Source organism: Syngnathoides biaculeatus, chromosome 19 (genome assembly GCF_019802595.1).
Source record: "Syngnathoides biaculeatus isolate LvHL_M chromosome 19, ASM1980259v1, whole genome shotgun sequence".
Classification (NCBI taxonomy): domain Eukaryota; kingdom Metazoa; phylum Chordata; class Actinopteri; order Syngnathiformes; family Syngnathidae; genus Syngnathoides; species Syngnathoides biaculeatus.
The window spans coordinates 2,510,705-2,582,793 of record NC_084658.1 but is presented as its reverse complement, the minus strand read 5'-3'; the positions used below and the strand labels follow the sequence as shown (position 1 = coordinate 2,582,793).

General features: G+C 40.5%; 1 protein-coding gene and 1 long non-coding RNA gene across 16 annotated transcripts; one reads left to right on the top strand and one right to left on the bottom strand.

Annotated features, from left to right (window-relative positions):
* Positions 1–24,501: 24,501 nt before the first annotated feature.
* On the bottom strand, positions 24,502–57,650 carry LOC133492851 (uncharacterized). The gene is made up of 4 exons (XR_009792777.1): positions 57,561–57,650; positions 56,403–56,861; positions 26,993–27,225; positions 24,502–26,889 (listed from the first exon to the last, which is right to left on the bottom strand). It is a non-coding gene; the product is annotated as an uncharacterized LOC133492851 (long non-coding RNA).
* LOC133492850 (general transcription factor II-I repeat domain-containing protein 2A-like) lies at positions 29,799–66,071 on the top strand. 15 transcript variants are annotated; one of them, XR_009792774.1, is made up of 4 exons: positions 29,799–29,876; positions 39,556–39,718; positions 64,668–64,787; positions 65,695–66,071. XR_009792774.1 is itself a non-coding variant. In XM_061805622.1 (3 exons), the coding sequence occupies exon 3, from the start codon at positions 60,885–60,887 to the stop codon at positions 61,950–61,952; it is 1,068 nt and encodes a 355-aa protein (XP_061661606.1). In that variant the 5' UTR covers positions 29,799–29,876; positions 39,572–39,718; positions 59,664–60,884; the 3' UTR covers positions 61,953–62,363. The 15 variants fall into 15 exon arrangements, 5 of the variants coding, with proteins under 5 accessions (XP_061661606.1, XP_061661604.1, XP_061661607.1 ...); XR_009792770.1 differs by adding an exon at positions 62,370–62,467 and having other exon boundaries at positions 64,668–66,071; XR_009792773.1 differs by having other exon boundaries at positions 62,370–64,787.
* The last annotated feature ends 6,018 nt before the right edge of the window (positions 66,072–72,089 follow it).

Genomic DNA, 72,089 nt, shown 5'->3' with positions numbered 1-72,089 from the left:
TTTTCTTTGCTGTATTTTTAATCCCTATTCTACAATTCCCCCATTTTGGCTACAGGGCATGTAGGATGGCATCAACACTATCATTTGGTAACATGAAATCTTCTATTTAATCTATTGGTCCACGCGTGATGGATGTCATTGCAAAGTCGAGAGAGGGAACAAAGTGGCATCCACATGCCAAACCTCTGCATATTACCTCTGACATACTAGATTAGGCCTATTACACACTATGGTGGCAAATAAACAGCAAATTAAGCATTGGGGAATTATTGTTGCAATCCACCGGGAAGAGGATAGAGAGGCAGGGGTTGTCGGGGGTGGGGGCGGGGGTGGGGGGGTCAGCAGAATTTCTTATCTCACAACATCTGAAGGAAGAACCACACACTCAGTCCAAGTTGCAGTTATCGGTCATTAGACATTTAAATGTTTGCCCAGAGAGAAATTAGATTTTGGGAGCACTTAAGAAAATAAACCATGGACACTCCCTTCAAAAGGGACTGCACATGAATGCATTCAAGTGGATTTTAAGACCCACAGTGCTAATATAGGCTGGTATTGATAAATAATGGAGTACATAATGCACTGGTAAAAATGCTATTTCCAGAGATAACCAAATTGAGATGTCTTTAAACTGGAAAGGAAAAAGCAGAAATTATTCTTGCTTATTTGTGCTTGTGTGAACACATACATTATTGTACTTCAATGACACTAATAAATCTATTTTCCTTTTTATTAAATCTGACTAGAGTCAAACTTGAGCTTTGTGTCATAATCCTGCCGCTCCAGCCCGGGCTGTGCGGGTGCCCGTGCAGTCACGCTAATTGGGAGGCACACACATGCACCTCATGCGGGCTGATTGGCCCCGGTGTCTATAGGGCCATGGGGACGACAGGTCCGGCGTCAGATCGTTGAGGTTCATGCCCCGTTCCAGCACTCCCGTATCTCTGATCGTATTCCTGTGAGTACCGACCTCCGCCTGTTCTCCGACCGACCCCGTAAGCCTGACTCCTTTGACACTTCTGCCTTCCTTGATCGATCTCACGTGTACCGACTCCTGCCTGCCCGCTCATCTGCTCCCTACGCCCGATGTCCTGATTACCGCTGCTATACCTGACTGCCTGCCCGATCCCCGACCTTGGATTAATAAACGTTTTTCCCGAATTACCTCTGCGTCTCCCGTGTCCTCCTGTATTTGGGTCCTTCCTTCGTTCCGATGGGTCGTGACACTTTGAACTATTTACCGCACAAAGAATGGGCACGTCTGCCTCACAGTTCTGAGGTTGAGGGTTTAAATCCGGGCTCCACCCTTCCTGTGTGGAAGACTCTAAGTTATCCATAGTCGTGAGTTGTTGTTTTTTGTTAGTGCCCTTTTACAAGTCAGAGACTGGGGTTCTGAAACATTGCCCACAGCCTGAAAGAATTATCCACTCCGTCGTCATTCACTTATTCCTTCATAATCATACCGTGGTTTTGCAGCTCTTTAAAAATAAATACATAAATAAAAAATATATATTTTAAAAAATAAATAAAGCACAGTATATTCTACATGGATCTTCAAAATCTGATACAAGGTTACAGTTTTCCCATCACATCGCATCAGTCAATGTGGTGTTAGGGTTGGGGATTTGTGGCAAAACATGGAGGTACCGAGCGCAGGGATGCAGGAAGTTAAGGCAAAGTGCAGGAGTCTAAAAATGTAATACATTTTTACGCCCCTTCCCCAGAAAAAATACAAACAACCGTTAAATAGACAATGTCCCAAAAAAATCAAATACTAAAATCAAATACTAATCTAATAGAAATGCAAATTACAAAGACACGCGTGAAAGCAAAACACTGACCAATAAGAAACAAAGAGATGTGGAAAATGTTCTATGAAAACAGACGACAATGCAGCAACAAGGACTGAAAGATAGCAGGGACCGAAACACAAACTAATTCATGAGACAATGAGGAATACCTGTACAAGAGAAGGCTGAATGGAAGGAGCTGAATGGTTGTGACATCATCGAGGCCGGATAAGAACACGTAGAAAGGAAAGCTAAATTAAATATAATTAACAACAAAGATCATGATATGCGTCACTTAGTCGCTTCATGTGGAGCCAAGAGTGTCCGACTGATTTTTTTTTTTGCAATGCTATGATTATATTCGTCTCATACCTCAACTTCATTTTGTGAATATTCCAACTTTAGTCTTGCAACACATTAAATTTATTATTTTAAATTTGCAATCATCATACTTGGTCTCGTATCATTTCAATTTTGGTATCGTGAATTGTCTGAGTCACTGTGCAATTGCAATTTAATATTCATTTATTTTAAAAACATTTTTGCTTTACTCTTGTATAATACTGACTTTATTCTCATACCATTTCAATGTTATTTTGGAAAAAAAATGTGATATGATAGATCATAATATACTGCTGAACATGTTGGAAACATGGGTAGGGTAATATTTCAACATTATTCTCATAATATTATTGGTTCATTGTCATTATATTTAAATAATTTCATTTTTAAAAAAATCAATTTGTATTTTTTATAACATTTAAATGTAATTCTTCTAAAATTACAACTCTGGTAACATTTCAACTTCATACTCAAGGTTACATCTATGCTTGCTTTGCGCATACAATTTCAACTTCAAGCTCTCAAAATTCAAACTTCATTCTAGTAGTATAGTATTACAGCTTTGATGTCATTAATTACTTTTTTTCAACAGTGCAGTCCAAATAAGACATTTAATGATTTCCGGAAGCATTTTAGAACAACACTCAGGGCTTCGTCGCCCAGAGTGGAACAAATTGTGCTGCACTGAAAAAACTTTTATGAGGTTCACAAAACAGCATACCACACTATAGAAGTGGGCAAAGGGCATGGAGGTATTCATTTAGGGAAATGAACACAGGGTAAATTAGGGGTGTCTACTTGCAGTCCGAACAGGAAATACTATGCAGGGGACCACTAAAGAAGTAAGAGGATTGGGAGGGTGTCTTGAGGAGGGTTAGGGTTTGGTAAGAGGGAGGAAATAACGATTATGAGTCATTTAATAGTCTGTTCTCTCGCACTCCTCTCAGGCTGTGATCACAAAGGAATGTCCAGTTTGGAAACTGCTAGTCACCTCAGAACATGGGCTCATTTGCCCTAAGTGTTTCCTTTTACAATAAAAATGTATGTCAAGTATGTGAACCGAGGTTCCTGTGTGTTTTAGCATAACCACTGCAACACACATCAACCACAGTATTCTGGTTTGGGAGCTGTTGCGGCAAAATTCAGTGCAATAAGAACCATATTGCCTGAGCCTAAACAAGACAGCATTATTAAATCAGACGTGGTTAAAAACACTTTTCTGGCGCCAGGCCGATGACAGGAGTTTGGGAAGTGGTTGCATGGTGACAGCTACAAGCACAAATGTGGTAATTTTATTCATTTGCTTCCCTCTCTGGATAATTGTTTGTGTCAAGCAGCAATGGCTTGATAAAGCATTTCACGCTTCTGAAAACAGTTACACGGCTACTTTGGAAAGTGATCGTCAGAGATGATTATATTTATCACCTGCTTTTATAGCCGCCGTGTGTTGTAAATTGATTTCTTTGCTGAGGATCACTGTCAGCATCAGTAAGGTGAGAGGAGTTCTATACACAAATGAGACTTTTTTTTTTTTTCAAATTCTACAACTGCTGACTGTTGATGATGATGCTGAAATATTATTTTTGATGGCATTTTTTTTTCCTGCTGTCCTTAATTTCTTCAAAACACCGCTCGCAATGTTTTAAATTCCTCAGCACATCTTGACCTCAATAACGCACACCTCCACTCACTCAAAAGGAGCCTGGAAAGCATCTTCAGGAGCTCCTCTCTGGGAAGTAGGCTTTCATTATACTCTTTGTGTTACATCCGTCCCCCATTCTTTAGGAGTCTTTCTGCCTCCCTTTTATCACTATTCGAACATGACTCCATATTTGAAGTTGCTTTCCAGCACTCTTTTTGTGTGTGCGTGTGTGTGCGTGTGTGTTCTAAGCTAGACTGGGCAAATGCATTGGATGGACACTCATTCATTTCCATAACACGCCTACGTCAGGACTGACTGACACAAAAGGTTGTGTTCATTTAAGGATCTGTCTACACATGCCACCATTTTTTTCCCCCCACTCACTGCCCACCCAAAAATATATCTTTTCACGTCAATGGCTTTTAACAGAATCACTCAACTATAAAGACCAGAAGTTAAGGCTATGAAGCACATGCAGTAAGTGTAATGCTGTTTGAGACAATCATGTGCTTGAAGAAAGTCGCTTCTGGAAAAGACATGTTAGCATTCATAATGAAGTGACTATTCACAGCAAAGTGGAGTTCCATGTAAATAATATATTATTATAATGAAATATTAACAGAGCAAGATGGAATTTCACTCCATTTGACAGATAAATGATTTTATTCTGCAGTATAACTGAATATGTAAGAATTTGTGAAAGTGTCACTATTGCATCATCATTTTTATGAATGTATAAAGACAAGAGTGTAATTGGGTTTATGACTTGTTAAGATCATTTATCCACTTGTATCAGAACAGTTTGAAGACCAACACATGTAAGTTGTGGTACTTGTGGTTTTTACTAATCTTCTTGTCTTCACTGTGATGCACTTCTGTTTTTATAATCATGCAAGAAGTGAACTTCAGCGGGGCACCACCATTTGCCCTGTCAATCTATAAATGCCCCCAAAAAATGTAATCACTGTTTAAAAATGGGACTTTACGTGTGGCTGTTTACGCATGGGAGAAATATACACATATAAAACAAAGGATGAATCAAAGAAATTTCTAAAATACTTTACAGATATATTTTTTAAGAAGTGTCTTTAGCAATATTGATTAAATTATATAAAAACAGCCCAAAAAGTGTTATTTAGTCATGCGCACACTGAGAAAAAACAACTCAGACCTTTTTGGTCTAGAGGCTTTCAGAAGAGGAAGTAACATTGAAAGGCAGTTGCCTTGCTTGAATGTAATGAATGGTATGGAAGTGTAGTGACCGTTCATGCATTCCCCGCCACCAACCCCTAACTCACTAATTTCTTCAATTTAAGGCTGCAGCAGCACAGATGGGTAAATAAGAGCTACAGAGTAACTTCAGATCGGGGATATAAAACAGGAGAAATGAAGTGTGGTGAGTAAAGGAGATGGAAGCGAAAGAAAGATGGGATAAACTAGAGAGCGAGAGGGGGACTCTTGTTACTGGGCCACTGGAGTTGGAGGGCACAGCAGCGTGAAATAAGGAAGAGCAGCAGCTGAACCAGAAACAACCCAGGCTGCTCATTACAAGAGGCCCGGGCCTGACTTGTAGTCTTCGTGCACGGAAACATACTTGCAGACAAACACATATGAACATACACACACACGGGTCTCAATGAAACCAAAATAAGGATATGTGCCGTTCGGTGGATGCTTTGTCATGCAATCTCATGTCAGGTGACTCATTATACAGCATTATGTGCAGAAATTCAGAATTGTGTAGATTGCAAAGGTATTCTTTCCATCCATCCGTTTTCTGAGCTGCTTATTCTTATAAGGGATCCATCCATCCATCCATTTTCTTTACCCGCTTATCCTCACGAGGGTCACGGGGAGTGCTGGAGCTAATCCCAGCTATTATCGGGCAGGAGGTAAGGAACACCCTGGACTGGTTGCCAGCCAATAACAGGGCATGTCTTGATGTGCAACAACAGTCCCACTCACAATCCCACCAAGGTGCATTTTAGAGTCTCCAATTAACCCAAGTTTTTGGATGTGGGAGGAAACCGGAGAGGCCTGAGAAAACACACAGAGGCACAGAGAGACCATGGAAACTCCATACAGGTGGGCCAGGGATTTCAACCATGGTCCTCAGAACTGTGAGGCTAATGCCCTAACAGGTTGTTACACCATGCTACTGTATTCTATACAATGACTGTTTTTTTTTTTTTTTTCAATGAAAGCAAAATAAAGTGTACATCGTGTAACTTGGATGGTACCCGCTGGTACTGCTCTTGTACCCTTGACAAGAGATTCAAAAGAAAAAGTGCTAAATAGTTCCTTTGAAGTCCGATATTTAACGTAATGCACTTGAATAAAGTGCTTATTTTTTCCCTTCTCCATGAAAATAATGTAATAAATTTTACATTACATTTAGATCCATTTTGCTTTAACATAAATCATGTGCAACCAATACACATGGTTAAATATTTATTTTCATTGTGAGCATTTTCACTAAATTTGTAATTTTTTTCTTTAAAACACAGTGTTCTGATACAACATAAATCTGCAAAGGAATACCCAACTCAACTTTTTACAGATCCTTCACATTAGTCAATTAATTACAAAAGTTTTCTTGTTCATTTAAGGCTCTGTACTACACATCAAACCATATTTTTTTCAACCTCGACTAAATCCTACCCCCAAAATCAATCTATCTATCTATCTATCTATCTATCTATCTATCTATCTATCTATCTATCTATCTACTATCTATCTATCTATCTATCTATCTATGCCCTGACCCTTGAGGGACCCATAGGTCATTGCCATTTGTTGAGATTGAGCACTTCCAATGGGTACAAAGTAAGTCCTTTCCTCCAGGTAGGACCTGAACCATTTAAGGACTGTCCATTTAGCCCTACCCACGTTTCCAACCTGCTCAGCTGTATATTATGATCTACCGTATCAAAGTTGCACTGAGAGCCAACAAGACCAAAATTGTCAGCTTTCCTGTGTCAGTATTCGATAGCAATGATTGGGGGCTGCACAGTGGCGCAGTTGTAGAGCCTTGCATTCACAGTTCTGAGGACCAGGGTACAAATCTCGGCCACACCTCTGTGGACTTTGTTTGTTCTCCCCATACCTGCCTGTTTTTTTTCCAGGCACTCCGGTTTCCTCTCACATCCCAAAAAGATTCAACATTAATTGGACACTCTAGATTGGTGCGATTGTGAGTGCGACTGTTGTCCATCGCTATGTGGCCTGCGATTGGCCGGCAACCAGTTCAGGGTGTACCCCGCCTCCTGCCCATTGACAGCTGGGATAGGCTCCACCCTCGACCCTTGTGAGATTAAGCGGCTAAGAAAATGGATGGATGATAATAATAATAATAATAATGTGCCTTATATGCATCTTCACAATTTCATTCATCCAGCAAATTTCTGTCAATTTCAACCTAAAAATGCTTTACAGTTTGGTTTTGAAATTTTAGTTCAAACAAATGCAAACATTATACCAGTTATATAGAAAAGATCATTTAAGAAACATTGATAAAAAATAAATTAAAAAATAGTGATGATATTTTAATGATATATATTTATACTTATATTTATTTATATTTAATGACTTCTCCAAATACCCCAACCCCTCTTCCCCCGTCCCCAATTTAAAACTGCTCCAGTGTCTCCTGCTCATCTCGCCACTCAGCGCCACATTTTCTGTGAAATACTGCCATCTCTTGGCGCTCCAAATAAGGACTTTTACAAATCGTGTTACTCGGGCACACACAAGAAAGGCATGCACTCCACACAGACACGCACGCACTCAACCAACCAACCAACACACACACGCATGCACACGTGATGGCCTCTGAGGGCATGGGGATGAAAGTTTTGATGCCAAGTGTAGTTACTAATCGTAAGTACAAGAAAAACCTTCAGAAAAAAAGAGAACACGTGATTCACTTTTATTTCTTTTCTAAGTCCTTCAGATCTTGTGTTTCTAGTTTTTCTCTTGAGCACTTCACTACTTTTTTTCTTCCTTTACTGTGTGTAAGTGTGTGTGTGTAGGTTAGGGTTAGGTTGCTGCACAAAAAAGATGAAATAGTTTCCAAACTATCTCAAATTTGCATGTGCAAATTTTGAGGATTGGTATCTTAAAAGAATAAATCAATTAAGAAAAATGAAGACTGTCTTTAATTAAATAAAAAAAATGAAGAAAGCCAAAGCCATCTGTTTTTAGGTTTTCAGGGTAGGGTTGATTATTTTTTTTTTTAATTCATTATACTCATTGGTGTCAATAACAGGGAAACGCCAACATGAATAATTGTGTTGCACACCACACAAACAACCAGGTCACACACATCATGCAGGCATGCAACAAGAAACTCAAAAGAGTAATGCACCACTTAATATGGGGACAATGCTTTGCTGAAGAGCACTTTGACAGTAACCATGATGCAAACTTGCATCGAACAGCAAGTTTATTTATTTATTTTTTGTTAATATTTGGGACTCAAACCCCTGTTATCTGATTGCAAAGTCAAGTCCTTTGAGACTGAGCTATTGCTACCTCAAATGTCAAATTAAAATGTTTAGATGTGACTTTATTAAAATCGGCTTTTCAAAATTGAATTTTGCTCATACTTTAACGCATAAATTGCGCTACAAATTAAATTAACCCCACACAACTGAGCTGACTTTCACGATTTATGAGAGAAAGAAGGGTAATTCTGTGTGTCTGTGTGTTTGTAAGGCAGTAATGACCAGATAAAATTGTTATTTTTTAAAGTTGTGTGTGTGTGTGTGTGTGTGTGCGTGCTTGCCTGCGTGTGCGTGTGTGTTTGTATGTGCGTGTGACTTCTCGGTATAGTAAAGTTGCAATTTTATACTCCCCAGTTGGTGCTTTGCATGCTTTCTACAAAGCAATGTTGTGTTTCAAACAATGTATCTGCAGCATGGAACAGGTTCTACATCAAAAAATCTTGAACACACATGCATGCACGCACACACATACGCATGCACACACACACACACACACACACACACAAACATAGGGCTAAGAAGGCTAAAGTGTGAAAATGAATATTTTCGCCATACCTAATCGCCTCCATCCTTTTCTTCTAAAGCAGTGAGCTTCATTTACAGCTTTCATTTGAATTTGTCTTCTTAGTCCATATGTTATTATTTGGAGAACAAGTTCCAGCAGAGCAGCTGGTTGGTGAAAATGTCAGATTCTCTGATTCACTTTTGTAGGATTTCAGCACGAACCGCAAGGATTCTACAGTTATGGGTCTCTCCAACGAGCTGGCCCCAACTACTGTTTGTGTTTAAACATGCACTTGAGTCTGATTCCCCTGAGGATTTTTGTCACAGAGGGTCAATTGCCTCTCACCACATCACCCTCTCCAATGCAGAAATTTGCTCATGTAGGGAGAGTTGCAATTAGACAAATTTTTCCTGTTTGGGTTAAGGTGCCTCAATGGGGTCAAAGTTTTAATTAGGCAGTATTAAGGACCAATAACAAAGAGATGTTTTGGTGTACAACTCACGGACACAGAGAGGTTTGTTGCCCCCTTTACTGTATGTAAGAAAGTGAGGCGACCACTTTGGTTGCTATGGATACCGTACCTGTACATTGGCTGTTTCATATTAGTCAAACTGTGTCTCTTCTCCATATTCGGGCGCTGAGCAAATAGTTGCTCTTTAGCTTCCTTGTTGCCTTTCAAAATTTGGCAGCACGGCAGCAGGGGATCAAAATGTGTATGTCTGCTAAATGTCAGGGGGTAATAAGAGGTTGCATTTTAGAACGCCGCACACCATGGAGTACCTGCTGCTGAGCCAAGCAGCGGGGAGAAAGTTTCATCTCGTTTTGATCTGAAGTGGGAAAGGCTATGAGCGCAGCAGCAATCATTAACATTGTGTCTGACTTCAGAAACATACATTACATCCCCACTCAAATTCAGAAGAATGGTGAAACTATTGTAGTGGAGAAGCGATTCTGTACTAATAATTAGGAGGCTAATTATTTAATATTTAAAGCATTGAATACGGTTGGTTTTTACTTAATTAAATGGGTTTTACAACAATGCTAAATATAGAGTGAGAGTACAGTACAGGTGGGATGCAGCCTGCCAGCAAATCATAGAGAATTTAAAACATTTTATAACCTGAACACATCAGAAATGAAACGAGTGTAACATTAAACCACCATCAAAAATCTGTTAAGTGAATAGTGGATAGTACATAGTTAATTTTGACATCATTTTGACATCTGAAAAGCTGCCCTTCACTATTTTTCGGTGTAAAACAGCTAGCCCAAGGACAGCAAGAATGTATGTTTTAGCATTTAAACTAATATTTTGGTAAAAGAGCTTCCATGTATGCGTGTATTATCCATTACAGAAAAAAAAGAATATTTTGGTAACTACCAAGGCTGTTAAATTAGGGCAGCTTTGCTATAAAACTTATATTGCATGGTGGACTTATTTGTTAAGATTTGCATTGTGATTAATGTATTTTTAACATCAACATTGCATGAATGCAAAGTAAAACTTGCCTGGACACAATTCATTTGCATTTGTCACCCACAGAAAAAAAAAAAAAAAAAAAAACAATGGTCAAAATCAGACCTCACGAATGTTCTTCCTGCTACCTGCAAGTCGACATCAGATCTTCTGTATTTTTTCAATAATTCCATGTCAATGTTAAAATGTGACGAGCTTTTTACTCCAGAATGTTTGGTGTTGCACATAGTGGCACTTTCTCAGAAATCTTTCATGAAAATCTTTGCTTTACAAATGTCTTTTCTGCGGTGTTTCTTGTGGTTATGACATCTAGCGCAACACAGGGAGGTGTCAATCATTATAAAAGAAAATTATTGCCGTTTAGTGCCATCACTACTTGTTTTCCTGAGGGGGTAAAGGCGAGTGTCTATTTAGGCCATAATGTATATTTAATATGATCAAGACTATGACGTTGAGATAGATCTATGCTAGCATATTATGAGGGATGTTGCAGTGAATGAGAATCATTTTACAAGATTCATGTTGTATTACAAAAAAGTCTTTCATGGCAGAACAACAATCTGCACAAATCAGACCATTTCTAATGCTACCATCCGGTTTGTGGATAGGAACAGCACAGACAGAGTGACTCTTGCCGCTTTAGGGTTATGGATGACATCAAATAAGGTTGGGGTTCTATGTGAAATGCTCCCAATGAGCGTGACCAGTCATGGGAAGTATCTTTTGCCTCGAGGGAATGAAAAAAAGAAGAAGAAGAAGAAGACAGGAAGCCCCCACGAACCACTGCAGGCCTTCTGCTCCTCCTCCATGCCACTTGGCCTTTGTCTTGACTGGGTATGTGTACGTCTGCGTGCTGCACCCATTAGACTGCATGTGCATCTTGTCCTTTGACGTTTATGTCTATGTGGACCATTGGAGGCAGCTGATGCTATCTCATGGCAGTATTGTGGCAGCCCCTGCTGTGAATAATCAAAGGCAGCTGTTTGGAAAATACCAGAGAAGCCTAATAGGAAGCACTGATGGCAAGGATTTACTCTTTACCCCAAAAGCCCCCACATAGTGTCGGAAATCCACAGGATCAATTACAGTACTGTATATTCGCAGTATGGAGACTAAATGCCAATTTCTTCCCATGTGTTCTATACAGTAGTGGATGTCAAATTTCTTTTTATCTAATCTGTTCATTTCTCTGGATTGTGGAATTTTCTCGCAGCTATTTTTCAGGTTTAGACAGGTTCTATTTAAGTGATTTCTTGATTGAACAAGGCTGGAGGTAATCAGGTGTGGTTGTGGTCAGTGAAAACAAAACCCAGCTTTCCCAAAAATGTGATTAGCCACAGTGAAGTCATCACACTCACACACACACACACACACAACACACACACACACACACACACACACCACACACACACACACACACACAGCTATATACTCACACACTACAAGACCAGGCATCCTTATTTTGTTTGCTTGAATAAAATCACCACTTAAAAGCATTTTATGTTTACTTGGGGTATATTTGTCTGATAGTTACATCTGGTTAATGGTCTTAAACATTTAATTGGGGAAACTTCAAAAAAAGGAATAATGTGAGAAGAGGTCAAATACTTCTCCATAGCACTGTAGATTATCGTTACATGCATTGTAATGTTAATGAAGCAAGTCCTTTTCCAACAAGCCATGGAGTAGTACTTTTTATGAATTTTTATGTACTGTATTTTTAAGTTATCATTACGGAATCTGACAAGGTCCATTCCACAACTGTGGTTTTTTTTGCTGGACATTTTTTTGCATAAGCAAAGTGAATAATTCCAATTACATGAGTTACATTTTGAGGGCTTTGGGGGGGAAATAAAGTGAGGAGGGAAAAGGGCTTCTATTTCTTTTATTTGGATTACACTCCAAGTTCACATTCAAGGGTTTGATTATGTTTTGTTTTGTTAACGAACACCAATCGTGGGATGCTGGTAAGTTTTTCTTAATAGGTATCTGCTGATCGGAGGGTCCCAGCAGATCTTGGCCAAACACTTGCTAAAACAAAAACAAATCTGTCTGTCAGTATGGGGTTAGAACTCTTAATTAGGGGTCCTGACTCTCCATTCACGGCTTAGAGTTAAGCGTCTGCCTCGGCTGATTGGTACAAATCTAGTTTTTCCAAGGCTCAAAGGTTTGTGGATAGGGTCAGATGCTTACTCTGATGTTGAATTGTGCATATCTTTAAAGTCCATAGATGATGTTATTAGAAAGGAAAATTGATGGAAATCCTGAGGAAAAAGCTTGGGAAATCTTGTGATTTGGATCTGAAAGCACATTTACAAGGATATTTTACGAGTAAAAATCAAGGTTTTACACAAGGATTTGTTGCCACTGCTGCTGAGGTTTATTACAAGAGCACACCGAGTGTGCAGACATCCGCCAAGGCTTTGTCTCCCGCAAAATTAATCCCAATAGTGGGGATCTTAATTGCTAAAATTAAGGAATGATTTGTACAAGCACACTATACTTCATAATTATTTATTAATCATAGAAAACAAAATGTAACAGGATTCTAGATCAGCACAGAAAATTCTAACTGATGTAATTTGAAGCATACAAACGTCACAACAACCATCGCTCCCAAATGCATTTTCTGCATGCAGTTAGCACAGTATCTTAAAAAACATGTTTGCACATGTTTTTAATGTCTTTGGATAAATATGAACATGTTATTTTTGTGAATTATCATTATTTAATGAAGTTTCATGCCAATGTGTTATTCTATTCCTTCACAGACTTGAATACTTCATTCAAATACATTTAGTCTAACAGAAAAAAAAATAGGTAAGCTTATTAGTCCGTGTTTGTCCCACATTTTGTATTGATGAGGTTTTATGGTAAGTTGCTGATGGTGTAGTGGTCTGTTCACCAAGTCTTCTCAATGACAATGTGATCAGATACAGCTCTTTTAAAAAAAATCCAATGATGACTTTATGTGCGGTACCACGTAGAAAAGTGGGCATGGTTAACATTACCAAGTATACAATGAAAAGATTAGATGCAAAACTGGTGATTAATGCATGTGCACAGTTATGTGTGTATATGTTCACTATGGGTGTGTATAGTAAGTATGTGTTGCAAATATGCGCCCTGAGTGGAACATAATTGATCCCGGATCGCCAGTCTAACTAAATGGGTTGTTTATTAGCTGGCTGTAAATAGTTGCTACTAATCATGCAACATTGTCCCAATTAGCAGAAACAGGAAAAGCAGAAACAAGCACAGGACCGAAATAGTTTGTCACTACACTCTGAAAGTGTTTTACTTGTTTAACATAACAGCTTTGGTTTATGTCATGATATAACGATTTTGGTTGAAGAAGACAAATGTCATAAGACTGAGTTATTCCAAAATGCTAAAGATTATTTCTCTGGTTAGTAATGTTTCATTAAATATCAATGAAATAACTTATTTGCAGTATTGTAGTTTTCCTTAAGTTATGAAACTCTCATGTGAATGCTGTACCAGTCAATACTGAACCCTGCACACATTTTCACAAATAATCATTTTTACAATTGATATAAATGCTTTTTAGTCATACTCTCGCTTTTAAGAAGAAGAGAGATTAATTTTAAGAAGATCTTAATTTGTATTACTTTTGATGACCTTAACTTTATTATGAGCTCCTCTGTGATCTGTATAAATGCTCTGAATGCTACGATCACCAAGGTTATACAATTATCTGTATACTGAGAGTTGTTATGGTGAAGAGAACTCTTATAAGCACTCTATGTAAGTATAGACATATTGTACAGCATTTGCACACTTCATTACATGCACACAAAACCCATTTTTCGATTTTTGTACGCCAGTCCAACGGGATTTTAGCTGTAACCAAGATGGATGACGAAAGCATTGAGTTTTTTTTTTTCAATTTGTTTGGTTTGATTCTTTGGAGATTATTTTTAATGATTATGAATCAAATCTAATCTGACATACATCTCTGCTGAAATAGGCTAGTGCAGCACATCAAAATGGGATTCCTTCCAATCCTACAACATGAAACATAAATAACATAAATAAAACATATTTAAATTCATTACAGGATTAAAATGGAATGTCATCACAGTACAGTCTGCTTTCTTTGTTATTACTAGCATTCGGCTTCAGAACAAGAACTATTTTCATGCTGATTAAATTCAGTTTTATTAATTGAAAAAGTGTGACCTGTATTTACAATGAGGTCTTCGCTGGGTGATTTATATAAATACTCAATTTAACAATGCGTTAATATGTTTATTATATTTCAGTTTGGTATGACAGCTGAATCTTAGTGGACAGTCAGGTTTGAGCATGAACAGGGGTATAATAAGGTTAATTTCTTATTGGTGAAGTCAGAAATGTATTAATTGAGAGTTTGACACCATTGCATGTCAAAATAATAAAAATGTTCAGTGAATATCTATCTGTACCTTACTTAAGGCAAAGTATTTGATATACAGTAACTATTGCACTTGGCAACATTGGTGGCTGGCGATATTGTTGGGGCTGGTTATTGTATCTTATTTCATATACAATACATATACATATACAAATCAATACAACTAATGCACAGAACATTATGAGTCATTTTGTCCTTCATGGATAACTGAAACAACTACTTATATCTGTTAATGACTGTCACCTGAGGCAATTATTGAACCGCATTATGAGACTTTAATTTTGACATTTTTAATGCAGTCCTTTCTTAGGAGCTTTATGAACACATTTAAACATATGCAGTAATCATATCACATTTTTTCCATTTTCATTGAACATTATTGTTTTATAATGGTCTATTGCTTCATTGTGGAAACACTGGTGGTTCTTTGTCCCATAAAGGGTTGATCTCATTGCCTGTATACTTTGCAACTTTCACTGAGTCATACACTAAGTACAAAATGTAAAAAGACAATTTATTGGAATGAACCTGGTGCATGTAAAAATCTGAAATGAGGATTGTGGTACCTTTAGTATCTATGAAGTTGTTTTTTTCCAAATTAAACAAATGGAAATTCTGGCTTGGAAAAAGGATGTATGTATTTCCATCCACCATTTTTTAAAATGTTTTTAACAAAATCAAGTTTCAAGTGTATCTACTGTTTAAGCAAGGAAAGCTGTTGAGAAGGTGTGTGTGTTTGAGTTTTGTGGTTTAGACAGCATCACGTGGGTAGTACCTCTCAACTTTACTGCTGAAAGTATTTAAAATCCTAGAGCGCTGGATGAACCATACACAAATCTCATCTGAATTTGTTATTATTCATTGCCAAAAACACAACAGTGACTCACATTCAAACATCACTTCTACTACTTTCAATTGAAGGATGCTTACATTCACAAGGCTGTATGCTTTAATGCTTCTATTTCTGCAGAGTACAAAATAAAACCTCTTTCCAATGCAAACAGAATGCTTTTCAGCCCTTGCAAAAAAAAAAAAAAAAAAAGTGCAGTATTCCATTGCTTTTACATGCTGGCACTTCCAGTGCTGTTTTCGGGTGACAGAAGCCCAAGGCAAAGTTAGAAACCACTAAATATACGCCATTATAGTTAATAGATTGAACAAAATCCAAGACACTGGGAGATTAGCTATTGAGACACTGTCAAACAGGAACAATACATCCCATCTCCTTTCCCATACACTCTACATTACAGTAAACCCATACACCTTAGTGTAGGGAGAAAAGAGTCACGAGGAATTCATGGATAAAAATAAATATGGGATAAAGACAACCTAAGGGCAAAACGAGATTTAGTCGAGTATTTATTCCGCTCAGCCGAGGTTCCCGGTATGCTAAATATACTAAATCCCACATCCAAAGTATGTTAACAGATTGTGTAAGGGTATGGATAGTGCCGGAATGCTAATGATTTTCAGATAATTACTGCTGTCTGTGTTCTGCAATCCATCATCCACAGCAGTTATAAACACATAATGTACATCTGTTTATTTTACAGTGGACAGGGGGAGCAAGCTGTGTGAGAGAAAAAAAATGGACAGCATCTTTTGAAAGCAGTTCTAGGTACGTAATCTCTGCTTTGAACCGAACTGGCGTCGCCACAATACCACATGTATGGGTGGACTGGGTAGGGACACAGGAACTGGAAGACGTCTGAAGAAATGTTGGAAATAGTCGTAACATTGCGGGGAAAAGGATCACAGCCCATTCAACCCACACCCAACATTTTTGTATGACAACGCTTTCGGAAGACAGTGATCTGTTTAAATATCCAATTCAACTGAAAATATGGAAGATGGAAACAATGTGGTTCATCAATGTTACAATTAACCACAAAAATGAAGTTAGTAGCTTTTCATTATTTGCAGTAATTTAATCAAAACAAACCAACGTGTAATATCAAATATTAGTTCTATTAGTTGTACCTTGAACTTTCACAGACTTTGTTTTTCAAGCTCTCCTGCTCATGTTGTTCATAACATTCGTCCGTAGATGCTTTACCATTATATTGTTCTACTGGCTCCATGTGTATAAAACTTGATACAGCTGGACATAGATAATTGTTTTATTCTAACTTAAATATAACAAAGGACTTTTAGTTCGGATTTCTGTGAGAGGTCACAACTCTCTTAGTAAAGACTTTTCTTTCTTTTTGTCATAAAAACCCACAGATAAGATTGCTTCCTTATTTATGCTGTCAGAAAGATTTTCCCAAACAGATATTCCGCTATGCTTTGTAGATACAAAAATCTGAATATTTCTGCAACTCCAGTCAAGTAGCCATTGTATTTATTAGTTTACGATGACATTCAGTTGCTTGCACTGATAAAATAGAGACAAATTTATTCATAGCAGAGCCCTAAATAGCAGCATGGGGTGTGGGTCGCTAAACATAACATGTTTAACCTTTGGCAAAAGATTTGAGATCTTTTGGCCAATGTCACTCTTTACGTAATGTAAACGAGGAACTCAATCGATTGATGAATGAAAGATTAGTATACAGACAGAAAGCTAATTAGAGTCAGAATGAAGAGTGAGCCCAGATGGATGGATCATGGCTCTGTAATCAGGATATATATCATTTGCCACCACAGGGAAGATATTTGTAATCATGATTTTAGTGATGGTGTGGACCTCTTTATTTGATGCAGCCATGGGAGACTATGCGTGTGTGTGGGGGGATTTTTGTGTATGCAAAAGCATTTTTTTTTGTATTTTTTTTATTAATGTTACTTTTCAAAGTGTTTGGATTACATACATCATCATAACTGTCCTTTGAGGTGCAATTGCACATGCCAGAAGAGACATTTAAATTCAAAGTCTCTTATGCATACAGGAAAAATTGTGGGAGGTAGGAGGGGGGCTTTGCACTGTAAACGGCGGGTGTTGGGGGGGATACTGTATTTTCTTTCATTGTGTCATTTCCAAGAAAAGCAACATGTAATTTTCATAATGCAATTACATGCACAAATTTAACAAAAAGTATGTATGTTGTGCAAAACGCATTTGTGTGTAATCATTACACCGTGTAGATTAACTCCTCCCTGCACTTGCACACGCAGTAAACACTAAATACATTAGTGTTGATTATCACGCCCACACACTCAATGACTGATTCCATGCATCCCACAAAAAGTGTATGATTAGCTACATTGTGGCAGATATGTAAAACGGGCCTCCTCACCATGAGTAATTGATTTTTGAGCATTACTGCTATACACTAGTCTTTTGCCTCTTCATTAATCACATTGTTTAAATCAAACAATGTGGTGAGTAATGATATTGATTATCTGTGCACAGTTGTCTGGGGAACGGCACAGATGAGGCTAAACAGAGCAGATGTCTTCTAATAGCGGAATTACATGATTATAATAATCTCCTTTGTGCAAATAATCACAAATGCCGACGACATTCACTCCGCCACAGCTGATTGTTTGCTCCTGTGATGCTACGAAAAGCCAGGATCATGGTGGTTTAGTCGCTGCTTTGGCTAATTGTCCGTAATCTACTCTGATAAAGCCCCATGGTCGTCGTCTTCCTATGTTGCACAGTAATGTGACGCACATTAGTCAATTAATTGTGTGTTAAATGACCAAGGTTCCAGTCAATTGAGTAGCTCTTGGGAACAACATCTCCATTGTGCTACAAAATCAAACAGGAAGATGATGACACTACAGCATCAACTATTATAAAATAAACATCATCATGAATAAATACTACCATGGTGCAAATAATTTATTGTTGTTTTAAAATTGATGCTTTACCATCACCAAGGAAAGTAACACTACTTTAATAAAACCAGTTTTTACGGTAATGAATAATTAACTATTTCTAGACAAAAAAAAAATTACCTATTCAAGACAATGTGGATTACAATTGGAACAATGATGGGCTGCACAAAGATACCAAAGACTGAGTTTGCATTATAAGCATTCCTAGACAATAGTAAGGTACACAGTAGGGAAATAACCAGTGAACATGACAGAGAGGCTATTGTTTATCAAACAAACCACAGTCAGGGTTTTATGAAATCAAAACTGCTGAAAAGTACCCTGTTTCATCATTCCCACTCTGTTTTGGACATTTTCCTTAGTAAAAAGGGTATCAAAAGGTTCTAATATTCAAGTTTATGATTGTTGTTTATTTCCTTTTACGCTATAATATTTATCAGTCACTAACCAATAATAACCATTTTTAACTGTGCGGTACATTGTGGGTTGAATATTCTGTTGTGTCGTGAAGCTGAGGGCATCCCACAATGCCTCACGGCTCAGGTTATATATTAAATAGTTCCCCTTTAATACGTGTTCTATAACGTGTGCTTGTTTGTTGTGTGCCTTTGGATAAGAATAGTGTTTCATCCACGCCTTTTATTTTATAATTACTCATTAACGATTAGTGTTGTTGCATTCAACATGAGTGAATACGGGATTTAGTACAACCTTCGGGGTCTAATGCTCACTTCTGTGAGTTAATGGCAATTCTCTTTCATTTCCTTTTCTAGAGTACAGTTCTTCAGTGAAGGGGTCAGTATTAAGAAGCTCAATTAATGCGTCTTCACACTACATCTTTATACGTGACTGTTTTAAAACATTTCTGATACCTCACTCAGGAGTTCGGTATCAAATTTTAATAGGTTCGTCGGAGATAGGCACTCAGAAATGAAGACAAGACACACTTCTGGCTACCAACAATTGGCACTTTATTGGTCCCACACAGAAATGGTAACACAAGCACAAGTACAAATCACATGGTATGAAGCTAAGTAATATCCAACCAGCTCTTAGAAGAATATCCAGCTCTTACCGTGCGCCAATAGGAGGGAGAGCCAACACTCCAGGTAGAGCAGCTTCAATACCGGCTGGGCATCCGTACGCAACCCGCAGCAGACTCTACCGAGAGTATCCAAAGTTCTCCTTTTATACTCTAAGCGTGTGCGGAAGGAGGGGTGAGTGGCCAATTCATCCCGCCTGACGCCACACTATTCTTTGTTACCAACAGATGGCGTGGCTCAACATCATACATAACAAAGACATCTTTTATGACATTGCTGGTTATCCAAACATTCTTTTATGACATTGCTGGTTATACAAAGCTATGGCGATGATCTTTTAGGTTATACAACACGAAGCTATTGCGAAACATCTTTTAATTATGGAAAAACAACACAATAAAATTATTCTTACTTCAGTGACCATCGAGCCAAGAAACCAGTCGGAAGGCTATGTTTTGAGTTAGTGCCCATAAAGCATTTACTATGTCAGAAAGATCAATTTCAGGATGTGATTCAAACACAAGAAAAATAAGTAAAGATCACTTCCCAGTTGGAATTAATCTCAATTTCTAACCTTATTGCCTGGGAGTAAAAATGCTTTTATTGAGAGTGTACCGCTAACTCTCCATGAGAAAACTGGGATGATGAGAAATCAACTACATCAGTTGGCTTAATTAAATCGCTCAATTGCAAAAAAGGAAAACAAAATCATGTCTGGTATCAACGGAACCCTTGTGGTTCTCTGCAGCTGCTTATTTGATTCAAATATATGTCACTCCGTGTAGGGAGCAACAACATTCTTTAATACATTTCCCTGTGATGTCAATAAAACATCGTTGTTGCTCAGCTAACATTTAAATGCCACTTCCGCTTTCCAAACAGACATACTGTATCCTCACCTGATTACCATAATCTATATATCAGTAGTAAGCAATTTCAATGCCTTATCAGAATATATATATATATATATATATATATATGTCAATACATGACAGTGCAACCTGCGAACGGTTTCGTGCATGTTTAGTTTATTGGGTCTTTTTTATGTCATTCTGTAACATGTACTTTGTATTGTCGACTATATCTACAGTTAACACACTTTAGTTCTGTGGATATGCAACATTACTGCCACTTGGCAGTTGGTGAATGTAATTTATAAGGTTGCTTAAATGAAAACTACTTTAAAAATCCACTTTCTGTATCGCTATCTTCACCTCGGTCAACGGCATGCTGGAGCCTATCCCAGCTATCTTTGGGCGAGAGGCAGGGTACACCCTGAACTGATCGCCAGGCAATCGCAGGGCACATAAAAACAAATAACATTCACAGAGACAATCACACGTGAATTTAGAGTCTTCCCTCAATGAACCACGCATGTGTATGGAATGTGGTAGGAAGCCGGGTACCCAGAGTAACTCCACGCAGAGGACAGGGGCCTCAGACAGGGATGGAATTTGAACCCCAGTCCTCAAAACGTTGAGACAGATGTGTTAACCAGTCGGTCACTGTGCCACCACTTTAAAAATAAAGTAATCATTAAAGTAACTAAGTTACTTTTCTTGGTAAGTGTGGCAAAACTTTATCGCGATACAAACTTCAGTCATACTAATCACCCATCTGAAGAACATCGCGAGAGTAAAGGCTTGGATGTACCAAGCAGACCAAGAAAAGATCATTAATCCTTTTATCAAAAGTAGAGTTGACTTTTGGAATGGTCTTCTGACTGGACTCCCCAGAAGAGAACTAAACAGCTGCAGCTCATTGAGGATGCTAAATAGTTTCCGTCCTGAATACATGAAAGAAATGATAATGGAATGTCGATCTCTAAGATCTCGAGATCAGATAGACAAATAGTGGAGCACAGAGGTACACAAATAGAATAAATTGGCAACAGAGGTGACATCAGCCACAAGTGTGTATGTTTTTAAGGCCTGCTTAAAAATTTTTTCATGCTTTTTAGAGCATTTCCACTTTTAAATGATATTTCTTGCACTGCACGCTGTTTTCATTGTATTTTTATTTTTCTCTTTGTTTTAAATGTTTGGAAGCTGTTTTTTTTATATTTTTTTATGCAAAGCATATTGAGTTACCTTGTATGAAATGTGCTCTATAAAAACTGTATATTTGTTTTGCTTTGCTGATCAATTCCATGTAAGCGCTAATTATGTGCTGACAACTACTATTTAGAGTACCATGTTTACTACTATATTCCACCACTGACTTTATGCACAAATAGCAAAAGGAGATTTTTGGCACCAAACATTTCCGCTGGAGACAGAGGGGGAGATGAACCACTTCCCCACCCCCATTATGAGACCCTCAGTTCAGGCCGTACCTCCTTGACAAGCATATTAAAATAAAATAAATCAGCCATTCAGAACCCGGCACTGGCAATTGAGATGTTATTTATGTGGCAGGCACAGACAGGTAGCCCTGGCGTGATGTAGCAATGAAGCACCCCAGTGCCCTTTAATTGTGTTTCGGGAACATTTTTATCTGCCACACCGGCTGCAGGATGGTAGGTGTACACAGCAGGTGAGTAACCCCACCATCATGTAGGAGACCGATAACATGGACATTCAGACACCAGTAATAATCAAAAAAGGATTCATGAATGATGCCAAAGAGCAATCAATGTTCATTCCTTCATTCAGTTATCAAAACCATTGTGGACAATGTGACAAAAGCCCCAACTAAACAAAACCATTTCTCATTACCTAGGCTATTAGACTAGACACCATGTGATGAATCATGGCTAAGACTAGACGTTATTTGGGTGAAGTATCGCTAATGTTTCCCCGTGAAGTGTGCAGATGATTATACACAGACAAACTCTCACAATAGGGAGAAAAATGAGAAATTAGAATTGTTGTTTACATCTTGGTTGTCAAAGCAATGTAACTGATATTAGACACATTGCTTGGTTGAGATTACACAGTACTTGTACATGGTTCAGGTACAATTCTGATTTTTTTTATGGCAGAAAATGTAATTCATGTAATGCGAGCTTGAACTTAAAAAAACTAAGCTTGGAACATGAAGTCTTTGTATCCTACCCAGGCTTCTTCTATGCATGATTAGACATATTTTACAGGCCAGGGTAGGGTATATGGACAAATCGGATTTTCATCCATCCATACATTTTCTTTGCCGCTTATGCTCACAAGGGTTGCGGGGAGAGCTGGAGCCTATCCCGGCTGTCAACAGGCAGGAGGCGGGGGTACACCCTGAACTGGTTGTCAGCCAATTGCAGGGCACATGGAGACAAACAACCGCACTAATAGTCACACCTAGGGGCAATTTAGAGTGTCCGATTAATGTTGCATGTTTTGGGATGTGGGAAGAAAACGGAGTACCTACCCGGGCACTGGGAGAACATGCAAACTCCACCCAGGCGGGTCTGGGATTGAACCCGGGCCACCATGCCGCCAAATCGTATTTTGTCAATGTATAATAACTTTGAGGCTCTCGTCATCAAAATACATGAATCGGCAACATATGTTGTATCTCCATCTGCTTCAAATATCTACAATAATAATTTTAAGAAATAAAGTATATTCACTGCAAATGAAAACTGCCTATACAATCAAGGTTTGTTTCATTTGGGGTGTCATTAGAGGAGAATAATCGAATACAATAATTTGTCGCTCGTTCTACAACTACAACTTATACAAAAATACAAATCAAAGTATACAATATAATATATATATACAATATATATATTATATTATATATATATATATATATAATTTTATATTATATATATATATATATATAATATAATATATATAATATATATATTATATAATATATCTCTATATACATATATATATACATTATACAAAGTACAAATCTGACCGTTACAGCTACTCAGCCAGATTTGGGTTCTGAGACTGAAACTCTCAAATGCAACTTTAATCCAGTCAAATGTGATGCAGCCTTTCATAAATAAAACCATTATCTTTGTACTGTTCTAGATAATGTATGTTTAGAAGCAAACACTAGAACAGACACAAATCTGCAAGCAAAAAGAACATAGAACATTATTATCAGCCTAGATTCATTAAAAAAATGGGCTGGAGCCATTTATAAGCATATTTCCTCTACTATACCTGATCAGTTTTAAGCGTTAATAGCATTATTCACCACCGGATGGCGGACATTGCTTATTAGTACTTCCACTGGGACTTCTCAATCAAGAATATCTTCAAGAAATTGAAGCAATTTCAGAGTTCAACAAATTTAAAGGCAACCTGAGATACCTTGCTTTCTGAGACATGTTTTCAGCCAGGATACCTTTTGCTGCGGTGATGAGTTATACAAAACATATGGATGCTGTTTTAGCTCAGGTAAGGAGCCTTTCTCACTTAATTACAAGGAAGAGCAAAGGCATATAGTATCCACTCGGTAAGACAGAAGGTCATGCTAAATTTACCCTATCTTACCATACAACAGCACCGACCAGGAGGTCACGATATTGCACACAGCTCATAAATAGGGTTTCATGCACACAAATTCCAGCATACCTAAATGTAACCAAACAGTTAAAACACACATTAAACAAACCTCGGGTAACAAAACAAAACAAAACAAACAAGCACATATTGTCCCCATATTAAAAATTGCATTTTTGTCATACATGTCTGAGGAACCGGGTTCAATCTCGCCTCCACCTGTGTGGAGATTGCATGTTCTCCCCATGCCTGTGTGGGTTTTCTCCGGGCACTCCAGTTTCCTCCCACATCCCAAAAAAATGCAACATTAATTGGACACTCTAAATTGCCCCTAGGTGTGATTGTGAGTGAGGCTGTTTGTCTCCATGTGCCCTGCGATTGGCTGGCAACCAGTTCAGGGTGTCCCCCGCCTCTGTTGACAGCTGGGATAGGCTCCAGCACTCCCCGCAACCCTAGTGAGGACACTCGGCAAAGAAAATGGATGGATGAATATTAGTATGCATAAAAAGGTGAGTAAACCTCAAAATTACTCAAATAAATTGTATGTAATGAACAGAAATGCATTGAGGACACTGCAGTTTCTATTTCAAAGTAAGAAAGTTGGAAATAGTTTATCTGTCTTCACTGTGTACTGTGGCTTGAATTCAGTGTCTGTGGCCCTTGGATCCAAAAGAACAATCTTCCTCTCATCAGTCCATAAAATATTACACCATTTCTTTTTGGACCAGTCATTGTGTTCTTTGGCGAATTGCAACCACTTCAGCATGTCTTTTTTTAAACAATGGGACTTGTCGGGGTCTTCTCGGTGGTAGTTAGGCTTCACATAAACGTCGTCTGAGACAATCAGTACTCACAGGCAATCTTAGAGCTTGTTTGATCCTCCTGGTGCTGATAATTTTCCGAGTCTCTGCCATTTTGGTTATTCTACGTTCGAACAGTAGGTTTACTTTTTCTTCCTCGTCTTTCTTATGTGGCTCCCATTTTAAAGTGTTTGATATATGTTTTCTCACTTTTATTATTTTCTTAATCAAATAACGCTCACTTTTATTAATTTCTCAATCAAATAACGCTCTACTTCAGAACAGTGTCTTGAAGGACCCATTTTCTCTTTTTTCAAGGACAAATGCACAGTCATCATATGCAAAGTCCTTGATTCTTAAATAAAGGCCACATTTTTAACAACACACACACACAATCAATGACCTCACTAATTGAACTCGGCACTGCTATTATTTTGAAGATGCCCCTGTCAGTCAATGATTCAGTTTCACAGAATCAGAAGTATAATCCTCATGCCTGTTGGGTCTGTTAGTTTAGTTCGTTAGTAGGTACACCTTTTACAAAATTTTCTAAAAATTTACTTGGATTGTAGAAGTTGAAAATTGAACAAAAACAGTAATTTATCTTGCTACTAATATGGGAATGCTATTATTCTGAACACAACTGTGTGTGTGTGTTTTAAACTATGTTTGGTATTCTTTGTCTTTATTTATTAAAATGCTTTAATCATGTAAAGCACATTGTGCTCCCGTGTGTAGGAAATGTGCTATATTGTACCAAATAAATTTGCTTTGTTTTTACTGTAATTGTGTTATTACCACACAAGCTGTGCCTCAGTGTGGTGCACCAAAACAAATGAAGCCTTCCACTATTGGGGTGTTAGTGCTTATTTGAAATGTCGTCAGGGGCACTCCTTCACCTGTCACTGGTTATTGATATATTCATTAGAGAGTCATATTCTTTTTATGGCGGATCGGTTTCTCTTGACAGTAGCCATGTTGACAACATCAGTCAATGAATCACTTTACAATTATGATTCTTGATGGACCATGACACAAACTTGGAGGGGATGTCATTATATGAACATTAAAGTGATACAAAGGAATATTAGAATGGAAGACCAGAAGTCAGAGTCCCACCCCCACAACCAGAACATCCCTGCCGACTTCATTGAAAACAGCCTTTCATATGGCTTTATCGCTCCAATGATGCATATTTACAGTACATTGGACACTGACAAACATGTCGTATGGATTTACATAATACTGACATTTACTGGGGTGATAAAATCTCTGTTTCAAAACAGTACCGATCATTGGCTGACCATACAAAGGTCTTTATTTTTTACACAGATTCTTCATCGATAAATTCAAGACTGGAGTCAAATGTAAATTAGTGCACCACCATCAGTAAAAATGAAAAGCCATCATCAACAATTCCTATGGCCCCCAGCACAGACTAGTCATACTTCTTACCTGAGGCCAGACATAAAATTTAAATGCATGACTTTCAGACTGAAGAACTTTCTTTCTTACTGCCATATGACTCCTAAAAAGCTAAAACCAGTGAGAGTTCGTACAAAAACAGCTTTTCATCCATCCATCCATTCAATTTCTGAGCCACTTATCCTCACTCCTTGCGGGAGTTCTGGAACCTATCGCAGCTGTCATCGGGCATGAGGCGGGGTTCACCTTGAACTGGTTGCCAGCCAATCACAGGGCACACAGAGGCAGACAACATTCACACTCGGAATCAGACCTAGGGGCATTTTAGAGTCTCCATTTAATGCATGTTTTTGGGATGTGAGAGGAAACCCAAGTTCCCAGAGAAAACGCATTCAAGCAAAGGGATTACAGCTTTTCCTAGCGTTTTAAAACTATCTCTTATCATGAACCTCTGGTGTGGGGGAGACTCAAATGCAGGACTCCGGGTCCATGGCATTATGACCAGTAGGTTTTATTGCAGGAGTTTCTGCACACAGCAACACAGTGCAACTCACTAAAAAACACAACGAACTGGAAAATGCCAGTGACAAAACTCAAACTTAAATACATTATCTAATTACAGCCCCAATGTTAAACAGCCGAGAGCGGTGACAGGTGTCTCCGGCCAGGGCAGTAGCCACACCCCTCTTGGCCATGGTCCAGCCTGGATCATGACAGAAAGACCCCATCTTTTAGGTGCAGATCCCAGCCAAAACAAAAGAATCACACACACAAAAATGAAACATGTCCGTGAGGCGGCCGAATACCTGTCGCTGTCGAGACAGGAACGGGAGACGGAAGAATACCTGTCGCCGTCAAAAAAGGGAGGTGAGACGACTGCCTGGACAGGAACATGAGGTGGCCGACGAGCCATCGCCACCTGCTGGACAGGAACGTGGGACGGCCGACGAGCCATTGCTGCCTGCTGTACAGGAACGTGGGACAGCCACAGAGCCGTTGCCGCCGCCAGAACAGGAGCATGGGATTTGGAGAGTGGCTCCTGAAAAACCACAGGCCGCAGAACGTTGCATTGTTGCTCTTTTGCTGTTTGACTTGTCACATCTGAACTGGGCTCTTGCCCATTAATGAGATTCGACGGCCTCAGACGGAATCCGATTGGCTCAGCGTCAGAGTTCCCGGAGGAGAACTGGCAGAAACAGAGGGGCATAAATAGATTGTTCTTGGGAACAGCATGGAGCGACGGGAATGATAAAGTCTTCCCCCCTCTTTACTGGAGGAAAATAGTTTGCCTCGTCTTTATCTGAATTCACTCCACCCTCTGAACTTAAGCCCTCTGCAATTCATTTCTAAATTTTGTCTTTTGGGAAAGCAGACATTGGAGGTACTCTGGCAGGCTCATCTTCAATCGCTAATTCCGCCCTTTTACTTCGACGCTTACTTGAACTCTGTCGCCACTGTGACATGGATGTGACGCGGCAGTGGATCTGTTGCCATCAGCGACATGAGCTAGGTTCGGGAACGGGTCGGTGGATACCGCGGTGTGAGCGTGGGTCAGCAGCGCGTCTGTTGAAACTGCGACATGGGCGTGGCGAGGCAACGGATCTGTTTCCACCTCAAACTTAAATAAAACCTCAAATTTAAATACATTATCTAATTACAGTCCCAATGTTAAACAGCTGAGAGCGATGACAGATGTCACCGGCCAGGGCAGTGGCCATGCCCCTCTTGGCCGTGGTCCAGCCTGGCTCATGACACCTCTGAACAATATGCTGATGTTGCTCTATACGTAGATTTTCAAAATGTGTACTAATTTATTTAATAATGTTATGCCTCTATTGTATTTTGGTTTTGTTCTTTTATAGTTTTTCAGTATCTTACATAATCCCTCTGTTGCCCCATGTTGCATTTTTGCACATGGTACATTAGGACCACTTTTCACTATGTGCAAAAATGCAACATGGGTCAACAGAGTAGGTCAATCAAATCTGATTTTCAATCTGAACATGGATATGATCTTTTTGTCCATTTTTAACATTGAAAAAAGATGGTCATAATTTCAGATAACCTGGAACCCTGCTTGGTTAACAGAGGGTTAAACTGGCATATAGCAAAGTAAGAATATCACTGCACTGCTCATAAGATAATAAATACACTGATCATTGCTACCCTACAGATATGAACCAGGAGTAGGTAGCAAAACTAAATTCATATATTAATGTCAAAAACTTGTAATAAGTTAATGAGTCATAATTTATATTGACTCAAGTCAAGGAAGTGTCCCTTGTCAAAGGCCAATCCCAGCTGCAATAATAATGGTTGTTTTATTTTTGTAGTTATTTTGAGACCACTTATTTAAAGGTGCATTATGTTCAAAATGTAACATTCTTGTATCTACTGTTATCATGATGTCTATAATGAGTCCTAGACACTAACGTTTACAGTTTTCTTTGCCACGATTTAGTTTGTCTGTTTACTTTGTGCCGGAATATGGCCAGCCACTTGCAATGGCCATACCAGGGTAATGGGTTCCAGTAAGAGGAGATTTGATTGCTTGCCTCGTGCTGAAGTGAAGAAAAGGAGACAGGACTAAATGAAACTCCATCCATCTTAATGAAACACAATTATTTTCCACTTATTAATCATTGAAAAATCAATATATCTCTTCTCTGCCCAGTGTCAGCTGGATTTGTCATTCGAGGCTGAACTGTTATGTATCATCCTTGTGACGCCAGGGCAGTTGTGGGCTCAGTCACCTGTGTCCTTTCAGAGATGGGAGGGGGGCTATATTGTCAGACCCTGAGATGGGTATTGAATGAGATCTGGGAAAGTGGGAAGTTAGGAGAGGGCAGGTAGCCAAAAGAGAGAAAAAAAGTAGAAATAAATGAAACAGAGGCAGTGGGGTGAAGGACTGCTCAGTCACTCCTCTGTGAAACAAATGGAAAGTCATTAGTGGCTGTTGATGATTACTTGTTTTCTTCGAGGATCAATGTGCTTAACACATTGTTTAATGGTTCCTTATCAAATCTTAAGAGGAAACATTGACTCAGGAGAAAGAATCAAGTTAATATTAAAGCATTCTAATCAAATATTATAATTTTAGATTAAGATTCCATTGATTTACATCAATTACTTTTTTTATAACTTGTCCTTTATGCACCAAGGAACATTTTCTTTTGCACTTAAACATTTCTAACTCTGTTTATTCTGTGCAAAATCCAAATTCAACATTTCAACCACAAAATCTGTATCCTGTACAACATTATTTCTGTTACTTTTTATTTGGTTAAAATGATATACTGTATCTGTCAAGATGTGGTTGGTGGTTGTGAAGAAGAAAAATGAGGAGGAAGAGCAGGTAGAACCAGATGCAGATGAAAACAACCTCAAAACATATTTTTTCCTCTATTTTAACAGAAACATGCTGTAGTTCAAGTAGTTCTGAATACACAGCTGACAAACAATGTTCAGAGAGATACTTGGAAAATATAATAAATAAAGCTACTAACTATGATACAATATACAACAGATAGTTCCATCCAAGCAGTTTGATTGGACAAGAGTCAATTGATGAGTGCTGCCTTTTATTTAATACAACATCATTCGGACTTCCGGTCGTGCAGAGGTTTGTCCTAGTGGGGTTGCCGTAGTTTGATGTGGGAGGCAACGCTAATGACTACGTTCGTTGGCCTGGTGAGTTGCCGTAGGTTTTCCGTGGTATTCGAAGTCCACAAGTGCAGAAGGGTCTAAAGCAGATCGTGTCGGAACAACTAATTATGGAAATGCTTTTGACAAAGGTCGCTCAAAGAAAAAAATATGAGTACCGAAGTTTTCAACAAAAATGGACAGCCTTTGTGGCGATGGAGGGTTCTGCTGTGTGTTTAAATTCTCAGATGGGCAGTATGCCAAAGCTTTCGTACTTGACGTTGCCATTAAACATATTGCCAAATTTGCATAACGACAAGATAATCAAACAAATAAAAGGCATGTCTTTGTCAGCAAGAACTGTTCGCCATCATACCAGCATCATAGCAAATAAGATTTAGTTACGTTCACGATGAACGGATAACAGTCTCAATTTCTGCATAAAGCTTAATCAGACGATGTATGAACTCCAAAGCCATCAGCAAAACAGTGGTGAGCACAGCATAACAATGTTATTTAAAATAATTCAAAGACTTATTGTACACTAAAAGTGTTGGTCTTACATAACTAATACTAATAATTCTTCTAGGAGGCACAGTGGTTCAGCTGGAAAGCGTTGGCCTCACAGTTCTGAGGTCCCGGGTCCAATCTCGGAGCCGCCTGTGTGGAGTTTACATGTTCTCCCCTTGCCTGAGTGGGTTTTCTCCGAGCACTCCGGTTTCCTCCCTCATCCCAAAAACATGCAACATTAATTGGACACCCTAAATAGATTGTGAGTGTGACTGTTTGTCTTTATGTGCCCAGCGATTGACTGGCAAACAGTTTAGGGTGTACCCCGCCTCCTGCCTGTTGTCAATTGGGATAGGCTCCAGCCCTCCTGCGACCCTCGTGAGGATAAGCGGCTAAGAAATGGATGGATGGATAATAATTCTTCTTTTGAGGAGCAGGGGGAATTTAACAGTGTGTATTGTAAAACAGTTTGAAGGGTAATTTAAAAAAAAACACCACTTAACAGTTTCTCAAAGTTGGAAAATCTCTGGGAAACCTGCAATGCTACAGCATGGTCAAAAAGCGGGTGTCCAGGATCAAAGGCAAAGGACAACAGCAAACTTCAAGTTACTTTTTCCTGGGTCTAGTGCTATGGTTTGGGCATTGAACAGATAAGATCATAGAGTGACCGCTGATGACATCAACATAATGCGTCATCATTACTCACATAACCCAAACTCCATTTATATTTGAAAAAAATCTTTAGTATGGTCCCTGTTCTAGTGCGAGAAATTCAATCAGAGCTCTCTGGTTTGGATGGGCATCCAAAAATGAAGTGGACAGGCTTAAACAAAAGTTAAAAAAAAAAGAATAAATAAATCTTCAAGCAACAATTTATGCCACCACAGAAGCAAAGTACATTGGCTTGTGATTTCTCCTCTTGTCTATAGTTAACTGCAAAATTCCAAATATGATAAGTGGGGGTTCCACAACAAAAGAACACACTTAATGTTTCTTACTATTCTTATCAGAGCAACCCAATGGACAATTGTCAAGCGGCTTCCAGTAAGGGGAGGCCATTGGTAAATATTTTTCAATAATGTTGACGTGCAAAATATCTTAAACCTGTCAGTGATGAAAGAAAAGCAATGAAACAACATAACCTATTTTACAATATAAATTTGAATAGTAAAGCACCATATTTAACAGAACTCACGTTTCTTGAGAAAACAAATTAATTCATCCTCATTTTGTGCCCAACAACTTCAAAATTATGTCAAAATATTTTGTTTTCATGACTCTTGTGCATGATTTTCATTCTGTCTCATGATGATGTCATGAGTAAGATGAGTAAGACAAATTTGAAGAACAATTGAAGACAAATTCTGAAACAAAGAAAAAAAGTTATTGCAGCCCCCTTGTCATTTGGTTTGAGTTAAAATTTTAACCTAAAAAGTCTAAAAGATTATTTCACACAAGATTATTTATTTTCTAGACTGTAATATAGATGTCCTGAAATATCTCTAAACATTATAATGTACTCAAAAAATCTGGATAAGCTGATACTAACACAACACTATGTCACTGTGTCTGTGCTGGTCCACTTGTTTAATAAACAACTTGGGTAGCTGCTGATTTGTTTGACATTTAAGTCCTTAGTATATAATGTTGCTTTAACAACAAGCACACCAAATAATTTTTAAAACATTATTAATAATGGAAACATGGAAATACGACACTGAATTAGCAAAAAAATACGTGCCATTTTAATTAATGAGTCTACAGTGGAATGAGTTTATCTTCTGGAAGAAACTATTAATTTGTGGTGTTGGGCTGCAAAGATTTTTTTTTCTTTCCTCTTTGACTCGTTCCAGCACAGCTTGTCACCGTGGCAAGTTTGAACCTCACTAAAACAAGTGCAGGAGACTGCTTTTATTGTGGCGTTAGTCCCGAGCCTCTGGGTCCTCTTGCCACATCAACCAGATGAAAGCCCTTGCCCAGATGTTTACAGCCTGTGAAAGTGGCAGGGAGCTAGTGTCGGATGCTGGCACCAGTGCACCAACAGACAGAAAACAAGGCTATAAAGCCCCACGCTGTTTATGTAGAGTTTCGGAAACAGGGAAAGAAACTGTGTTAAAGGGAAATGACCAAGTCGTAAGATTTGACGATCATATGGGTACTGAACGTGTGCTGTGTGCAAGTGCACATTGACCGCTGAAGATAATTTGATTTGATATGGACTTGACATAATAGATGAAAAAAAAAAGAAACATATACTGGTTTAACACATATTATAGCCATCCACACTGATAGTGTAGTGGTACACATGCCTGACTGGTGTGGGCAGTGTGGGATCAATTCCTGCTCAGCACTGGTGTCGATATGTGCCCTGTGACTGACAGGTGACTAATTCAGGGTGTTTATTCTTCGACTGATCCAAGGTCAGATCGTGAAAGCTGTATGCCTCAGCACTACATTGCTACAGATGCCACAAACTTTTGGACTTCGGTTATTGACACAATATAGCAATTTCAAGCGACTTCCAACGCAAACAAAATTACTGGCAAGCTGGCCAGACTGCCGGGCTCACCGTGGATTGTTGTTGGGCCAGTGAAGCAACGGAGGAGGGAGGGGAAGCAGAAGTGGGGCCATTGGTCTGGCTGCCTGATCAGGCTAAAGAACAACCAACAGAGACTACCGCTTTCAAGTCTGTCCCTGAACAACGCCAGATCCATCACGAACAAAATGGAGAAGTTGGAATTCTAACAAAACACTATGCTTTTTGAGGGACACTGTTCACATTGAGTCCTTGCTAAATACTGGCCCTTTTACGTCCCGATGGAGCTAACTGGAACCATCATCACGGCTTTGTAAATCCCAGCGGATGCTAACACTAAAGATGATCTCTCTCATTTGCTGAATGTCATCAATGAAGTGCAGAAGGTGTTTGCATTATAGCCGGGGTCTTTAACAAGGCCAATCCGAAGATTGTGCATTTTAGACCACATGTACTCCGACATCAAGCACGGCTACATAATCTTCCCCCCCCCCACCCCCCAACATTGATGAGTGAGACAACATCTCCCTGCTGCTCATCTCTTCATACACCATCCTCAAATGCAGATCCAGGCCAAACACAAAGTCTGTAAAAACCTGGCCAGAGACTGCACTCAGTGAACTTCGGGACTGCTCTCAACAAACAGACTGAGACCTTTTTGTACACCACGACCTAGTCAGATACACAGGGGATGAACTGGACTACATAAAGTTCTGTATGGAAACACTGGATTCAGTTCGAGTGACAGAGCTCTTAACAGCACGGCTCGAGCTGAACTGAACAAATGTGTCAAAAATACCAAAAAGGAGTATAAGAGGAGGATAGAGTCCTATCTTGCCAGCAACAGACTTTGGGAGGTGAGCCATGGTTTAAAAAAACCTCTCAAACTTCAGAGGCTGTGATGTGACACAAGTGATTAATTGGTAAATGAGCTCTACAGCTTCTTTGTTTGCTTTGAATCACCAGGTACTCCAGTGCTCCCCACCCTCCACTCCCAACCAGGATCCAGTAACTCTTCACTGACTATACATTAATTCAATGTCTTTTGGTCTTCATTTTTTTTAGTTTGTTCTTCTTCTCAGTACTCAACATGAATGTTGTACCAGGCCTGCACCGACTGCCAGAGACAAATTCCTCGTGTGTTGTTACATACTTGGCCACTGAATCTGATTCTGATTCCGATCATTGTCAGATTCGCTGATGATATAAGCGATATAAAAGATCGTTGGCTGCACTCTCCCCTCTACGGCAGACATTTATTTCTCTCAGTACCTCAACAGAGCTCGGAACATTACTGAAAGACTACACACCCTGGTTATCAACTGTTTGAGTGCCTGCCATTTAGAAGGTAGTACAGGTGCACAAAAGCAAGGACCAACAGACTGAGGAACACACCCAAAAGCCATCACTACGTCGGAACTCACATCTTTCCTCAACCTGCCCTATTTATGCAAAGGCGTGCTGATTTCAACATTTTGAGCACTACTTTTTATGCATTCCATTTTACACGTTTTTTTTTTTCATTTTCACCTTGCTTTTACGTATGCACTGACAGGATGCTCTCCAATTTCATTGTACAGTTTCATATAATGGCAATCAATGTCATTCATTCATTAAATGACATATATTCATTCATTCATTGCATAAACCAAAAGATGCTATAAGGAGGCCACCAATCCAGATACCTTCTACGTCTTGGTTGCGCCTAGAAATTCTGTCCATGAAAGTTATGAACATAATTGGTGACACAGGGCAGCCTGGGCGGGGTTGAAACGTCACTGGAAACGAGTCCAACTTACTGCCAGCAATGTGGTGAAAATGCTGACACTGGTCGTACAGGGACCGAAGAGCCTTTGCTATGGGGGTTCCACACCCCATACTCTCAACAGGACCCAGAGTACTGGCAGAGGGACATGTGTTACGTGTGAATTTAGACCAACGTCCCCTTTGTTCAAACCAGCAAAATGAGACAAGGCAGTTGTATTGCATTTCTGAAAATTTAATCTCACACACATCAACACAACACAAACACGATGAAATGGCTAACACAAAATAGGTGTTCCAGAACAGAGTATTTGAGCCACAATGGCGAATAGCACCAAGGTTGAATGAGTATTCCCAAACAAGCAAATGTTTTTCCTAGCGGGTATTCCAAGTTAGCGAATGTTCCAGCCAGTCCAAAAATGTCGTAAGAAGAAGCCTTGTTGTCTGTCTTTATATAGGTAATCCTTGAAACATTTCAGACTTCTGTGTCACAAAGGACACAAAGAGTTTGTGTCACACGGTCCCAAGAGCATTAGAGGAAACCGCATTAGATCATAAGGACTTAAAAGTATGAAAGGAAACAGTGTCACAAAGACCCGCATGATAACAACTTAAAAGCATAATAGGACAATAAAGAGAACAGAGAATAAAACACAATATACAATAATACATAACAGATGTTCCACTGCCATCTCCGAATTTAAAAAAAAAAAAAAAACATGTAGACTGGTTGGGCAATATTGAGCACACTGCCAAGCTTGAACAGCTGGTTCAATGTTCCACAGACAGGACTCTCGGGAGGACTGGTACCAGAGCCCAAGCTATGTGTGGAGGGAAACCTGACCTTGCACACCATCTCGGGTTCTTTACCTGCTAGAGGGGTGACGTACCACGTCCATAGAGACAACTTCTGTAGCTGGGGATAAGAATGCCAAGACCCCTTGGGTCACCGCCCAGTTCACAATGCATTCCATCTCTATGGTCCCTCCCACAGGTGGTGGGCCTTTGGGAAGGTGGACCCATGTTACCCTTTCAGGCTGCACCCATGCGGGTCCCATGGGTGTAGGCTTGGCCACCATGTTCTCGCCTTCGAGCCCCACCTCCAGGCCTGGCTCCCGAGGACGGCAATGAAGACCCGCGTCCAACCAAAGGAAAGCTGAGGCCATTTGTTGTAGTCATCATAAGGGGTCATTAAGCAGTAGTGTGTCTGGTCCCTAGGTAACCTAGCACCTGTTCGTCATGGTTGATCCTTCTTCTGCTTACAAAGTAAAGTTTCAATTGTTCTTCACTGTCTTGTGAGCACCACAATATGATTAAGACTGAATATAGGCATCCTTTCGCTTTTTACTGCAATGGATTTGACTCATGCCCGATGATCTTTTATCTCTCAGCTTTGTTCATGTCACGACTCCTTTGTCAAAATTAAAGGATAACTTTCAAAATAAGAGTTTGTATGAATTAACTACAACTTGCCTAATGGGCAGAACAATGTTCATGGGTCAGATTGGATTTTGGAGCTAGGGTGGTTCTGTTTGGTGGGTGAGGTGTTATGGGTTAGATAGCATAACAACTACATTCCCTGACATGCTCAGTAGTTGGGTGGAGGAGATGTGAAGTAACCCAAGAGTGGTTTGGTTAGTACGTGTGCTACACGCGTGCTAGACCTCACATGCGAACATGGACAAGCTAAGTCCACCTAGCGCTATGCAGCTGACTGGTAACCTTGCTGGTAACTGGAAGCGTTTCAAGCAAAGATTTAATATATACTTGACAGCAAGTGGAGCAGGGGGAGATGATGAAAAATTGAATGCTTACATTCTTTTATATGTCATAGGGGAAGATGCCTTGGGTATATACAATAGTTTTTAACTTATGAAACTTATTTTACACTGGCACAGCTAATAGCAAAGTTTTAGGAATACTTTGATAGATAAAAGATAAAATGAGACCTTTGAGAGGTACAAGTTTTTACCACATGAGCAAAAGCAAGGAGTACCGTTTGACTGGTACTTGGCAGAGCTTCACACACTGAGCGAAGCATGTGAATTTGACACTCTGAGAGACTCACGAGTGAGAGATAGAATTGTTTGTGGCACAATGATCAATGCACTAAGAGAAAGACTACTGAGAGAAACTGGACTTACGTTGGATAAGTGTGTCAATATGTTTAGAGCTGCAGAAACTACCAGAGCCCAAGCAAAAGAGTTGCTAAGAGGTGATACAGCACAGCATGCCATTCATAAAGTACAAAGGAAAAAGAAAACATGTACCAAACAAAAAGAGAAACCAGCAGTTTAAATGCAATAAGTGTGGAGGCAGTCACGAGCCAAAATCATGCCCTGCATTTGGAAAACGATGTAACAACTGTGGTAAAAGCAATCACTATGCTAAATGCTGCAGAGCGCCTTCAAGACATAAAGTTCACACAGTTGAGGAAGCTGAGGATGATGAGTCCATCATGAACGTGGTACAGGCTTGCACAACTGAAAAAGAGAAAATAATTGTGCCAATTTAATTGAACCAGACGATAATACCATTCAAGCTTGATACAGGTGCTCATGTAAATCTGATATCCGAAGAAGATTACAAAACATTGAAGGTTAAGAGCAAAATCCTGTGAATACAAAAGTGACTGGTTATACTGGAGAATGTGTTCCTGTAAAAGGGGGTTGTATTTCAACCTTCAAACACAAAAATGGAAAGATAAGAGCACAACTATTGATCATGGATATGAGGGTATAACTCAGTGCTCAGTCTCATTGCTTGCATAAAGCTCTATCTCGTCAAAAGATTTTGGTAACATAATCAGACACTGCAGCTGTTCAGGATTCACTCATGGAGGAATATAAAGACTGTTTTGAAGGACCTGGATCTACATAGAATACATGTGGATAAAAGTGTGCCTCCTGCTGTGCATCCTTGCAACAACAAAAAAAAATCCATTTGCACTGTGAGAAAAACTGAAAAACGGAATGAGTCAGCACACTTGTTCTGCAAAAGAGATTAGGAGTCCTGAGAACATGTCAAGATCCAAGGGATCTAAATAAAGCAATCAAAAGAACATTTTAAGAAAAACATTTTAAGTTGCCGACCAGAGAAGAAATCATGGCACAATTTGCTAAAGCTAAATGGTTCAGTAAATTAGATGCTTCGTCAGGCTTCTGGAAGATGAGGCTTGAGGTTTAGATTTCTTCGTCTGCCATACGGTATTGTGTCAACACCTGGGGTATACCACAAAACCATCCATCCATCCATCCATCCATCCATCCATTTTCTTTATCCACTTATCCTCACGAGGGTCACAGAGAGTGCTGGAGCCTATCCCAGCTGTCAACGGGCAGGAGGCGGGGTACACCCTGAACTGGTTGCCAGCCAATCACAGGGCACATAGAGACAGACAACAGTCGCACTCACAATCACACCTAAAGGCAATTTAGAGTGTCCAATTAATGTTGCATATTTTTGAGATGCGGGAGGAAACCGGAGTGCCCGGAGAAAACTGCTGGACAGGAGCGGGAGGCGGCCACGGAGCCGTTGCCGCTGCCTGAACAGGAGTGTGGGATTTAGAGAGTGGCTCCTGAAAAACCGCAGGCCGCAGAACGCTGCATTGTTGCACTTTCTGTGTTTGACTTAGCACATGTGAACTGGGTGCTTGCCCATGAATGAGAGTCGACGGCTTCAGACAGAATCCGACTGGCTCAGAGTCAGGGTTCCTAGAGGAGAACTGGCAGAAATTATGGGGCATAATAGATTTTTCTTGGGAACAGCATGGAGCAAGAATGATTTAAATCCTCCCTCTCTTTGTTGGAGGAAAATAGTTTGTCTCGTCTTTATCTGAATTCACTCCATCCTCTGAACTTAATCCCTCTGCAAATTGTTTCTCAGTTTTGTCTTTTGGGAAAACACGCACTGGAGGTGTTCTGGCAGTCTTATCTTCGATCGCCAATTCTGCCCTTTTACTTCGACGCGGAGCTCGGCCGGTTATCTGATTCCCATCGAACCTGGGCCGTGAGGACCAGAAATTCGTCAGTCTGCTGCTCTATTTCCCCCCGCATTTCGCAATAGAAGACTTTGTGAGGTTTCGCCATCAGCTCTGGGTCTGTTGGCTTGGTTGTTGCCGGTGAGGTGTGGATGGACGATGGTGGTGTCTTGGTCGCCGCACAGCAGGAGGCACAAGGGGGCACCCTGCTTGGACATCTCCTCTGGCCGCCACACGGAGTACCCGGGTAGCTAGCCAAGCAGGTTCCCAAAAAAATTGGAGAACGAGCACTTGTACCTACCGGGCGAAGGCACTCGGGAGCTGGAGGCGCGGGGCGGTGGCACAAACAGATTGGGACTGATCAGGAAATTCACAGTCAATATCTGAATCACAGTCAGGCAGCCGGTCATATAAATTTAAGTTTTTCTCAAAGTCCGAAAAATCCGAGTATAAAAAAATATGAGGTGGTGAGCGGGTCGTGGTTGGGATGTAATCATGACACAGGGGCTACATGTGACAAGTAAGAAGAGGACAACATCGTGGAGCCCACCCAGATAGAATATGCTTGGTCCTCCAGCAGGCGGTTTGACTGGCGTTGTTCCCCGTAACGCCGAGTCTTTCCTGCTGGTCCTGTAATGGCCAGATCGTTTTGTCATGACCCATGCGTGCGGGGCAGGACGCAAATGCAGGAGTCTGGAGGAGCAGAGGCAGTTCAGGAAAAGTGTTTATTCGGTCCAAGGTTGGGAATCAGCCAGGCACTCAACGGGATCAGGGGTAACCAAAACGTTAGGCGTAAAAGGCAGGTCAGCGGGCAGGCAGGCATCGGTACACGGGAGATTGGGAACAGGATTGCGAGAGTGCGGGAACGAGGTATTGAGCAAAAATCTGGCAAATGCCCGTGACAAAAACTCCAACTTAAATACATAATCTAATTCCAGTCCCAATGTTAACCAGCTGAGAGCAGTGACAGGTGTCACCGGCAAGGGCAGTGGCCACGACCCACTTGGCCGTGGTCCAGCATGGCTCATGACTGCAGCAACATGAAAAGCAGTGGTTACCTGTTGCCTATGGATCCCAAGCCTCTACAAGCACCATGCCCAGGTATGCTCAAATCAAAAAAGAGTTGTTAGAAAGATTGTATACATGTGAGCATTTCCATCATTACATTTATGGTCAAATTTGGAAACTCATCACAGATCTTTGGTGTCCATTATGAACAAACCATTAAATGACTGTCCTGTAAGGATCCAGTGCATGGAAATCAGACTGCTAAAATCTGATGGTATACACTCAAGGTAAATATTTGTACACAGCTAATACTCTGTCCACGGCAGTGGATAAGAAAGGAAGTGCAGACAAGGAGTAACGTGCAGAAATACATTTTTGGACATGGTTGTCACACCTCTGCCTATAACCGAAGACAGAACAGCGCAAATACAAAGAGAGACCATTGCAGATGAAAGAATGAAAGAACTTAAGTGTACAATACTGAAAGGATAGCCTGGTAAAATACAAGATTATTGTAATTGTAGAAATGAGCTCAAAGTGGTGGATGACATCATAATGAAAGGAAGTGAACTTGTTATTCCTTCCTCTCTACATAAACAAATGTTGAAAAACAATACATGAAGGCCACCTCGGAGATGTTAAATGCAAACGGAGGGCTAGAGAGGTAATGTACTGGCCAAGAATAAACCAAGACATTATCCAGCCGCACCTAGAGACCAAAACAACAAGCAGAGCCCCTGATGACTCATCCAGTGCCCCACCAACCCTACTCCAAAGTTGGAACAGATCTGTTCAACTGGGAGGTAAAGTGTTATATAGTGGTCACTGACTACTTCTCAAATTTTCCTCAAGTTGGAGTAATGCCGTCGACATCGAGCAAAGCAATTATCAGCTACCTAAAGACGGTTTTTGCCAGACACAGAGTCCTGTGTGAAGCGTTTTCAGACAATGGGCCTCCGTTTTTGAGCTGTGAGTTTGCTGGTTTTGCCAATGAATGGGGATTTAAACACACCACATCATCCGCTCTAACCTGCTAGTAGATGAAGACCTGCAGACACCCAAAGGCCCATCCGGAATCAGAAGAGCAAAGGAGGACCAAAAGGCGAAACATCTGCCCATGCTAGCGTGGCAATGTTGTGCGTCTCAGGGACTGTTCCACAGGCACATGGAGGCAAACTGGACTGTGTAGGAGGAAGTTGCTCCATTTTCCTATCGTGTCCAAATGGACAGTGGACCGACACGGAGAAGGAACCGCACAGACCTTCAGCTGCAGCAGAGTAAGGAGGACACTGTGGCTCAGGAAGCGGTTCAGCAGGACACAGCTGGATCTATCGAGCTGGCAGGCAGTGGGCCTGACGGTGCTGATATAGGTCTGACGAAGGTGCCTGCATCACCAGCTGTTACAGAATTGTCGAGACCTAAGAGACATGTTCAGCCACCTAGTAGGCTGATCGAGAGCCGTTGAACACTTTGTGGGGTATTCTGAGTTGCTGTTCAGATGCAATATACGTTAAAAAAAGTGGATCGTTGTCACGTTAATAAGCTGTTGTCTAGATGCCTTGAGAACTTGTACCTGTGCTTTATTATTTACTTATTCAATTAAAAAAATAAATGTTTACACAGATTGTTGTTAGTTGTTTACAAATGCAGCCCTATGGGGGCACAAACCAGTGCAATCTGTAGGCCGGTCCCAAGCCCGGATAAATGCAGAGGGTTGCGTCAGGAAGGGCATCCGGCGTAAAAACTGTGCCAAACAAATATGAGCGTTCATCTAAAGAATCCCATACCGGATCGGTCGTGGCCCGGGTTAACAACGCCCGCCCCCGGCACTGCTAACCTGCAGGGCGTCGGTGGAAATTCAGCTACTGTGGGTCGAAGACAAAGAAGAGGAGGAAACCGGATCCAGCGTCAGAAGAAAAAGAGGAATGCACAGAGCCTACAACTGAGTGTAGGGACTTTGAATGTTGGGACTATGACAGGAAAAGCACAGGAGTTGGTTGACATGATGATTAGGAGAAAGGTTGATATTCTGTGCATCCAAGAGAGCAGGTGGAAAGGTAGTAAGGCTAGAAGTTTGGGAGCAGGGTTTAAATTATTCTACCACGGAGTAGATGGGAAGAGAAATGGAGTAGGGGTTATTTTAAAGGAAGAGCTGGCTAAGAATGTCTTGGAGGTGAAAAGAGTATCAGATCGAGTGATGAGACTAAAATTTGAAATTGAGGGTGTTATGTATAATGTGGTTAGCGGCTATGCACCACAGGTAGGATGTGACCTAGAGTTGAAAGAGAAATTCTGGAAGGAACTAGATGAAGTAGTTCTGAGCATCCCAGACGGCGAGAGAGTTGTGATTGGTGCAGATTGTAATGGACATATTGGTAAAGGAAACAGGGGCGATGAAGAAGTGATGGGTAAGTACGGCATCCATGAAAGGAACTTTGAAGGGCAGATGGTGGTGGACTTTGCAAAAAGGATGGAGATGGCTGTAGTGAACACTTATTTCCAGAAGAGGGAGGAACATATAGTGACCTACAAGAGCGGAGGTAGAACCACGCAGGTAGATTATATTTTGTGCAGACGATGTAATCTGAAGGAGGTTACTGACTGTAAAGTAGTGGTAGGGGAGAGTGTAGCTCGACAGCATAGGATGGTAGTATGTAGGATGATTCTGGTGGTGGGTAGGAAGATTAAGAAGACAAAGGTAGAGCAGAGAACCATGTGGTGGAAGCTGAGAAAGGAAGAATGTTGTGCGGCTTTCCGGAAAGAGGTGAGACAGGCTCTCGATGGACAACCGAAGCTCCCGGAAGACTGGACGACGACAGCCAAGGTGATCAGAGAGACAGGCAGGAGAGTACTTGGTGTGTCATCTGGTAGGAAAGGGGAGAAGGAGACTTGGTGGTGGAACCCCAAAATACAGGGAGTCATACAAGGAAAGAGATTAGCGAAGAAGAAGTGGGATACTGAGAGGACTGAGGAGAGGCGAAAGGAGTACATCGAGATGCGACGTAGGGCAAAGGTAGAGGTGGCAAAGGCTAAACAAGAGGCATATGAAGACATGTACAGGCACTACAAAGGATGAAAAATGGAAAGGCAGTTGGTCCTGATGACATACCGGTAGAGGTATGGAAGCAATTTGGAGAGATGGCTGTGGAGTTTTTGACCAACTTATTCAACAGAATACTAGCGGGCGAAAAGATGCCTGAAGAATGGAGGAAAAGTGTTCTAGTTCCCATTTTTAAGAACAAAGGGGATGTTCAGAGCTGTGGGAACTATAGAGGAATAAAGTTGATGAGCCACACAATGAAGTTATGGGAAAGAGTAGTGGAGGCTAGACTCAGGACAGAAGTAAGTATCTGCAAGCAACAGTATGGTTTCATGCCTAGAAAGAGTACCACAGATGCATTATTTGCCTTGAGGATGCTCGTGGAAAAGTACAGAGAAGGTCAGAAGGAGCTACATTGTGTCTTTGTGGATCTAGAGAAAGCCTATGACAGAGTACCAAGAGAGGAACTGTGGTACTGCATGCGTAAGTCTGGTGTGGCAGAGAAGTATGTTAAAATAGTACAGGACATGTATGATGGTAGCAGAACAATGGTGAGGTGTGCCTTAGGTGTGACAGAGGAATTTAAGGTGGAGGTGGGACTGCATCAGGGATCAGCTCTGAGCCCCTTCCTGTTTGCAGTGGTAATGGATAGGCTGACAGATGAGGTTAGACTGGAATCCCCTTGGACCATGATGTTCGCAGATGATATTGTCATATGCAGTGAAAGCAGGGAGCATGCAGAGGAACAATTGGAAAGATGGAGACATGCACTGGAAAGGAGAGGAATGAAGATTAGCCGAAGTAAAACAGAATATATGTGCGTGAATGAGAAAAGTAGAGGGGGAAGAGTGAGGCTACAGGGAGAAGAGATAGCGAGGGTGGACGACTTCAAATACTTGGGGTCAACAATACAGAGCAATGGAGAGTGTGGTCAGGAAGTGAAGAAACGGGTCCAAGCAGGTTGGAACAGCTGGCGAAAGGTGTCTGGTGTGTTATGTGACAGAAGAGTGTCTGCTAGGATGAAGGGCAAAGTTTACAAAACAGTGGTGAGGCCGGCCATGATGTACGGATTAGAGACGGTGGCACTGAAGAAACAACAGGAAGCTGAACTGGAGGTGGCAGAAATGAAGATGTTGAGGTTCTCGCTCGGAGTGACCAGGTTGGATAGGATTAGAAATGAGCTCATTCGAGGGACGGCCAAAGCTGGATGTTTTGGAGACAAGATTCGAGAGAGCAGACTTCGATGGTTTGGACATGTTCAGAGGCGAGAGAGTGAGTATATTGGTAGAAGGATGCCGAGGATGGCGCTCCCAGGCAAAAGAGCGAGAGGAAGACCAAAGAGAAGGTTTATGGATGTGGTGAGGGAAGACATGAGGGCAGTTGGGGTTAGAGAGGAAGATGCAGGAGATAGGCTAAGATGGCAAAAGATGACACGCTGTGGCGACCCCTAACGGGACAAGCCGAAAGGAAAAGAAGAAGAAGAAGTTGTTAGTTGTTTACAATGAGTTACAGTGCAAAGAAGAGTAAAGTTAAAACAAGAACCATAGGTTAATTTTAATTTTTTGTGTAAGAGGTAGCTATTTCTTTATAGGGGGGAAGATGTGGTGTTATGGGTTGGATATCATAACAACTGCATTATGGCATATACGGCATGTAATATTATGGCATATACGGCATGTTCAGTAGCCGGATGGAGGCGATGCGGAAGTAACCCAATAGTGGTTTGGTTAGTATGCGTGGTACAACGTAGAAGTAAAGATTGAATACTTTGAAATGTGCCTGGTCTTTTTGTTATATAATATAACAAGAGAACACAGTCTGTTTGATAAACCTAATCTAAAACACTATGCTGCCTCTTATAAGTGTGTCTTGCTGCTTACCTTTTGGTTTTGTGAAAAAAAAAAATCACTTTTGTTGATGGAGAAATTATGTCTAGTGTGCTGAGTTGCTCATCTCAAATAGATCACATACTATCAGAGCTGTGTACATACATTGGCTGATTGTTTCCTCATAATGGTAGAGGTTTGTCATATTTTCAAATTGTTTGAAAGATATTAAATATTGGCATTGCGCTGATAGGTGTCTGTAAGTGTTAGTTTAAAATCAAGTATCTTTGAGTACATGTTCCTTTGCTAACTCATTCCAAACAAGTTTAAAACAGCGTCTACAAGCTTATTAAACTAAAAATATTGACCTGGTGTTTGGATATTTGAGTAAACATTGTCCTGGGGAGCAGTTTGTTCATCATTACGCAGATGTTGCCTCACTATTGCAGTGAGGTCGTGTTTACACCGGCATGCTAATAAACAAATGACAACTGTGTGGTGGAGGATTTATATGATTTGAAATAAAGCACCACTTGTATATTCTCCACCAACCGCATTTAGAGAACATCTTTAGGTGTATTTGCAAAGTTTCGGGAGCTGTTTTATGATTCAATCTGGATTGAGCAGAGGAGCATTTTTTTGTTTTTATTAAGTTACACCTTGCTGCAATATGTCTTGTCACTTTGCAGAGACAGTAGCTGATAAAATTAGTTGAAAGGAATTATATAGGCATGGATGTGTCAGCGAGTTTGAGGTGTTGTTTGTATTGCAAGTTACTCACACACACACACACACACACGTTTGTATTGCAAGTTACTCCTCCCCCAACACACACACGTACACACGCACACATGCACACGTACACACACATTCACAGGTTTGCTCGCATGCACGCACATACACGGACACACACACATCCAAGCACACGCAAACAGGTCTATCCTTAGCTCGAAGCGATCACTCAACGCTGAACAGGGAGAAAAAGGGGAGAGGAAGAAGCCAAACCAATTCCAATACAGCACTAATGGGCCACATCATGCCAATACAATAAATAATGGCCCTTTCAGCTCAGTCAATAGTGAGCAAATGAAAATTTAACCTTTCATTAAATGTGGTTACATTATTTCCCTGTAACATTTTTTGACTCCTGTAAATGTTATTGTGTGAAGCTTCACATTGTTTTTGATTTTTTTTTTTTTTTTTTTTTTTTTTATAAAAGGTTACCGTATTACAGTCAATGCAGAAAAAAATATAATGGAAGCTCCAATGTGCTGATCATTATGCTGAGAAAAAGCACTGGTTTATAACTAAAACTGGACCTGATTCCCCCCCAAAACATAACTTTTTGCATGTATTATACAAGGTGTGACAGAAACGTTCCGGGATGGGTGTCACTAAGGCTATATTTTCAATCCATTATACAAATAACAGGTTTTTCTCTTCATATTAATCCTCCTGGAGTCTAAACCTGCCTGCCACACACCACACAAAATGACAGCTGTAGACTCTGTAACCCTAACCACACTGACCAATTGTGTGCAATGCGACGTAAAGCCTGGATCATTTTTTCATTTTCTGAGGCTACACATATTACACCATATTAGACTATTATTCCTGTATTACTTTTATCGAACCATAAAAACATAATGTGATTGTCAAGGAAGAAGGGTTGTCACAAATAGAGGACGTGGGTGAGAATAAAGGCGATTGTGTGGATATTTTGAGAAGTTAGTTCTCCATTCACTGATTGCACCTGGTGTGCGACATAGTGTACATCGCCCACAGGCATTTTGTCTACAGAGATTGTACACTTCATTAATTCATCCACAGGTACATATGAAACTATAATTTATAAAATGTTGAGTATTCTTATATTCTGTAAAATATTTATACTGTACGTAATGTACTTGTGTGGCTTTATATAGGTCTCCCTAGTTTAAAACCCAGAAACTATTTTCTTTGTATGTATGAAACCTTATGTACATTTTTCAGCGACATCGTGACCTGTTTACTGAGTTGAAATTTGAATCACTGCAAAGGCAGTGGTCATACGTTGACTACTCATTAAAATTAGTGGCGCACATTCCACGACAGTTCAGCCAGGTTCAGCCGCATTGCTTGGTTTGTATCGGGCTGAACACACCCTCTCAGCATTCCCTGCTACATCTTCATACAATCCTGGAACGATTTTTCCAGTATCTTACGCTGTACCATAATCAGAGCCATGCCAGTGTTGTACATGTCTTCAAAACAGCACCCTTGATGATTCCCTTGATCTTGGAATGGAGGAAAAAAAAAACACTAGGCCTTGTCGGGTGAGAATGGAGGTTGCTCTGGCATGGTGATGTTCTTTGCAGCCAGGGCCTGTCAGGTTCTCAGGGCATTGTTAGCAGGTGCATTGTCAAAGTAAAGCTGCCACCTACTGTTCTGCCAGAAACATTAACTCTTCTCAAACACGAAGCTAAGCAAATGTCACATGATCCTTTCTAGATGTTAATCGTCAGGCCCTGTGGCAAGACTCACAATGTACGATCGCCATCAAATCAAAGATTGTGAATAATGGGAGTTTGACTTTGAGCTTTGAATGTCTTTGCTTCTTTGGTCTCGGTGACGTCTGAAGGTTCTGGCTTATGGTTTGAAGGTCACATTCAAAGATCCCCGATCATGAATTATGTCTGATCTGCTCTTACTGGTCATCATCATCATCACTCACTCTACTCATTAGTTGAGGGTGTGACAAAGAGGAAATATATTTAAAAGGTGGGGGAAAAAATTTAATGGCTGCAGAAATCTGAGGTCAGTTATTTACTCCAGAGCAATTTCATTGACAGGGAAACTCATTTTCAGTTTTTATTTTAGCTTTGATATTTAGTATATATTCTGTGACAGAAACCCTAGAACATTTCTGGAACACCTCCTACCTGTGTCTAAATCTCTACTGTCTACTGTCTGGATGGTCTGTCGAAATTATTGGGAGAGGAGCTGATAAGTCTCAAGGCAAGTCTGCTAAGTAGATGAAAATGCTTTGGGCCTCCTCTTCACTGTGCCCTCTTGATTAATTAGCTCCAGCAGGAACAGGAGAGAGGAGTTCTCTCCTGAGAACTGCGCTCAATGGCCTTAAGGGGAGACCAAAGCCTACATAATTAACTTCCAGTTTTAAGGATCAATGTGGTCCGATGAAAATCGGAGTAGGAAACCAAACAAAAATGTAACATTATCATGAAAAACACTTCTGGAATTAAATGTGTCATCTACCAACTTTGGGCTAGTGGTGAAGGATTTAATTTCGCAATATAAAAATTCAACACTGACCAGTTTTGTCTCAGAAAGTTGAATGATTGAATTTTACTTTCAGGTCTTTCCATGGGTAAGGAGTCCAAAAAGGTAATCGTATCCAAATCGGGAGGGAAAATTGCAAACATGGGTCTAGCTCACTATGAGTCAATGACGAGAAACAAGGAATGCTGGAACTTGATGAAGAGGTCCAACGAAGTGGAACTGGTAACAGTCAGAATGAGATGTGAGGTTTATATGCATGGAGTAATTAGCATAGACAAGACACTTTGTAGGGGGGCTGCTCCAGGAGCAGGTGGGTGCAATCTAGGGGAATTATCACACCCATGACAGCAGGTCCCCCTGCCCAATGAATGGATCCCAGAGCTACCAAAACAAACAAACAAACAAACACAAAACATGGTGGGTGGAAGGAGGCAGAGAGACACCCATCATGGTATGTAGAGGGGCTCTCCAACCCACCCAAAGTGAGGTGCTTCGGTGGGCAGTTCAGGAGGTCAGGTAGGACGCCAAGCACCAGGGTTTTAAACGGGGCCATCCAGTCAGACATCCATGAAGACAAACCCAAAAGCAAAACAGGAGTCAGGCAAGAGGGCCAGGTGGCAGCCAGTGGTTGAGCATCCCCAGTGCAAGAGGGAGAGGCAGAAGCTCCCGGTTGAGCACAACCGAAACAGCAGCAAGTGGCGGCCGCAGGTCAAGCCCACCGGACATGAGCAGGTGCAAGTGGTGGCTGCGGGTCCTACGCCAGAGCAGGAAGCGGCAGCAGATGAAGATTTCCCGTTGCCAGAGTAGGGGGTGAGTGCAGGTGAAGTGCTGCCGTCACTTAAGAAGGTGGTGACCACTGGTGGAGTGCCGCTGGAACAAGAGCAAGAGGCAGCCATGGGTCAAGCGCTGCTGGAACAGGAGCACAGCTGACATGGCCAGGAAATTATTTGGCTTTAGACTTAGAGAACAAGTCTTTAACATGATGATAACAGGTGAGCACTCAAGACAAGTCAGGATCCCCTGATGGAATCTATGGAATCTCCTTAGAGACATATCGATTAATAATATGGGGTGGCTTGAAACAGGTCTGGGCGCAGTTGCTGGCCATGACAGAACATGCCCAGAGGAATAGTCAATATTGGGGTTATGTAAACTCAATAGAGGGTTACCCAAAATCAAGTCTTAATTCATTGCATTGAAAACGTGAAAACCAACACATTCCGAGTGGGATCAGGTAATGTCACTGTGACCATTTGTACATGAAGAGTAATCTTACCAAATAAACATCCATCTGCAACGTAGACATTGCGATGCTTGAGTTCAAAGGTTCCAAGGTGGGAGCACCTAGCGAGCATCAGAACCAGACTCAATGAAAAATGTCAGACTCCCCGTTCCAGTTCTTATGTTGATGGCATCAACATCTTTGACATGAGTTACTAATGGAATGACATAACTGCCTGCAATAAAACCGCTGTACTTCCCTCAACCGGTGTTGATTTACCTCAGCGCAGAGATGGAACCTGGCCAGTTCCATGGGTTTAAGCGTGCTGACACTGGCCAGTGGATCGAAGCTGACACCAGGTGTCTTGCCATCGTTCAGCTGGTCACAGAAGCTAATTTTTCAAGAGCATCGGGGTGAATCCTTCCACCGAGCTTTGTCCAGCTTGCGGTCTATGATGCCTTTGTCTATCTTGATGGTGAGAGTGATGAGCATGTCCAAGGAAGGTCAATTGATCCATTATCTTAGCCACTTATCCTCACAAGGGTAGCAGGAGTGCTGGAGCCTCCCACAGCTGTCAACGGGCATGAGGCAGGGTACACCCTGAACTGATTGCCAGCCAATCGCAGGGCATGTTGAGAGAGACAACATTCGCACTCACAATCACACATAGGGAAAATTTCAAGTGTCCAATTAATATGCCTGTTTTTGCGATGTGGGAGGAAACCAGATTGCCCTGAGAAACAGGGCAAAAATGCAAACTCCACAAAGGCGGGGCCGGGATTTAACCCTGGACCTCAGAACTGTGAGGCCAACGCTTCACAGCTGCGCCACCTCGCTGCCTCGGGACTAAATATTCTTTGATGGCAGGAGATAGCCCTTGAAAAGAAATGCATCGAGTAGTGCCCTGTTGTTCTACTGATTGTCAGCTGCTAAAATGACAAATCCGATGTCCTAATCTGACATCCTGCACTTGCCTTACTTTAACAAGATGATGGAGCTAACTGCCTCACGGTCTGGTTTGGAATACTGAAAAACCTGCTCCATAGTCCGAACAAAAGATGTCCATGAATGATGTGACAAGAGTTGCAGCTCCATTTGGGAGGAGCCCAGGCCTCCACTTGGCCAGTTAGGTGGGAAATGATAAAAGCAATCTTCACCCACTCTATAAGGAAGGCAGCTGCCTGCATCTCAAAATTGTCAGGGGTGTGGCCAGACCACTGCCCTGGGCGCGACTGCATTAGGCAGAAGCTCCACATCTGCACCTTATTGAGGCTAATTAGGCCAGACATATAATTCTTGTGTTTTTCATTCTCAGTTGCCAGTTCATTGTATTTTAAATCTGCATTAGTCTGCATGAGTATACGAGCCTCTTATGTATTTACCTCGTTGTCACAGCCAGCGTTCCTGTGCTACCACAGCTAAATCCAGTGTTGTTTTTTGCCTAGAAGTAATCCGACCTCATTTTCATGTTTTTGGACCTTGCCTTTTGCCACATTTTTTGTGCCTCTGGCCTTTTGGACTGCTTACCTGTGTATGACCTGTGCCGAAATAATACCCCCATCAACATCATGTGGCTGCCTCTGAGTCCTACATTTGGGTCCAAACCCATGTCGCATGCTTGTGAAAAAAAAGAAAAAAAATGTTTGTACTGGGTGATGAGCATCTTGATATTCTCAGAGTCTCCCGTAAACCTCTTGGGGCGAGAGAGCGGTGGGCAGACAGCAGCAGAGGTGGCAAGTGGTGACATGGTGACTGAGACGGCTATTTCCTAATCATATTGATAAGATCATTAAACTCTGAGGCCACTTCTCTCTGAATAGTATCCTGCTGCTCTAAGAGTTCCTTAAGAAGAAGATGGAGAGCAGCAAGTTGTTCCTCCTGCTGTGTGATGTGTCATCCCTGCTCTTGAAGGGCTCTACTCACCAAATCTGAGTCTGCTGGGTACATATTCTGGCTAGTTCATTCTGTAAATATCACATCATGGTATACCATGACTCCAATAACAAGGGGTGGTTTAAGAAGAGAAGTTAAATTTTAGGCAGAGGTTGGTACATGGGTAGGCAGTCCATAAGCCAACAGTATCCAAATTGTGAACACAGCAGGGTCTCTCTCACGAGTTAGTCAATGACGAGGAACAATGAAACCTGAAACGTGATGGTGAGGGGCAATGGACTGCCAATAGCCAGAATGAGATATTGAGAATGTTATGTATGGAGTAATTAACATACACGAGGCACAGGTGGGGAAGCTGCTCCCAGGAGCTGGCATGCATGAGGAAGAGGAATGACCACACCCATGACAGGGAGTGTCACGCTTCAGCTACACTGACCGGTGGTTGCCCGGAAAGGTGTTTGTAGCTGCATGTTCAGGTTCTGCGATCAAAAACTGGGAGAGTGCCGGTCATGCACGTGGTGACCCAAAGTGCCCTGTGGACAACAAAGGAACGGGGATGGGCTTGGCCGAGGCCAGGATGTTGGCGAGCTGCCACCAGGCCTAAAGGAGAGAGCCAAAAGTACTCCAAAATGCAAGAACCCAAAAGAAAAGAGTCAGCATTTAAATACGCCAAAGGCATAGCCAAAACGATGATGGGCAATTGGGAGAGGAAGACCACCCACACAGGCTGGCTCAAATGTATAATTTGAACATTTGCATATATGTGCGTGAATGAGAAAGGCGGAGGGGGAAGAGTGAGGCTACAGGGAGAAGAGATAGCGAGAGTGGAGGACTTCAAATATTTAAGGTCAACAATCCAGAGCAAGGATGAGTGTGGTAAGGAAGTGAAGAAACTGGTCCAAGCAGGTTGGAACAGCTGGCGGAAGGTGTCTGGTGTGTTATGTGACAGAAGAGTCTCTGCTAGGATGAATGGCAAAGTTTAAAAAACAGTGGTGAGGCCGGCCATGATGTACGGATTAAAGACGGTGACACTGAAGAAACAACAGGAAGCAGAACTGGAGGTAGCAGAAATGAAGATGTTGAGGTTCTCGCTCGGAGTGAGCAGGTTGGATAGGATTAGAAATGAGCTCATTAGAGGGACAGCCAAAGTTGAATTTTTTGGAGACAAGATTCAAGAGATCAGACTTTGATGGTTTGGACATGTTCAGAGGTGAGAGAGTGAGTATATCGGTGGAAGGGTGCTGAGGATGGAACTGTCAGGTAAAAGAGCAAGAGCAAGACTAAAGAAAAGGTTGATGGATGTTGTGAGGGAGGACATGAGGGTAGTTGGGGTTAGAGAAAAAGATGCAGGAGATAGGCTAAGATGGAAAAAGATGACACGCTGTGGTGACCCCTAACAGGACAAGCCGAAAGGCAAAGAAGAAGAATAAAATCAAAAAGTAAAACAATCATATCATATCATATATCAGTTGGTTACTGTTCAAAATCACATTTGATGCTGCTTTAAATCAATATTAATCCATCCATCCATACATTTTCTGAGCCGCGTAACCTCATGAGGGTTGCATGAATGCTGGAGCCAACTCAGCTGTCATCGGCTAAGAGGCAGGTTTCACCCAGATCTGGTTGCCAGCCAATCACAGGGGAAAAGGGGGACAGACAACAGTTGCACTCACTATCACACCTAGGGGCAATTTAGAGTCTCCAGTTAATGGATGTTTATGAGTTGCGGGAGGAAACTCGTAGTATGTAAATTGTGTATTCTTATGTGTTGACTTTGTATACTTGATTGCTTTTATCTGACTTTAACTTTAACATAAACTAAGTAGTGTGAGAATATTGTATCTTATGTGCTGACTTTATTTATTGCTTGTTTTGACCCTCTGCAGCCCAAAGGGGGGCACTATTCCTGTGCGTCCTGGAGGCCAGTCCCAAGCCCGGATAAATGCAGAGGGTTGGGGCAGGAAGGGTATCCGGCGTAAAACTGTGCCAAACATACATGAGCGTTCATCAAACCACTTCCATAACGGGTAGGTCATAGCAGGGGCTAACTATACCCGCCCCCGGCACTGTTAATCTGCAAGGCAAAGGTAGAAATTCAGATAATGTAGGTTGAAGACAAAAAGAGAACGAAAGCAGCTTAGTCGTTAGAAGAAGAAAAGGCATGCACAGTCCCTACAACTGTGTGTAGGGACTTTGAATGTTGGGACTATGACAGGAAAAGCTCAGGAGTTAGTTGACATGATGATTAGGAGAAAGGTTGATGTATCGTGAATCCAAGAGAGCAAGTGGAAAGGGAGTAAGGCTTGATGCTTAGGAGCAGGGTTTAAATTATTTTACCATGGAGTAGATGGGAAGGGAAATGGAATGGGGGTTATTTTAAAGGAAGAGCTGGCTAAGAATGTTTTGTCGGTGAAAAGAGTATCAGATCGAGTGATGAGGCTGAAATCTGACATTGAGGGTATTGTGTATAATATTATTAGCGGCTATGGCCCACAAGTAGGATGTGACATTGAGTTGAAAGAGAAATTTTGGAAGGAACTAGATGAAGTAGCCCTGATCATCCCAGAGAGAGAGAGAGAGTTGTGATTGGTGCAGATTTCAATGGACATGTTGACGAAGAAAACAGGGCCGATGAAGAAGTGATGGGTAAGTACAGCATTCAGCAAAGGAACTTTGAGGGTCAGTTGGTGGTGGACGCAAAAAGGATGGAATTGGCAGTGATGAACACTTATTTCCAGAAGAGACAGGAACATAGAGTGACTTACAAGAGCGGAGGTAGGATCACCTAGGTGGGTTATATTTTGTGCAGACAATGTAATCTGAAGGAGGTTACTGATTGCAAGGTAGTGGTGGGAGAGAGTGTAGCTCAACAGCATTGGATGGTGAGGTGTAGCATTACTCTGGTAGCGAGGAGGAAGATTAAGAAGACAAAGGAAGAGCAGAGAATCAGGTGGTGGAAGTTGAGGAAGGAAGAATGTTGTGTAACCTTTCGGAAAGAGGTCAGACAGGCTCTAGAGAGACAGGGAGACCTCCCGGAAGACTGGAATACTACTGCCAAGGTATTCAGAGAGCTAGGCAGGAGAGTACTTGGGATGCCTTCTGGTAGAAAAGGGGAGAAAGAGACTTGTTGGTGGAACCACAAGATACAGGAAATCATCCAAGGAAAAATATTAGCGAAGAAGTGGGACATGGAAAGGACTGAAGAGACGCGGAAGGAATACATTGAGATGCGACTTAGAGCAAAGATAGAGGTGGCGAAGGCTGAATAAGAGGCATATGATGACATATACACCAGGTTGGATATGAAGAGGGAGAAAAACATTCCTACAGGTCAGACAGAGCGATTGAGATGGAGAGGATGTGCAGCAAGTAAAGGTGATTAAGGATAGCGATGGAAATATGTTGACTGATGCTAGTAGTGTGCTCAGTAGTTGGAAAGAGTACTTTGAGAAGTTAATGAAGGAAGAGAATGGGAGAAATGTAGGGATGAAGAGGCAAGCGTAAATGACCAGGAAGTGGCAATGATTAGTAAGGGAGAAGTTAGAAAGGCACTGAACCTAATGAAAAATTGAAAGACAGTTGGTCCTGATGAGATACCAGTGGAGGTATGCAAGCAATTTGGAGAAGGGGCTGTGGAGTGTTTTATCAACTTATTCAATAGAATACTAGCAGGAAAGAGGATGCCAGAAGAATGGCAAAAAGTGTACCCATTCCCCAGTCCCCATTTTTAAGAACAAAGGAGATGTTGAGAGCTGTAACCAATGACATTTGTGTGCACATCCAAACATGTCATGACACTCCTGCAAGTGAGTTTGTTTGGCAGTGACATGCAAAATTTGGTTATAAAATACTAATATAGATGTGGGGGAGCATGTTTATGTTGCACTGATTTGCATTTGTAAGTCCAAGATTTTGATTGACATATAAATATTCAACTGATTCATTGACTCATTGACTTTCTTTTTGTTTTTTAGCATGCACACAAAAATTCTGTTTGCTCAGTGTCACCAATAATGAACATGTGCACCTTTTCCCCCTGCGGCCTTCATACACAATTTAGCCAGAAAGCCATAGCTGATCATGATTTAGCTTTTGACACAGCCAGCCCCACGGCAGAAGTGGGGGACTAATACAGATATCTGACTTCCAGACTTCGATGAAGGGAAAAAGAGAAAGAGAGAGAAAGTGGAAAAGCTTTTATTGACTAAATGATAAAGAGGTTTGTAATTATCAATAGCAGTAATTTTATTGATGAATTCCCAGAAAATACATGATGTACAAGACGTTCAGCAACGTCTTAACATAGTATTGCTTCATTCATTGTGGCCTATTGTTAAACTCTAATGTGTTTCTACGGGAGTGGAGGTCACAAATTGTGTTAGAAGGACCTGCTCCTATTAATACTACATAAGGCTGATGCAGAGCAGCACTGTCATCTTCATCTCTGGCTCAATGAACAGGTTCCACCCAAGACAGCACCATTCTTGCCCATGGGCATCTCTCTGTCTTTTCTCTCTTGACCTCTTCATTTGTCCAAGTCTCAGACTTTCAACACAATCACACTATTTTTGCAGCATTTCAACAGAGGGAGCGGAGGCCATCTCAGCTAATGCCTTTGAATCTCCACACTTTAGCTATCACTAAGATGAGAGCCTCTTCAGGCAGGCAGGCAGGCAGGCAGGCAGGCAGGCAGGCTCCTGTGTTTGCCTCAAGACTCCTGCACAATCCTTGAATACTGAGTCGTGAGTGGCTCAAAAATATGCAGTCAAATACAATTAAATGACTCAAATTAAATTGTACAATGGTTATGCAATATCTGATCATATTACTCATATTCAAGGGATTTCAACAGCAGCCAATTAGTTCAAAGTATAAAGTTTACATACTCAAATTAACACTTACACATGACCAGGCTTTCGTTTGAAGTGAGTGATAGATCATAATTACTTTTTTTTTAATGAATGCATTTGAAAATGAAATGCAAATAGTTTAACTTGATAAGAATTCTAGCCTGGTGCAAAGTTGGCAATATTAAGGAGAAGCTGTGTTTGTTTCAAAGGCCCCAAACCGGTATTGTGGTCTTGTTCAAAATCCTATAATTATAACAATGTAGTTAGTTCATTTCCTGTTAATTGAGATGCATCAAAGGGGCTGGCCCAAGAGTTAATGAAAAGTAGATCATTGGCCAAAAGAGACACTTTGTCATTCCTGCAATAATGATGGAATTCTTTAGAAACCCCTGGCTTAATTGTACAAGGGACTTCCTGACCTTTTTTACACTTTAAATTTAGCTCCAAGGTGCCTTTGTAAGGTGATGCACATGAGTAATGAGATATGAAATCAGTCTATTAATTGACTTTGAAATTTAAACCTGCAAGACTGAACATATAACTATACATATGCATTCCTCTTTTAAATGTGAACCGTTTACCTAATAAAATTATTCGTCTTGCCCATCAAGTAATTATCATGTCTCTATAACTATAGTAACTAGGATGCAAAGTGGATACTCACAAGGGTCATGGCATGACTTCTTGGGCCTGGTTAGTTAGCTGTGAGGGGTGGGGATTTCCTTTCTCATTTTGTGGAGGCCTCCTTTAGTCAACATATTCACCTCCCAACTTGAAGATTCCCCACCCCTCTTCACCAGTTTCAAACTGTCATCCTGCTGGGTGGTGCCTGACCATCGTTTCAGCGCCTATCGGTGGGTGGGGTCGTCTGGATCTTCTGGTGTTGGGGGGGATGGTGAAGGTGAATTGTGGTGGGTCCAGGTGGTGGTTGGCGTCTGGGGTGCCTGGTTGGTCCACCTGTCCCTCTTTTTTGGACTGGCTGTGGCGACTTGGTGGGGCTGGCAAATTACACTGTGTCTCTCAGTGTGTCCTCACGACTTATCTCCGTGGGGTGGGCTTTCTGGCTCTCCCTTGACTCGCACTTTCTTCTTTTGGATTGTTGAGGCCAAGTACGAGCATTCATCTTGATAAACAGATCCACCATTTTGCATGGACATACAGGTCAAGAAAAAATAATTATTACATCAATGTGCAATTTTGCTGCAACTGCATGAGAGCAAGTATTGCCTTTCCTCATAAGGACAATAGAAGTTTCATTGTATTTATTGATCAACAATTGCTTTTTTAATTTGTTTTATAAAGGCATACATATGTAATAAATGTCCACATTTACACACATAAAAGGCTTATGTAGTTGTATTTACGTCACAGCTACAGTCATCAATGCATGCAATATGTTTTCATTCTTTGTCTCCTGTGCCCTGAGTTGTCATGTTCATCTGTTCTCATCTGGATGGCCCAGAAGACTCAGTCATGGTGTAACATGATAATGCTGCTTTAATTACCCTCTGGTCAGCCCACTTATAAACCTATTGCTGCAACAGTCAATATCCACAAAGATTCATTCATGCCTAGGCTGATGGTTAACTTGGGATCTGTTGCTGAGTGTTTTAGCTTAATTGATATCCTTGTTTAGCAATGAGCCAGTGGGAGTCAGAGGGTAGTTAAATAAAGCAGTTTAACAGATAGAAATTCAGATGTCTAAAAAGACCAACCTAGTTCACTGCTGCCAAGACAGTTGTAGGGTGATATAAGGTTTTTGAACAGCCTGAAAAAAATGACTACAAGTACAAATACAAGAGCAGGCAAAATCCTCTCTTACCCTCCACATTCTTGTCACCAGCTTTTCCAGCTCCTTCCGTGGGGTAGGCGCTAGCAAAAAATCCAAACCGAAACTAGCAGACATTCCAACTGTCAGGGGTGTGGCCAGGCCACTGCCCTGCCCTTTCATCAAGCAACAGACCAAAAAAATGGAGAAAGAGTAGCTAGCTGTATGAACATACATACATATACCTTTACAGTACAATTCAGGTTTGTGGATACTATGACACAGATAGTTGAGAATATTTAATGAATTACAACAAAGGTCTTCAAAAGATGTAGTATATGAAAAATCTAATTATTCACTGCATATTGTATATGGAGTACCAGGTTTAAGTTTTGTCATCATAGATAATGGCCAGAAAGCATGGCCAAATCTCATTTCCTGCAATCAGTAAACCAACTACAATTACATCTCATAGTGTTATGCTCATTGATAACATACCAATGTGATCAACAATACAACTAAGAAGGTGATTTTAATCAGCCACATGAGTAACCATCTTCCAATGTTTACAGTGCTTGATAATTAATTAATAAGAGCAATACAAAATGAATATGAATGTACTGTGTAGAAAAACATGAAAGAAAGGGGAAAAAATCAATTAATATCACAAAATTGGGAGCTAATTTATAATTAATTGTATGTGGCCAGTGGTTGTATTTGTTCAACAATACATTAATCTTTATATGAGAAATATTTTCCAGACCATTAAATTTACAAAAAAAAAATGTGCACAATTTCTTTTGTTAAAAAAATATATAAAATCATGTAACATGGGACGGATATTACTTTGCCAATGTATAATATTCACAAGAGATTTGCTTTGATGTTGAAACTGGTACTGCAGCTGTATCTCAGACATGAGGGGAATGTAAATTTCAGGACACCTCATCAGTAGTGTACCTTTGAATTATAGTGTTTCTACCTTTCAATTCTAGAAATCTTATCAAAGGTGGGTAACTGCTATTGTACAAGGTAATTCAAACTGAGTTTGTGTCCCATGCCCAGTCATTAAAGTTGCCTTGTTGTTTAAATGGTCCAGCCCGCCACTTGAGGGTTCTGATCTGGGTTCTCAAGTGGCCGGTGGTGTGAGGACTAAGATTAATGAAAGGATCTTTTTTTTTTTTTTTTTTTGAGCTATACAAGGGCCATTTTGCTTCATCTATATTCATTGAAGGACACTTTTCACTACTCCGGGGACTGGCTTGATTGTCTGCTGCAGAGCATGTCCATGAATAACCACATTTCTGTCAACAATTTAATCGTAGAAGAAGCCAAAAGATCTCTATGAGCAACTTGAATCAGAAAGACTTTAGTATTCTGTCCTCATTGATAAGCGTTTGCTTCAGTTCTGGGTTCCAGTCTTCATCAACTGAATTTTACAGTGGGACTGTGTGCTCTGTGATGAAAATAGTGTCATGCTTGTGGGTAGTAAAGGCAAGGAGGGCAAGGCAAAGACGTGGTGTACCCAAGTACAGTGAAGCAGGCAGCCAAGGCAGGACTCCAGGAATTTCAAAATATGTTTTATTCCAAAAACAGAAAACAACCAACAACCAAAAATCAAAGTAACAAAGAAAACCTTCAATAAACCTCGAATGGAAACAAGATAGGTCATGGCACAGTGAGACAATGACATGGGCAAGGGGTAAAATGGACATCAAGAAAAAATGGACCAACAACAATGGAAAGAAACCAGGGAATTAAATACGCAAAGAATGATGAGACAATGAAAAACACCTGGACAAGACACAAGTGGCTGGAGGGAGATGATTGGTCAACATCAGGTACGAGTTCAACAGAAACAGGTGAACACAGCTAACAAAATGAGCTCATGAGACATGGAAAACATGAAACACATGAAAACATGAAACAAAACCAACTCAACCAAAACATAAATCGTGAAAAATAGACTGAAGTGAACGGGAACAGAGTACCAAGACTAACCAAAGGTTGGTGGCTTCAATCTTGGGAAAAATTACATTTTGACTAATATTAACTCACATCATTTATTACCAGGCCCTGGATAACTGTCTGGCTTCTGGGTTGGAAGGAGGGCTAATTTTGGTGCCTTAATGGAATTGGTTTCTCTTCTTTCCAAAGATTTGATGGTATTACCCTTGCTCTCAAGAGCTGCTGCCAGACTAAGGACCTGACAATGTCCTTTCCTGTCAAGAGAGACAGCCTTCATGCTTCGATCAGCCTCCTGGTGCAGTAGTGGTCAGAGGGATCATGTCATCCATGTATGCTTGGATAAGGGAAAGCGGATCCTCTAGTCCAGGGGTGTCAAACATACGGCCCGCGGGCCGGATCCGGCCCATCTGGTGGTTTGGTATGGCCCAGGGAAGAAAGCTGCATTGTATAAAAAAATATGAATTTTCTTTCAAATTTGTAGTTCTTGTATTATCCGCTCGGGGGCGCAGTGTATTAGTACGTGCAGACAACATGAAAGCAACACTGCGGCGGAACTAGGACCACCTTGACCTGGTAAAATTGAACGTCTGTACAGCGTCTATTGGCGACAATTGCATTATCTACTTTTCCGTTTGCCTCGCACCCTCATCAGCAAAATGTCTTTGTCAAAAAGGAGAAAAGTAGACACAGTGTCGGACTTTTCAAGAAAAATGGACATGTCCTTATATGTTCACGGAGGTGAATGGGAAACCCGTGTGCCTGGTGTGCCAGCAGCAAGTTTCGGTGCTTAAAGAATACAATATTCGGCGCCGTTACGAAACTCAGCATGGTGAAAAATACAACAGTTTGCATGGAGAATTGAGAAAACAGAAGGTAAATGAAATGATGGCGCGTCTGAAGAAACAGCAATCTGTTTTCACCCGGAGCCGAGAAGCCAGTGATGCTGCGGTGAAAGCCAGCTACCTAATTGCGAGCCAAATAGCAATGGCATCAAAGCCGTACAGTGATGGAGAGTTCATCAAAAACTGCTTGCTGACGGCTGCTGAAATTGTGTGTCCTGAGAAGCGACATGCTTTCGCCAATATAAGCTTGACAAGAAATACCGTGGCAGACAGGATTTCGGAACTGTCTGCAGATTTGGACCACCAACTAAAACGCAAAGTGGGGTCATTTGTGGCATTTTCTGTTGCGATTGATGAGAGTACTGATATCACGGACGTCGCTCAACTGGCCATATTCATTCGTGGAGTTGACAAGACTTTGAATGTCACAGAGGAGTTTCTTGAGCTGGTGCCAATGATCGACACCACAACAGCTGAGGACATTTTCAGCTCGGTCGTCGGAGCGCTGGACAGAGTCTGAGCGGACTGGTCACGCGCCGTAAGCCTGGCTACTGATGGTGCGCCGTCAATGATCGGTAAAAAGGCAGGTGTTGTGACAAAGTTCAGAGATAAAGTACAAGCCGCAAATGGGGGAGGTAATTTTTGGACATTTCTTTGCATTTTGCATCAGGAGGCATTATGCAGCAAATCGCTAAGAATGGATCACGTCATGGAGGTGGTTGTCCAAACTGTTAATTTCATCCGAGCCAGAGGTCTCAATCATCGTCAATTTGACAGCTTTCTCAGTGACTGTAACATTATCCATGGTGTGCCTTATCACACGAACGTACGATGGTTAAGCAGAGGTGCTGTGCTAAAGCGCTTCTTTGATTTACGTGATGAAATCGGACAATTCATGGAGAAAAAAGGTAAACCTGTTAAGGAATTACAGTGCCATCTGTGGCTGCAGGACCTTGCGTTTATGGTTGACATCACTGAGCACTTGAATATTCTTGACAAAATGTTGCAGGGACGCAAAAAAATCGTAACACAGTATTATGACAGCATACGTGCATTCAAGTTAAAGCTCGGGTTATGGGAGACGCAGGTGGCAAGCGGTGACCCTGCTCATTTTCCCTGTTTAAAAGATATGTGCGCAGCAAGTGTTAATTCTGACGTGAAACGGTACAAAGAGAAGATTTCAGGGCTGTTGATGGAGTTTGAGAAAAGATTTCAGGTTTTTAGCGAACTCGAAACAGATTTTGCAGTTTTTCGCTCACCATTCACAGTCAAAGCTTCTGATTTGCCCATTGCCATGGAACTTGAAATCATTGATTTGCAGTGTGATGTAGAACTGAAGGACAGATTTGCCTCTGTAAGCTTGGACACATTTTATAAGTACCTCCTACCAGGCTATCCTGCATTGACAGCACTAGCTGCTAAAACATTGTCCACGTTTGGGACAACCTACCTTTGTGAGCAAGTTTTCTCACTAATGAACATTAATAAAACGAAGCTGCGCTCAAAGCTCACACATAAGCATTTGAATGAGATTCTGAAATTGGCTGCTTCTCAGGACATGATGCCTCATATTGATGCACTTGTGCAGGATAAACGATGTCAAGTTTCAAGGGCAAATTCCAAGCAAGACGAATAATTGCTGTGAAAGTTATTCATTTGTTCAAATTGCTTTCCAGATGTTGAAAAACAGTGTTTTTAAGTTCCACAAGGCTGGTACTAAATGTTTTTGGAACATTGTTACTATTTCTGTGATCAGTTTTATGTACAACACACTTAAATATATGTTTAACTGTGTAAAAGTGTTGTTAAAATTGCACATACTTTATTTATGTTCTTATGTTATTCTCTTGTTCATAATATATTGTTCATAATGTAAAAGGAAAATTCTGTTAATAAACATTTTGATAATTTACTCATTCTTTGCACTAATTATTAGTATTAGTGACTAATACAAAGGAAAAAAAGTGGGCTTATTGTTAGTTCTATGTAATTTTGCAATGAGTTTACTGGTCCGGCCTGCTTGATCTCAAATTAAGCTTTATCCGGCCCGCAGACCAAAGGGAGTTTGACACCCCTGCTCTAGTCTCTTTACCCTCCACCACCAATTTTAAGGTCCTGATGATGACCTCCATAGCCAAGTGAAGTTCAGAGGTGAGATTGTACAATCTGTCATGATTCCTACTTCTATGCACTGCCATGATGTTATCAAATCAGCCTTTGTGAACTACAGGTGCATATTTTATCAGCTTTTAGCAGAGTAGTGATGGATAAAAATGTTGAAGTATTGCTAGCGGAAGTTACGGGGAAGTAACTCAAAGCCATTGGCTAGGTCAAGGAAAAGGACATTGAGATCACTTATTTCCCTCTTCACTATTGGATCGGGTGTTAGGTAATACCAATATGTTCCAAGCAAACAAAGAATCCAGGAGCTGAGCTTCCAAAAAAAAAAAGGGTTAAACATCTGGTGTGTTCTTTTAGCTCTTATACAGTACTCAATTCAACCCATGGGGTAAAGCTGATCTTGCAGAATTCTACTTTTTTGGTCATTTTTCCTAAGTAAAGAGAGTCTTGACAAACTTGAAGGGGTTTGGAAAGAACACCTTGTACTTCTTAAGTGTGTGGTCTTCCTTCCGACCTTTGGAGTTGGAGGGATATCATTCACCAACTAACATTTCACAGATTATAGCAAACATCACTTCCTTGGAGCAAGATTAGGCATTATTCAGATTTGTGAGATTAACACAAAAATCATAAATCAATTTACAACGGTCCTTGAAAAAACAATGTAATGTACAGCATATCCAACAAGTAACAAAGCTATCGGGAGCAATGTGAAAATCCTCTTCAGCTCTTAAATTGGGTTTTTAGGTCTTCCCTTCTGAATGTATCCCCAGATATGTCTCCCTTAACAGCTCAAAGTAATTAGCAACGACCACATGCCAAAGGTAGGGTAGCTACAGAACACAGAGTTGGCAGCAGGCAGACCTTATCTTTAATTTGAGACAGTGAGAAACTCTGCTGGGGACTCATGGGGAGCTGGGAGCAATGAAGAAGTCGACTCCCAAGGTCGCTTCACTGAGACAAAGTAGTCTAGGGACAAAGGATACCCATATAGCCTAAGTGAGGTGAATTGTGACAGTTTAATTATCTAGTGCTAAACCATCTTTGTTTTCAATTGACCAAATCTTTCGTGTTGTTTGTAATAGGAAAACCACTCCAAAATGAGTTTCAAACATGTACAAAGTGATGCACTTTTCTCAGTGCTCCAAACTTTTGAGTGATGTCACCTAAAGTCCTTTAGGGGTTCCCATTAGTCACAATGGTGAGCACAGATCCCAGCCACAAACAAACAAACAAACAAAAACGTTCAATCTTGGACAAGCGCTGTTAGTCCAATCTTTACACTGTCAAGATGAAGAAGAGTATACCAACTCAGTCAATAATGATGTATAAAATGCTTGCCATCAAAACACACTGTGCAATCCTGACAAATGAGAAGGTTTCTAGGTCCAGGTGTTATTTAAAAGAGGAAGCATACAGAGGAGCATTTTTAATTTTGCTGTCAAAATAAGTTATGGTGCAAAATCATACAAAGTCCTTCAACCATCAGGTTCCACAATTGTGAATTTGACTAATAATCTTGGGGAAAGAAACCTTGGAAGTTGCAGAGTGCTATCATGGTGACGTCTCTGAAGTGACCTAAGTTAAGTGGAATCACATGCAAAGCAGTCAGACTGCAGTGCTAATATATGGATCATCATTTGTCAACAAAAAAAGGCAGTATTTTTTGGTTTAATATATTACTATTTGTAATGGGTTTGACAAGGGTGTTAAAATGTTAGTCTCTTCCGTGATCTGTAACCAGTGAAAGTGAGGAACTAATTATACGAGATTACAAAGAATTCCAAAATGTATGTAATTCTAATGGATGTAATCCATCCATCCAGACTGGGATAAAATATGTATTTAATTACAGTTGCCTTTGGAAATTTCTGTGATTTAAAATTTTAGTTACATTTTAAATATTGTATGTAGTAACTGAAAATGTTACTTTTTTGTATGTTTTTCTTATCATCTTCTATAGCTGAATGTTGTAATGAGCTCTTTGGTCACATACAATTTTGCTGTAGTAAAAATAATAATAATAATAATTATATATATATATATTTCCATAGATGACCTTAAAGTGGTCTGAGATTTTGAAATGGTTAGACTCATAGTTTTAGTTTTTCTCCCTTTTGATCATGTAAAAGAACATTTACTGATTAACAGTTGTATCTTAATATTTTTGTACATTATTAGAGAACACTCATCTGATATGATTTATGAAGCAATATTGTCTAAATCACAGAGATAACACAACAGCCAAAGCAAGAATCAAGAATCAGTTGATTGCTTGAACTCAGGTGATCAAGTATTTGTCCATGCAATTAAATTCAACCATGGCTGGCCAGAAGCTGGATGTTTTCCGGTAAGTGTCCTCTTTTTTTGACGAGCCACTTTAGGAATCTCATTTATATTATAACTGAGTTAACCTCTCCCACAGATGATTGAGGTCCGCTGTAGTTGCGTATTTTTAAACCAAAAGTTGACCAAGTATACATTAACATTAACGAGAATTTTGCATGTTGGTGTGGGAGAACTAACAAAGTTGTTTTTATTATTTTTTCCCATGTCCCCTTTAAGTTATGTAAAATACTAAAACCAACAAAACCAAAGATAACTGCCATGCGGACGCCTAAATTCCTATTTTTATGTTGCTAAAGCAGTGCTTTGCCTCATCTGTCTGGCTAATGAAAAAAACATGACAAAGGACCATAAGAAAGCAATAGCAAAGCTTCACGCATACAGGGATGTCAGATTTAAGTGATACATCACAATCAAACCAAACCTTTTAATTTTCCCAAAGCTAAGGTTGGGAGGAGGAACTGGTTTAGTTGGCATATTTTATTGACACTGGTCAACATACTTAGTAATAGGTATGGAATTTAAAAAAAATATATATAATCCATCCATTCAATATCTGAGCCGCTTATCCTTTCTAATATCATGGGAGTGCTGGAGGCTACCCCAGCTATCTTTGGGCAGGAGGCAGAGTACACCCTGAAGTTATTGCCTGCCAATCGCAGGCCACATGGAGACAACTAGTCGCACACACAATCACACCTAAGGACAACTGAAAGTCTCCAAATAATGCATGTTTTTGGGTTCTGAAAAGCGGAGTGCCGGAGAAACCCCACGTAGTGAAGGGTTATGTAAATACTTTTTTGTTGAAATATATTATGCGGATGCTGCGCGGGGCTTTGCTATGTTATAAAAGAAAGGAAAAAGCATTGCATATGAAGCAAAGGTTGTGAGCCAACTTGTTTGTGTTAAAGTGTTGTGTGACAGGAAAGACAAAAACCACAGGTAACACAGCTGGGGAGAACTGAGAGGCCAAAAGTGCAAAATGCAGTCAGAGTGCATCAACTGACATACAACTTCTGCAAAGTGCGGTCAGGCTTCGGACGAAGAATCAGACGATAGACACCACAGATGAGTCACGACACCCAGATGGGAGGAGAACGGATTCAGCCAATTAATATGCATTTTGATTTAGGAAAATGAATATTCATGTGTTTCTATATAACTGGGCAACCCGGATGAGTGTGTTGTCTCTTGATGGTCACAATGACACACGTTTTTTGTGTCAGGGACCCGGGACCCAGATGTCTGTATTAGTTTTATTGTTAGGAATAAAACTTGTGTGATTTGATCCAATTGGTCTCTGATCTTCTCTCGGACAGAACGGACATGCCAAATTGTTAGGTACGTGGTGAGGAAGTAGACAGAGGTCGTGAAAGTTACATTTTTGGAGTCAGATTAAGAAAAAGGTGAAATCCTAACAGTAGGTACGGGGAGAACATCCAAACTCAACACAGGTGGGACTCGGATTTGAACCTTGGTCCTCAGAACTGTGAGGCAGATGCTCTAACCAGTCTTTTCACAGTGCTACCCTAATGATGTAATCATTTAGAACAGTTTATTGCGTTTTTTTTTTGTGCTATGACCTCCAAAATTACAGCTCGTGGACCCCAGTTTGATTAAAGAATTAATCGGTCAGGAGTTATGAGCTGGCATTTTGTCATGTCAGTGATCTCGGTAACATGCATGCTCTTCAAGATGAATAGCAAAAACAAAAAATCTCAGCAGAAGTACATCAAAATCTTGTGAATTCTTCCCCCCAAAAAGTAGAAACTATTAGAATTATGAAATTGAACCATATTTTTTTTTTTTTTTTTTTTTTTTTTTAGGTGTATTAAAGGTAATAATACATTTGAATATACAGGATGGTCGAGCTATAGACCACTGTAACCGAAGGCTACTTTATCTGGGAAAAAAAAAAAAAATCTGTAGTGAATGAAGACTGGACAAAGGGATGGCAGATTAAACAAAAAAGTGCCACTTCTTGTCCAGATAGTGGTTTTAGCCAGGAGCACTTGACTTAATGTGTTATTGCAGCTTGATGAAAGAGAATCTGGAACATATTGTTTGAGACAGCTCTTCATAACTTTAAGACTTCGAAATGAGCATCTGAACTTGAGTATAATTTTGATATTGCACTTAAATTTTAGCAGAAGAATTTGTTACATTGTTACCAGTTAGATATAAACACTGTGTGTTTCTTTCGGCTTGTCCTTTTGGAGTCACCACAGTGTGTCATCTCAGATGAACGCATATATGTTTGGCACAATTTTTAAACGCCGGATGCCCTTCCTGACGCAACCCTTCTCAGGGAGTGTAGGCCCCAGTGGGATATGAACCCACAACCCCTGGTTTACCAAACCAGTGCTCTAACCACTGAGCTACAAGGCCTCAGTTAGATATAAACACTGCTGTATCCAAATGTGGCATAAGGGTTAGGGTTCTTTTTCCTCTCCAAATTGTCACGGGCATCCCCTGTGTGCACCTGCCTCCAGCAGCAGCTCCTCAACTGCGGCTCATTGTCACTAATTTAGGTAGGCATATATTTAAGTCTTGTGTTGTATTGTTCGCTGCCAGTTTGTTGTTTGAGGCTGCATTAGTCTGCGTGAGTAGACAAGCTTCCTGTTGTGTATTTGTCACTGCCACCATTTCTGTGACACCACAACCAAGTCTAGTTAAACCTTGTTTTTACCTAGTAGTCACCCGACCTCGTGTTCATGTTTTTGACCTTGCCTTTTGCAACATGTTTTTGTGTCTTTGCCTTTCTTTGCTCTTGCTCATGTATTGGAGAAGACTGGTACCCCAGGTAAAACGTTTTGGGAAGATGCATGAGTAATTTTGAAGTGACTAAAGATCTATTTTAATACCTTCAATACATGTTAACACAAAACAACTGTGGTTTGGACAGCCTGCACTCCAAAACATAAAATTAAGACGCCCTCTGCAAAGATTGTCAAAATCTGTTTATACAGAATTGTGCATGAGGGTAACATGTTATACTGAGTTGCTGCATATGCGAAACAAGTGTCAAAGTATCAAAGATGAAAATTATACATTGATGCTTTTGCATTAGAATAATCACTGGTAATGGTATATAAAATAATCCATCTGTTATAACAGAAACATTTCACTTCTGGGTAATGCTAGATGGTGTTTGTGACTGTATTTAGAAGTACTGTAATTTAAAAATGTTAAAAATTATCCCTCTAATATCATACAAGCTTTCGATTTCATTGAGAAACTATTGTATCCCTGGAATGCACAAAGTAATTTTTATTAAATCCTGAAGTTGCATTTCAAAATAAAGTTCCTCTAATATGTGTATGTTTGAGTGTAATTAGATCTGATTTTAAAAGTATCCATATTAAAAATAACACCTCTCTTATCATACATCAATTCACCTTCTGGGAGAAATAACACCAGGGATACTAAAATACAAAGCTTCAAATGTTGAAAATACATTTTTCATTGAGTCACAGGTCTATTATTGAGGTCAGTCAGGCACATGCTATAATAATGTAATATTAAAAACAACAAATTTGTTTTCATTTAAAACAAGACAGTGAAATAAAATGTAATTTCGATTTTGACATGAATTAGAATAAATATTTGAAAAGAAAAAAAAATCCCCCCTTATGAATCGCAGCCAATTATGTCAGGAGGGGTTTAAAGATAACATCAAACAGCTCCATAAAATATACAGAACAATGACAAAAAATACAGAATGTGACTTGTGAGAGAGAAAAAAAATAAAAATATATACATTGGTAAGTGAAACCAAACTGGAAAAAGATGGCACGCTGTGGCGACCCCTATCAGGACAAGCTGAAAGGGAAAGAAGAAGAAGTGAAACCAAACATAGAATGAATAAATATTATCAAACAAGTACACTTGCAAATGATACCAACAATGGTCTTAAGTTAGTAACATTTAAACAGTTGCAAGAATCATCGCATTTCCTTCTCTCTAAGCAAAGCAAAACAAAGTTGTTTAAACGCCGCATTTCACACACAAGGGCACAGTGGAGCGGCTGTTGAGCGTGGACCTCACAGTTCTGAAGACTGGGGTTCAAATCCACCCCACCTGTATGGAGTTTGCATGTTTTTGCCGTGCCTGCGTGGGTTTTCTCCGGGCACTCTGGTTTCCTCTCACATCCCAAAAGCAGGCATTATATGGAGATTCCATATTGCGGCTAGGTGTGATTGTTGTCCGTCTCCATGTGCCCTTCAATTGGCTGACAACCAGTTCAGGGTATACCCTGCCTCCTCCGCAATCTGTGATTTGCTCCAGCACTTCCGCGACCCTCATGAAGCTAAGCGGCTCAGAAAATGGATGGATTTCAAATACAAGGTAACGCAATATGCTTAAGATGATTGAAAGCATTTAAAAACAAGGGAAAAACTTTCCAAACATTTACAACAAAGAAAAAGAAAAATACAATTAGTGTACAGCGCAAGAATGATGATGATGCTGTAAAAAGCTTGAGGAAAAAAAGGGGAGTTTCACCTTGTAATCTTGTAAAAAGAGTTTTTCTTGGGTGGCTTCAGTGGTAGCATCCGTTTATCATTTTGAGATTGTACTGAAAGACAAAGGGTACCATGTACTCTAGAGAAGTGGCTTACCGTATTTTCCAAACCATAAGGCACGCTAGATTATAAAGGGTAGTCTCAAATACAGGGGTCTATTTATGTACTTAACACAAAAATCAGGTGCACCGTATTAATGGGCACAGGCTACCTCCTAAAAAATGGAAAATGCATGCAAAACAGGGTTTAATTCTACTTTATTCTATTTAACAATATACATTAGTTTTTAATCAATCTTTACTTTGTAATCTAATGGGAGTTGTTGCACCATGGTTGTCCTTAGGTGAATGAAGAGATGACGCATTCTCATAAAAGGCAGTTCATTTTCTTGATTCTTCCACTTACGAACCATCGATCCATTGATGTTTAATTATTTCTTTGCTGCTATATTGTCATCTACAACCACATAAGATTATCGCTATCACTGTACGGAGCATCGTTACAGTATTACATGATTGGTTTAGCGTTGGCATATGTACATATTACATCCATGTCTCAGCGGAAAATGGTCCGACAGTCAGTCATGCAGAAAGCTTACCAAAGTTGGACAACATTTTTACGGATTTTGGAGCTCAATGCACACATACAGCGCACCAGATTAAAAGGTTCACTGTTGATTTTTGAGAAAATGAGAGGCTTTTATGTGCACCTTATTGTGGAGAAAATACAGTATTTTGTGATCGATACGTCATTGTCATTAATAAACATCTCGTAAAACATTAATAATGGGTTATGATGCCATAAGTAATGGCTTATGCTAGGTTGGACTTGTGTGTCATAACTCACTTTGTCATTGACGCAAACATCCAAATAATATTGAGAAACAATCCACTGCTGAGTTACACACACTGCTTCCAGCGACCCTGACACTCCTACCTATGCAAAACCTCCATTAATTGTCCACTTGAATAACAAATGAAATATTGAACACAAAAGTAAGAAATACTTAAAGCACCTACATTATAGAGATGAACTTATTTTACATCACAATTGATGACTTTGGGGCAATTTCATAAGGCTTTCTGTTTACTGTTTGCATGAGGACAAGTCCTGGTCTACATGTACTAGCCCAACCCAAAACATATAGTGATGAAAAAAAAAATCATCAAATAGTGAGCGTGTACACACAAGCCTCACATAAACAATGACTGCTACGTCAATATCTTTATTTCTCATTTGAATGTTTGTCTCTTGTCATACTCGAGATGTATGTCGTACTACAGTGGCTCAACCTACCAGAGACCAATTCTTTGTATGTTTTTGACATACTGGGCAAATAAAGATAATTCCGATTCTGATTCTGTACAAGATCTTCCCAGGATGTTAGTGCTTTTCATGAAGATAGGATGTGGTATTTCAAAATAAAAGTTGTTTGAAAACATCATATGTGACTGAATGCATTTGATTTAAAAATAACAATCCCTGTTATTTCACAACCATTCCACTTCTGTGAGAAACTGGAGTATCCCAGGACACCACACAGAAAGTTTTATTCAGATTAATTTTGCCTTTAAAAAGAAAAGACCATGAAAATCTATATGCTTCATCATGGAAGACCAACTCATTCCGTGAATTCTGGACTTCCTCACTCACAGAACAAAGAAAGTCCCAATCACCAAAAATCGGACTCTCTCAATCAGCTCTTCAGGCTCCCCACTGAGCTGTGCACTCTTACCACTGCTCTTTATCTTTTACACTGCTAACCTCACAGCCTAACTGTCACCTGGTGACTACCCTTCTGTTCATCCCTGTTTGTTGAGTGCTGCAAATACTGACCGGCTGGAGACTAATGCTTTGAAGACCAAGAAGATGGTGGCAACCTTTACCAGAAAACAGTGGGAGTTAGATGTAATGGTCATCACCACAGTCTACAGGTCACTGATTGAGACTATAATTAAGTACAAACACCTGCAGACAATTTCTGATGACCACGTGAGGTTCTTCTCCAAAACAGAGGGAATCCTGAGGAAGTGCCACCATAGGATGCACCTGGCGAGGAAGCCAAATTCTCTTTCTGGTGCATTTTCTGATATAGGGGATATGGAGGCCCACCCCCCCAACCCCCCCAACACACACACACCTCCCAGTTGCCGATCAGCTTGGGGGCACTCAAGAGTCATCGCACAGAACCCATGGACTGCATACATTATGATTTCCAGGGGCAATTCTCTGACAAGAACAAGAAAAAAACATATAGTGCGGAATTAATGTTTTTTAATTGAGATTTACTGCCTTTTAAAAGACAATATTTCATAGAGGGGTTGTATTGCAGTTCATTAGATTTTGAATGTGTAATCAATGTGGTGACCAATGAGTGGAGTCTCCAACGGAGTTCAACTACCAGTAAATATGTCACTCACTTCATATTTCTTAGAAATCTAAATCTCCAAGCCTGCAGCAAACACAGTATAGTCAAAAATGAAAGCTGATGAGGTTGGATGATTTATATGGAACATATAACATTTTATTGCAGTCAGAGAGATTTATTTTCTGGGACTGAGGTGGATGTGTAAGTAAGAAAATCACCAGAGGGGCTGTTCACCAGCTCATCTCTGCTCATCTTTATAACATCAGGCAGAAGAAAGGAGACAAATTCGACAACAAATAATTGTAAATTATTAAGTTGCATTTTAGAGATTGTCAGGAGACACTCTGGAGAATGACCACCCACTCAGAGTGAAAAGCAGAAAAGGCCAAAAGGCAAGTGTACAGTATGTGTGCTA

Excerpts from the sequence above, each read along its gene's own strand:
- LOC133492850 (XM_061805622.1), top strand. The coding sequence starts at position 60,885 with ATGATCGGTAAAAAGGCAGGTGTTGTGACAAAGTTCAGAGATAAAGTA.